At 46.4% G+C, this 70,700-nt stretch overlaps 4 protein-coding genes across 4 annotated transcripts in view; 2 read left to right on the forward strand and 2 right to left on the reverse strand.

The window, feature by feature from the left end:
• CELA3B (chymotrypsin like elastase 3B) overlaps positions 1-600 on the forward strand; it is an 8,207-nt gene extending 7,607 nt beyond the window's left edge. The window contains exon 8 of the mRNA XM_033158830.1: positions 557-600. Coding sequence (XP_033014721.1) covers positions 557-574 — 18 coding nt within the window. The 3' untranslated portion in view covers positions 575-600. The remainder of the gene's footprint in view (positions 1-556) is intronic.
• Positions 601-17,833: 17,233 nt separating this feature from the next.
• Positions 17,834-24,558, reverse strand: LOC117050908 (proproteinase E-like). The gene is given in 8 exon segments (XM_033156855.1): positions 17,834-17,887; positions 18,530-18,682; positions 20,229-20,371; positions 21,438-21,504; positions 21,506-21,560; positions 23,112-23,246; positions 24,018-24,037; positions 24,496-24,558. Coding segments are annotated over 8 exon segments (690 nt in total).
• Positions 24,559-28,117: 3,559 nt separating this feature from the next.
• Positions 28,118-38,147, forward strand: LOC117052447 (proproteinase E-like). Its single transcript, XM_033159397.1, has 8 exons — positions 28,118-28,162; positions 30,873-30,958; positions 31,837-31,934; positions 32,829-32,963; positions 34,539-34,675; positions 35,410-35,552; positions 37,116-37,268; positions 38,060-38,147. The coding sequence occupies exons 1-8, from the start codon at positions 28,123-28,125 to the stop codon at positions 38,078-38,080; spliced, it is 813 nt and encodes a 270-aa protein (XP_033015288.1). The 5' UTR covers positions 28,118-28,122; the 3' UTR covers positions 38,081-38,147.
• Positions 38,148-42,886: 4,739 nt separating this feature from the next.
• Positions 42,887-54,873, reverse strand: LOC117052446 (choline transporter-like protein 4). Its single transcript, XM_033159396.1, has 12 exons — positions 54,851-54,873; positions 53,913-54,026; positions 53,679-53,778; positions 51,404-51,496; positions 50,728-50,830; positions 49,496-49,752; positions 47,534-47,632; positions 46,424-46,520; positions 45,055-45,128; positions 44,790-44,955; positions 43,373-43,457; positions 42,887-43,128 (listed from the first exon to the last, which is right to left on the reverse strand). Exons 1-12 carry the CDS (start codon positions 54,858-54,860, stop codon positions 43,022-43,024), a joined length of 1,305 nt encoding a protein of 434 aa, XP_033015287.1. The 5' UTR covers positions 54,861-54,873; the 3' UTR covers positions 42,887-43,021.
• Positions 54,874-70,700: the final 15,827 nt, after the last annotated feature.

The following is a 70,700-nucleotide window of genomic DNA, read 5'->3' on the forward strand; positions in this document are numbered from 1 at the left end:
CAGGAAGAAGAAACGAGAACTTCATTTGCAAATTTACAAATTACTATATGTGTTGATAGGGACGCGGGTGGCGCTGTGGTCTAAACCACAGAGCCTAGGGCTTGCCGATCAGAAGGTCAGCGGTTCGAATCCCCACGATGGGGTGAGCTCCCGTTGCTTGGTCCCTGCTCCTGCCAACCTAGCAGTTCGAAAGCACGACAAAGTGCAAGTAGATGAATAGGTACCGCTCCGGCGGGAAGGTAAACGGCGTTTCTGTGCGCTGCTCTGGTTTGCCAGAAACAGCTTAGTCATGCTGGCCACATGACCCGGAAGCTGTCTGCGGACAAACGCTGGCTCCCTCGGCCTATAGAGCAAGATGAGCGCCGCAACCCCAGAGTCGTCCGCAACTGGACCTAACAGTCCAGGGGTCCCTTTACCCTTTATATGTGTACGTGTTGATGCTAATTGAAGTTAATCATTGTAGCTGTGGTACAATATTTATCAAGAATGGGTTGTATTTGGTTTCAGCAATAATCTGGAGGCAGAATTAAAGGGAATCTTTTTTTTTCCCTTGCAGACCATTTCCAGCCATTAACGTCATGCAGCAGCAGCAGCGACTGCAGCAGAATCCCTTCCTTGCTGGACTCTTCGGAATAAAAATTTTAAAAATGCACTCACCTGCCTACTGTCTCTTTCTTTCTCTGGCCTTCGTTGCTTCTCTGGGCCAGCCCTACGGTTAGGCAAGGCAAGCTACTTCAGGCAGCAGATTATGGAGGAGGCAGGGGCAACGCACTGGAGCGCAGAGCTTTCCCGCCATCTCCTGAGCTAGTCTCAAGCCACCCTGTGGTGCTTTGGAGGGTGCAGTCACCAACACTGAAGGACAATTCAGCTTCCAGCCCAGTCACCTTCAGCCATAGCTGTCAACTTTCCCTCTTTTTTTTGCGGGAAATTCCCTTATTCCAGTGCCGCTTCCCAATGCAAAAAAAAAAGGAAGGTTGACAGCTCTGCCTTCAGCAGAGGCGGGTTTAGGGGCGCACAACTGCTTCCCCGACACTGGGTGCCGCAACAATGACTTAGAAAGGAACACGAGAGGCGGGGGGAGGCAATGTTTGGTGTGTTACATACAGGACGTGGCTGGAATTTGAAAGCCCAAAGTCCACCCATGCCTTCTGCACAAGGAGTGGGGAATGTGGTGGTGGTGGGGGGGAGTTAGGCACATCTTGTCCTTCCCTTCAGCTGGCAAAATGTCTGACAGTCACTGAGGCAGAGGGTGGTCCGTCAGGACAAGTGAGGGCACACATAACTTCCCCCGAAGAGTCGCAGGAACTGCGTCTACCCCTGCACCGAGCTACAATGCCCAGCACCCTTAACAAACTATAATTCCCAATATTTGAGGCGGTGGGTGTGCTTTAAATGGGACGCGGGTGATGCTGTGGTCTAAACCACTGAGCCTCTTGGGCTTGCTGATCAGAAGGCTGGCAGTTCGAATCCCTGTGATGGGGTGAGCTCCCGTTGCTCGGTCCCTGCTCCTGCCAACCTAGCATTTCGAAAGCTGCGGCAGAAAGGTAAACCGCGTTTCCGTGCACTCCGGTTTCTGCCACAGTGTTCCGTTGCGCCAGAAGCGGTTCAGTCCTGCTAGCCACCTTTACCTTTACCTTTACTCCCCTCACAAAACTCCCCCAAGTGGTTTAACAGCCAAATCCCTCTTCCCAGGAAACTGGGAGAGCAGTAGGGGTCTCCAAACAACTCTCGGCACACTTAACAAACTATAGCTTCCAGGATTCTTTTGCGGAGAGGCGTGACAGCTTAAAGTGGTTTGATACTGCTTTAAATGTGTGGTGCTGATGGGCCCATAGTAGCAATTTCAGTTAGAGCCGTGGCCATATACAACATTGAGGATTGTGCTTCATGCATCAGGCGGACATGAAAGCTGATGCCACAACAAAACTGGTTGTCCTTTAAGGTGCCACAAGACACTTTGGTTGTCCTGCTGCAACAGGCTGCTTTGCTGGAAATCATTCCACTTCTGAAAACCTTTGCGTGCTTCCAGATGGGTGCTCCTCCTGTTTGCAAGTTTTTCACAGTTGACCACATGACATTATTGTCATCGAAAGGCTGGCTGTGTTTTCCCCAGGCTTGCCATTCTTGGGAGAAATCCATTTGTTTAAAATACCCACTTGGCAACCTGCAATTTATCGTTCTTTCCTGCCTTTCATCCAAGGGACTGAAGGCGATTCCCACCTCCCTATTCAGTTTTCCCAATGACCCTGCAAAGTGGTTAAGGCTGAGGGATGGTGAGTGGCCCACAGTCGCCCAGTGAGCTTCATGACTGATTTGAACCCCAGTCTCCCAGCTCCTAGTTCAGCACTCTCACGTCTGACCAACAAACCACACTGGCTCCACCTGTCTGTGATATCTGAATATCAAATTATTATTATTTTTGCAATATTAAGTTCCCAACATCATGCCTTCTTTATCTTGATACCAAGACTCAGTAATCCCCTCTCTTGCTAACAGCATGACAACTGCCTGAGTCCAGCCTGCTGTACTCAGTTACAATAATATTTTAAAATTATATTCTTGCTGAGTCGCCTTCGGTTAATGAAAAGAGAGTAGAGTGTCAGGCTGCGTATATAAAGTTATACGCAATAAGTTGCTTCAAGGCATAATGGTTAAACGTTTAACACCAGTTGCGGGGTTACTGGCTGTAAAACACTTATGCAATATTGCAAGTTGAAGTTATCCACTTCAGGCTCCTTTCTGATCCTGAATTCCACAAATGCCTCTGTCATAGCACCCCTTCCTAGAAACCATCCTTGGAATTTATAGTGTAAGGGCAGCATAGCCATTCCTATGAATAATGTTTTTGGCCGCATCTTGGCAAACACCCCCCAAAAAAGTTTCTAATATTTTGGTGGAGAAATGCAGGCAGGCTCTGTTTGGAAGCTCTTTCCCTTGTCACTTGGAAGGAGGAAACCAGGAAGTGAGAGAGTGGGCAGCTCACTCTGAATGTAAGAAAGCAAACAATAAGCAGGAGAGTTACAGGTAGGTAGCCGTGTTGGTCTGCCATAGTCAAAACAAAATAAAAAATAAAAAAATTCCTTCCAGTAGCACCTTAGAGACCAACTAAGTTTGTTCTTGGTATGATCTTTCATGTGCATGCACACTTCTTCAGATACACTGAAACAGAAGTCACCAGACCCTTATATATAGTGAGAGGGTGAGGAGGGGTATTACTCAGAAGGGTGGAGGGAATGGGTGATTGGCTGGTAGGTGTGCAAAACCTGTTGACAACTGCAATTGGTCTTACAGGAAAAGGCAGTCGTTAACAGTCCTCAACAGGTTTTCCACACAGGGTTAAGAAAGTTGCTCCAAAGGCTCTGTGGTGGCTCTGGCTCCGAACAGTAACACCTATAAACCCATGGATGGCTCTGTTGGTAGAGCATGAGGCTCTTGATCTCAGGGATGTGGGTTCGAGTCCTGCGTTGGGCAAAAAGATTCCTGCGTTGCAGGGGGATGGACTAGATGAACCCTGGGAGTCCCTTCCAGCTCTACAATTCTGTGATTCCACAGCCTCCAAATTTATTGCTGTGACATAGTAGATATTTCCTCCTGTCCTCGATTTACCCACCCACCCCCATCTCTCTCTCACCAGGGGAGAGGCTGAAACATGACCCAAATTTCCGCGGCCCCGTCAGATATAGGAAAAAACTCTTTGCGCATGGACAGGAGAGTTGGCTGCAGTCTAGACTACTTGTGCGGTGTCTTTGAAAGCGGCTGGCAGGCAAGGCGGCCTAAGAGGAGAATGGGCTGGCTTAGGTTCCAACTGCAGCCAACCTGTAGCCCTTCAGATGTTGCCAGGTGACAGCTACCTGACTAGGAATGTGGGATTTATTATTACCGTATTTTCTGGCGTATAAGATGACTGGGCGTATAAGACGACCCCCAACTTTTCCAGTTAAAATATAGAGTTTGAGATATACTCGACCGCAGATTCTCCACCCGGCGTATAAGACGACCCCCGACTTTTGAGAAGATTTTTCTGGATTAAAAAGTAGTCTTATACGCCAGAATATACAGTATAATTATTCCATATTATTATTATTCCATTTGTAGCTAGGTCTATCCAACTGACCCTTTCTGAGACAATACTGGAACTGGAACGCAGCTATTTTTCACAGTTCTCACTTACCCGAATGTTATGATGCTGTTCTCCAATCAATGCTTATAAACACATACACACATAAATTAGGGGAAAGTGTGAATAAAACTGAAAAATTTCCCATCCATTAATTTTATTGTGTTTATATCCCGCCTTTTCCTCCGAGGGGCTCGTTTGTGGTTTCCCCCTTCCTCATTTTTCCCTCACAACAACCGTGTGAGGTAGGTTAGGCTGAGAGGTTCTGACTGGCTCAAGGTCCCCCAGTGAGCTTCATGGCTGTGTGGGGATTCGAACCCTGTGGGATTAAATAAGGAAGGTGAGGGAAGTCGTGCCTTGGTTGTCGAACGGCTTGCGACTCGAACGCCGCAAACTGGGTAGTGTGTGTTCTGGTTAGGAAGCCAAACATCTGGCGTGGCTTCCGATTGAGTGCAGGAAGTTCCTGCAGCCGATCGGAAGCCGCGTCTTGGTTTTTGAATGTTTTCGGAAGTCAAACGGACTTCCAGAACAGATTCCATTTGAGAACCAAGGTATGACTGTGTGCCACATTGAGCTCCTTGGAGGGAAAGGTAAGATATAAACGCAATAAATAAATGAAGATAAAACAAAGGAGAGCAAATGCTGATTGCATTCCATGGATTGATTTGCATTCCGGATATGGGAACATTGGCAATTTGGGCTGCCCATCTCCTATATTTTCCAATATCCCAGTTATGTGAAGAAAATTAGCCCTCTGGCCCAGTGGTGTGCAGTCAGTGGAATAGGGGGACTAGACTAGTCCCTTAAATTTTCCCCTGGCTCTTCCTTCCCAAAGCACAGGAGGCTTCTGTCTGCCTTAGGGAGGGAGGCGCGATGCTCTGACAGGGCCCATTAGCCCTCCCGGCACTTTCCCAAAGAGCCAGTGTGGTGTAGTGGTTAAGAGTGGTAGTCCTGTAATCTGGTGAACCGGGTTCACGTCTCCGCTCCTCCACAGGCAGCTGCTGGGTGACCTTGGGCTAGTCACACTTCTTTGAAGTCTCTCAGCCCCACTCGCCTCACAGAGTGTTTGTTGTGGGGGAGGAAGGGAAAGGAGAATGTTAGCCGCTTTGAGACTCCTTCGGGTAGTGATAAAGCGGGATATCAATCCAAACTCTTCTTCTTCGTCAACTATATCTGTCCACTGCCAATTTTCAAATTGCATTACATCAGCCTTCTTTCCAGGCTGTGGGGGAGGAAGGGAAAGGAGAATGTTAGCCGCTTTGAGACTCCTTCGGGTAGTGATAAAGCGGGTTATCAAATCCAAACTCTTCTTCTTCTGCCTGCGTCCTGTCAGAGGCCTGGCATCTCCTTCCCAAACCCTACAGAAATCTTCACCGCACAGCACTTCTCTGGCCTGTTTAGAGTAATTCTTCCCTCTTTTTAATTGTTCCTTCCAGGGTTGGGCCTTCAGAGGAATTTAAGCTGTCTAGTTCAGGCAGCTTCCTTCGTCACCCAGGCATTCTCCAGTTGCCCTAGACTACAACTCCCATCAAGCTGGTTGGGGCTGATAGGAGTTGTAGTCCAGAACATCTGGAGGGTGCCAGGTTGCTGAAGGTTGAGCCTAGGGTGAGTGTTTTTGGGGTCCGCGCAGACTCCTCCATCCCCATTTCTTCTGTTTTTTCCATACATGTCCGTGATCTGTCTTCCCGCTGTCCTTCTGTTCCAGGAGCTGTACTGACATCATCTTCTGTGTTATATTCACGGTTTTCATTGTTGGCTACGTCTTGTTGGGGATTCTGGGTAAGTAATGCTAAAAGTAACAGGGCTTGGAGATGAGGGCAAGGAAGGTGGAATCAAGTTGGGAGCTATTGTTTCACCACGCAGACGCAGTTTGTCTGGAAGCTCTGCCAGCTTCAGTACATGACATGTGAACCAAATTCACTCAAGATTGTTTTGTTTCTTTCTTTTTTAATTTTTGGTTATAAATTTTATTGATACATCAGAACAACAACAACAAAACAGAAAAAGAAAACAAAACCAAACCAATATACTGAGAGCCAGTGTGGTGTAGTGGTTAAGAGTGGCAGACTCGTAATCTGGTGAACCGGGTTCGCGTCTCCGCTCCTCCACATGCAGCTGCTGGGTGACCTTGGGCTACAAATTCTTCTTCTTCTTCTTCTTCTTCTTCTTCTTCTTCTTCTTCTTCTTCTTCTTCTTCTTTATACAGCAATAAAAAGAAATTAAAAATTAGATAATGACTATAAAAGTTACAACCAACAAATTTAAACATTTACATCACATAAATATAAATAACAAAGTTTGGACTTCCTTCACCCTGATATTGGCTTTTTAATTTATTTCTTTTCAACTGTTTCCTTTGTGAATTATTGTTATGATTGTCTCACACACATAACCTAAGAATCATAAACCATCTTGCAGAAATTAATCAAACACTCAGATTGTTTTCATTTGCATGCTTGATTTTGGGTACAATCTCTGTCCAGTGGCAGCAGAAGTAAATAAGTTGCAGAGTGCTGCCCTTTGTGCTAAGATGCGGTTTACCATTTGCAGACACTGTAATAGTAAGAGTCTTCAGCATAAAAACAAAAAACTGCAGTGTTATGGGCTAGAAACTTGCTGTGTATTTTACTAATGCCCTGAGACCTGAAAGAAAATACCGTATTGATTCTTCAAGTGTCCCTATTTTCCAGGGACAGCCCTGGATTTACAGGAACTGTCCTGGTTTCTGATTTGATCCCGGAATGCCCCACTTTTCCTTAGGATGTCCCTATTTTCATCAGAGAAATGTTGGAGAGTATGGAATAGGATGTCCCAAGGCTTTTTCCCAGCTGGAAATCACCGGAGCTCAGTTCCGGCACCTCTCAAGTGGGGGCACCATTGCCATTATAAGAGAACAAGTGTTCATATAACTGTTCATGGTGAGTTCCAGCTCCTCTTTTTCTATAAAAATAGCGCTGGTCATTGTCCCGCCTTCCTTTGAGTCCACCCCTAACCAACACCGCCTCACGGCGCCTATGTAAAAATGCGAGCGCCTTTCCTCACTTCCATTATTCTTTGTTTCCTCTCAATCCCAGCCTGGCTGTATGGTGATCTGCGGCAGGTTGTTTCAGGTTGGAATTCCGCAACTGGCGAAAATTGGTAGGTACAGAGACCCATGGGAAAGCAGGGGGCATAGCTGTCAACTTTTCACTTTTCTTGAGAGGAATCCTATTCGGAATAAGGGAATTTCCCTTAAAAAAGGGAAAAGTTGACAGCTATGGCAGGGGGACCAATGGCGAAGGGTGAATTGTCACGGGGAGCGTGTTTAGTAAGCGCACAAGGCTAGAATCCATGGCCAGAAACATACCTTGGCCTGGCAGAGCCATTTTCTTCCTCCTCCTTTTCCTCATCGGCTTATCTTGTTGTTTTTAGTTTTTGCTTCCTTCTAACATTCATGTTTCCCCTTTCGTCGACAGTCGAGTCTTCCAACGAAGCCGCTGCTTCACCTCCACCCCCCGCCCCATTTTATGCATTTGCCGTGTCCTTTTCCCGGTTTCTTTCGTTACATGACTTGCGCCCGCCTCCCTTCCAGAAATCTTTTTTACTGTGCATTCGTGATATTGGGTGGGTGGGGGGGTGTTGGGAGGAGAAATTTGAAGGTGAATCTATGAAACGTTCACTTTCCAAAACTGTATGGGAACCCCAAAGCACAGCCATCCTTCAGAATTCTCCCTTATCCAAACTTTGCCAAGCAACCAATGGTTCGTAATGATGTGTCACTTAAATATCATACAGAAATGCATTATGTTAGGGGGAATCTCTTGCTAGTCAAAACCGCATCTCAAAAAGGCGTTTGTTAGGAGAAATTCACACTAAAATTCACACTTTTTAAAAAAAGAAGAAAGAAAGAAATTTGCACATCGCTGCAGAAGTGTGGAGAATGGAATTTGATATTGAGTAGGAAAAGTCAAGAATCAGAACGGATATTTCCTTCCATCCCTAACCTGTGATGATTTGTGCTCATTGATGGTACTGGGGCGGTTGTACATGATCCAACTTTCAGTATTGGCCACATCTGCACTATATGTTAAAAGCACCGTGATACCAGTTTAAACATGGCTCCCCCTTGAGAATCCTGTAAAGTGTAGTCTGTCAAAGGTGCTGAGAGTTGTTCCCCTCGCAGAGTTGTGGTTCTCAGAACTCCCTGAGAAGAGGGATTGGCACGGGGTTGGCTCAGATGGTAGAGCACGAGACTCTTCAGCTCAAGGTCATGGGCAGAGGCCAGTGTTGCCCGCCTCCAGTGCTCAGAATGGGGCAGAGTTTTAGGCACAGCATCAATATCTCATGAACAGCACCCTCCAATATGGTGTGCAATTGGCCCCAAGGCCTGGGATCTTGCCAGTGTGAGGACAGCAGCGCTAGGCCTGCTCTGCCGATGTCCCGTGTCTTCAAGAATTGACCCTAATCTATGTCTGTTTCTTTTTACAGTAATGAACCTGCTGTAAGAATTTTAAGGTATTTTATTTATATATAATAATTGTTATTAATATACCAAAACAAATAAGGCCACATGTCTGAAAAACAGCACAGACAGGCCTCACTCCATTTTGACTCCCAACTGACCAAGTATTTCTTTGTCTCAGGAACAAAGAGGGGGGTTGCCCCTCCAGCTACTCAGCAGCCCTCTGCCTGAGTGATAATCTCTGGCATCCTGATATCTGAGTGTCAGACAAAAAGGTTTGATTAACTTGGCTGGGATATAGGGAAATGTAAATATCTTTTGTTTCACTTGATGGGTTTTTGGTGGAGGGCAAGAGGAGACATGGGGGCAGGGTCCAAGATGCTCAGATCATTGCTACCAGACCATCCCAATTTGTGATGTAATTCTAATGTACGGAGGGGTGGTCTTGAGCTAGAGGGGGGCAATTTCAAAAGTCTATATAGGAGCTTGCGCGCCTTTGTTCGTGGTCTTTTGCTTGCAAGACACCCTGCTGCAGCAGTTCTAATAAAGGGCTACCGCCTTGCCTTGGGAGATTCTGTATGGTCTCTACAGTATTTTATTCATAAGTGCTCTTGAGAGGAGGGGAGCCCTACTAAGGCTCTCCCCCGGCTTCGTGGACTCCCTTCTGTGGTTGAACCTAATTTTTATTACAAACCGTTGCGTCCCTACTTTTAGCACCTCTCAAGCTGAATCCTTCGATGTGAGCTGGGTGAATAAAAGTACAGTTCTGGACAATATCAAGAATGGCACAGAGTAAGTCCTTTGACTCCCTGGGTGATCTTCAGTGAATTCCTGGTTAAATTGGGTATCGGGGTGCAGTGATTTTGAAGGGGCTCTGCGGCACATGCCACAAAACATCCTACAATCACTGGCATTTCCCAGTTAAAAATAGGCAGCGGGAGAATTTGGAATACTGTACCTCTCTCGGCCTGTGACCCAGGGAAAGCTTCTGCCAGTCAGAGCTGACAGCAGTGGGTCGGATGAACACAGAGAGATAAGAGTCTGCTGGATCAGGCCAGTGGCCGTCTAGTCCATCACCCTGTTCTCACAGAGGCCAAGCAGAGTACTATGGGAAACCAGAGAGCCCAAGAGCCCTCTCCCCTCCCATGGTTTCCAGCAACTGGTTTTCAAAAGCATTGCTGCCTAGCCAGCATGCCTAGTAGCCATGGCTAGCCAAATCTTCCACGAATTTGTCCAATTCTCTTTGGAAGCTGTCCAAGATGGTGGCCTCTTCTGGGAGCCTAATAATAAATTAATAAACAAACAAACAAACAATAATCATTTTTAATTGTCATTTATACCCTCCCCAGCTGGCTGGGTTTCCCCAGCCACTCTGGGCAGCTCCCAACATAATATTAAAAACACGGTAAAACATCAAACATTAAAAACTTCCCTAAACAGGGCTGCCTTCAGATGTCTTCTAAGAGTCAGATGGTTGTTTATTTCCTTGACATCTGATGGGAGGCCGTTCCACAGAGCAGGTGCCACCACCGAGAAGGCCCTCTGCCTGGTTCCCTGTAGCCTCACTTCTCGCAGAGAGGGAACCGCCAGAAGGCCCTTGAAGCTGGACCTCAGTGTCTGGACAGAACAAAGGGGGTGGAGACGCTCCTTCAGGTATACTGGACCAAGGCCGTTTAGGGTTTTAAAGTTTAGCACCAACACTTTGAATTGTGCTCGGAAACGTATAGCACTGGCATAAGGCTGCGCCCTAATTTTATAATAATAATAATAATAATAATAATAATAATAATAATAATTTTTTATTTGTATACTGTCTTTCTGTCTTACAATACTCAAGGCGGTTTACAAGCAGAAGAAACAAAAAAATTGTACATCTTATAACAATCTAATACAATACAAAAATGTGATAATAAAACAAAACTTTAAAATAAGCAACCTACATCAAAAAGTAACATTCAACAATTATTAGAGGAGTATAAAATAATATCAACATATAAAAGTTACAACAACAAGTTAAAATAAATAATTTCTAAAGCAATCAATAAAACAATGGCAAGCCACAGCCCATAAAATAATGCAATACAAATTGAGAAGCAAAGACTAGAGGGTGGGGCAAGGAAGGTGGAAGGAGGCCTTGCTTGATGGAGTCTCTCCCCTCACAGTTATTCCTTCAGGAACAGCTCCCTTATGAAGAATCCCAGGGCCAGGGGGTGGGGCAAGGCAGGTGGAAGGCCCTAGACAGTCCCTTTTTCACCCCCTTAGTGCCAAGACCGCCTTTGCGCTCAGAGTTTGTTTTCTGGCTCCTGCTCTTCTAGTTTTGACATTAGTCCTCCTGGGTCCCCCCACCCCCTTTCTCATAGCTACCATTTTGGTCCCTTGTCTCTGCAGACAGGTGTTACAGGCTCTCGGTGACCAGAGCGTTGGAGTGAAGATCTTGGAGGATCTCAAGGAGTCGTGGCACTTGATCTTGTTGTGAGTGGCTGAGCAAGTTGAGAGGGAGTAGCTTTGTGGAGGAGAGGGCAGGCATGATTTGTGCATTACTTCATACAGCATGAGGGTGGCTCTGGAGGCTGAAGGTGTATATGGCAACGATCTCCAACTGGGAGTCCCCAGGTGTTATTGGACTCCAACTCCCATCATCCCCAGCCAGCTTAGCTGAGGGTCAGGGCTGATGGGAGCTGTAGTCCTACAATGACTGGGCAACCCAACGTTGAAGAGCAATGGGTTATGGTTATAGTTGGAGCCAAATGTTGTATACTTTTTACTTTACTGCAATGTGGCTGTTGGCTCAGAAACCAGCATTCTAGTGTTCTGGAATTTTGTTTAAAAACTAATCAAGTTTCTAGGCCTTATAGATGCACCATAAAGCTTGAGGCAGTGTTGAAATCTCAGTTGCACAGGGGTACCAACTTGAATAAAATATTGTGGGGGCCCAGATAAGCCCTGCCCCATGTAATTGATCACATGATGCAGTGCACACCCCCCATGGGAATGGGAATGCCCATCAACTTTGGGGAGGCAGCCCTCTCAAATATTTTATTCTGGGGGCCAAGTCCTGAGAGCATTCACATACTTCTGTCATGGGAAATGTATCTGGTTCTGCTGCACTGGGAGCAGAAAAACCTTTTGATCTCCTGTCTCTGGTAATACAGCAGTGTCTGGCGCAAGTGGCAAGACATGTTGTTCCCCTCTATTGCCAATGCCCAGGCTGCGAGCACAAAGGCTTATGCAGGCGAAACTATTAGCAAGCTTGGGGGAACCCGAAGGTTGGCAGGAGTACAAAAGGCCTTCAGGGAAAGCCCGCCTCCCCTTTAAAAGCCCATCGATGATGGGCTGCGCTCAGTGGTGCTGGACAAGTGGAATGGCGCGGCACGGAATGCTGGAAACTGGGTGGGAGGCAGGCTGGGATGGAGTATTCGGAGGAGGGTGTGTGGCTGACTGACTGCTACCCAGCTGCGGCTGGAAGTGGGTGGTTAGATTTGGGGTTGGCAGGTGAGTGCATTTTTCAGCAGACGTGGGGAGATCACCTCTGTGCTCTGACTCTCTCTTACCTTGTCTCCCTTCCTTCCAGAGCACTGCTGACTGCAATTACGCTGAGCCTGATATTCATGATGTTACTAAGTTGCATGGCCAAGGCTCTTGTTTTGTCCATCATCGTTGTGGTGCTGGCTGCCATGGCCTATGGTGAGTAACGTGGTGGGGAAGGGCCAAAGTGGAGGAGCCAAAGCGAAGAAGGCCACAGGCCGACATCTCCCTGACTTTCCCCAAGGAATCCTGGGAGGTGCAGTTTCCCCCCTCACAGAGCAATAGTTCCCCAGCGTCCTTAAACTACAGCTCCCAGGATTCTTTGGGGGGGACGCCACACAATTTAAATCTGCACTGATTGTGCTTTAAGTGTTGTTGATATCCGTCTGTCTCGAGAGACCATGGCGGAGTGCGCCTTTGGGAGTGAAGTCAAACCGTTTTGTCAGGGAACTGCCCACAGCATCGCAGGAGAGGCCGCTGACATATCGAGAGCCTCAGCGCCTCCCGCATAGCAAAACCTCTTCCAGCGGGCAAAGCAGGACCTCCTCCTCCAGTGGGGAGGGGCAGCCAACAGGCAGCCAGGCGGAGCAGAGGCTCAGAGATGCTGCAAAGAGCCCTGGTTCGCCAAGGTAGATGCGCTCAGAGGGGAGCACGCCATTTCCGTCGCCCCAGTTGCGCAGAGGGATCAAATGTAAGGAGGGGAGGTGGCGTTTTGGGGTCCCAAAGTTCTTTTGTTGGCAACGTAGCCGGAAACCGGCACTCCCGGATTCTGCTAGCGACTGAGACAGTCATGTTTTCACAGCTCTGCATTGTAAATAGTTGTACAATAAAACTGTATAGAAACAGGCTGGCTCCTGCCTGTTTACTCGTGAGCAACCGCAAGGCAGTCCTGACACGTTGGAAGATTGCAGAGGCTGCTGTGGCTGTAGAGACAGATACAGGAGAGACATTTTGGCAGGAGTACAAAAGGCCTTCAGGGAAAGCCCGCCTCCCCTTTAAAAGCCCATCGATGATGGGCTGCGCTCAGTGGTGCTGGACAAGTGGAATGGCGCGGCATGGAATGCTGGAAACTGGGTGGGAGGCAGGCTGGGATGGAGTATTCGGAGGAGGGTGTGTGGCTGACTGACCGCTACCCAGCTGCGGCTGGAAGTGGGTGGTTAGATTTGGGGTTGGCAGGTGAGTGCATTTTTCAGCAGACGTGGGGAGATCACCTCTGTGCTCTGACTCTCTTACCTTGTCTCCCTTCCTTCCAGAGCACTGCTGACTGTATTGCCGCTGAGCCTGATATTCGTGCTGTTGCTAGGATGCATTGCTAAGGTTCTTGTGTGGTCCATCATCGTTGTGGTGCTGGCTGCCATGGCCTACGGTGAGTAACGTGGTGGGTAAGGGCCAAAGTGCAGGAGCCAAAGCGAAGAAGGCCACAGGCCGACATCTCCCTGACTTTCCCCAAGGAATCCTGGGAGGTGCAGTTTCCCCCTCACAGAGCAATAGTTCCCCAGCGTCCTTAAACTACAGCTCCCAGGATTCTTTGGGGGGGACGCCACACAATTTAAATGTGCACTGATTGTGCTTTAAGTGTTGTTCACATCCGTCTGTCTCGAGAGACCATGGAGGAGTGCGCCTTTGGGAGTGAAGTCAAACCTTTTTGTCAGGGAACTGCCCACAGCATCGCAGGAGAGGCCACCGACGAATCGAGAGCCCCAGCGCCTCCTGGATAGCAAAACCTCTTCCAGCGGGCAAAGCGAGACCTCCTCCTCCAGTGGGGAAGGGTAGCCAACAGGCAGCCAGGCGGAGCAGAGGCTCAGAGATGCTGCAAAGAGCCCTGGTTCACCAAGGTAGATGCGCTCAGAGGGGAGCACGCCATTTCCGTCGCCCCAGTTGCGCAGAGGGATCAAATGTAAGGAGGGGAGGTGGCGTTTTGGGGTCCCAAAGTTCTTTTGTTGGCAACGTAGCCGGAAACCGGCACTCCCGGATTCTGCTAGCGACTGAGACAGTCATGTTTTCACAGCTCTGCATTGTAAATAGTTGTACAATAAAACTGTATAGAAACAGGCTGGCTCCTGCCTGTTTACTCGTGAGCAACCGCAAGGCAGTCCTGACACGTTGGAAGATTGCAGAGGCTGCTGTGGCTGTAGAGACAGATACAGGAGAGACATGTTGGCAGGAATACAAAAGGCCTTCAGGGAAGCCCGCCTCCCCTTTAAAAGCCCGTCGATGATGGGCCGCGCTCAGTGGTGCTGGACAAGTGGAATGGCGCGGCACGGAATGCTGGAAACTGGGTGGGAGGCAGGCTGGGATGGAGTATTCGGAGGAGGGTGTGTGGCTGACTGACCGCTACCCAGCTGCGGCTGGAAGTGGGTGGTTAGATTTGGGGTTGGCAGGTGAGTGCATTTTTCAGCAGACGTGGGGAGTTCACCTCTGTACTCTGACTCTCTCTTACCTTGTCTCCCTTCCTTCCAGTGCACTGCTGACCGCATTGACAATCGGCCTCATATTCATGATGCTGCTAAGTTTCATCGCCAAATTTATTGTGTGGTCCATCATCGTTGTGGTGCTGGCTGCCATGGCCTACGGTGAGTAACGTGGTGGGGAAGGGCCAAAGTGGAGGAGCTAAAGCGAAGAAGGCCACAGGCCGACATCTCCCTGACTTTCCCCAAGGAATCCTGGGAGGTGCAGTTTCCCCCTCACAGAGCAATAGTTCCCCAGCGTCCTTAACAAACTGCAGCTCCCAGGATTCTTGGGGGGGGGGTGATGCCACACAATTTAAATGTGCACTGATTGTGCTTTAAGTGTTGTTGATATCCGTCTGTCTCTAGAGACCACGGAGGAGTGCGCCTTTGGGAGTGAAGTCAAACCGTTTTGTCAGGGAACTGCCCACAGCATCGCAGGAGAGGCCGCCTTATGGAGAGCCCCAGCGCCTCCCGCATAGCAAAACCTCTTCCATAGGGCAAAGCAGGACCTCCTCCTCCAGTGGGGAGGGGCAGCCAACAGGCAGCCAGGCGGAGCAGAGGCTCAGAGATGCTGCAAAGAGCCCTGGTTCGCCAAGGTAGATGCGCTCAGAGGGGAGCACGCCATTTCCGTCGCCCCAGTTGCGCAGAGGGATCAAATGTAAGGAGGGGAGGTGGCGTTTTGGGGTCCCAAAGTTCTTTTGTTGGCAACGTAGCCGGAAACCGGCACTCCCGGATTCTGCTAGCGACTGAGACAGTCATGTTTTCACAGCTCTGCATTGTAAATAGTTGTACAATAAAACTGTATAGAAACAGGCCTGGCTCCTGCCTGTTTACTCGTGAGCAACCGCAAGGCGGTCCTGACATGTTGGAAGATTGCAGAGGCTGCTGTGGCTGTAGAGACAGATACAGGAGAGACATGTTTTGTTGTAGCAGGGGCAGATGAAAGCGTCCGGTTGCGCTGTTGCAGATGCACCATGCCGTTTCTTCTCTCTGCTCTCCTCCGGGGGGTCATTCCTCCTCTGGCCACTGCTATTTGACCTGACTCACTGTCACCAGGCCCTGCGGTCCTCTGCATGGGATTTAATTTATTATTATTATTATTATTATTTACAATATAACATAATGATATGTTTTATTATGTTTTTATATGTGTTGGCAAGGGACACGGGTAACAGAAATGGAACCCAGAACCCACGTGACATGGTGCAAGAATATCTTCTTATAAGTTCTTTATCTTGCTTGAGGGGGAAGCCACACTGGCTCTGGATACTTAGGGATCCTCACGTAAGATCTTTCGGGAACTCGGACAGCCCTGCAAGATCTTGCGGCGTGAGCACCCCAGAATCGAAGCCCTGAGAAGGGCTTAAAAGCTCTTCTTGCACCAGGTCCGCCGCTGGATTGCGCTCTACCTTGCTGCAAGGTGGGGAAGGGACTAAGGCCCTCTCAACATGGCAGCTCTGGAAGCCTGTGAGATTTCAGGAGAGCGTCCCAGAGCCTGCATTAACATGTGCAGTTTCAACTGGCTAGCCTTCAGCTGCTTAAGGTTGAAATCACACAACATAAACCAGAGCAGCACACGGAAAAACTGTTTACCTTCCTGCCGGAGCGGTACCTATTTATCTACTTGCACTTTGATGTGCTTTCGAACTGCTAGGTAGGGAGGAGCTGGGACTGGGTAGCAGGAGCTCACCCCTTCACGGGGATTCAAACCACCAACCTTCTGATCGGCAAACCCTAGGCTCTGTGGTTTAACGCAGTGCCACCCGCATCCCAACAGTTCTGTACCGTATTTTCCGGTGTATAAGATGACCCCCAACTTTTCCAGTTAAAATATAGAGTTTGGGATATACTCGCCATATAAGACTACCCCTCTTCCAACGCACACCAGTCCCGAACCATCTTTTCTGCTACTCCATATTGTCTTGCAGCAGCGCAGTTATTATGTTCCATGGCAAAGTTTACAACTTTAAGTTTGAAACTGGCTTCAGGTTTCTTTCTTCTTGCTGGTGGAGCCATGATGGGGTTTTAATTGTTGGACATTTGTATACTGTATGTACCGGTGGCGCGGCTTTTGGTTGGGCTGCAGGAAGGTCCTGCAGCGAATCAGAAGCCGCAGATGCCTCTGGGCGGGCAGCAACGGCGGGGATGCGGCCACGGCCTTTTTTGAGCTCCCTCCGCCATATGTGGAAATCGCAGATTCTTTTGATTTTCCTGGATCAAAAAGTCGTCTTATACACCGGAAAATACAGTACTTAATTTTGTGGTGGTATCTTACTCATGCAATAGGCTGTGAGGTACGTTCAGTAGAGAATATTGAAGTAAGTTGGGGGGGGGGGCGGGGAGGAGAGAGGTAAGGAAGGCCGAAAGTGTGAGGTAAGTTATTAAACTAAGGTGAGTCCGAAAAGGACTGGCTCCTCAGCGATCTAAACCCAGGTCTCCCTGCTCCTATACCATCACTGACTTCTGCCAGTGTTCAAAATGGATTCTGCTTTGCTGGGGGGTAAATTGAGTTGCCCTGTCATTAGAGCATGTTTCCTGCTTTCTCCCTCCAGACATTCAACGCCTCCACCTACTCGCCCTGCCTGGTGGATTGCATCTTCTACAACCCTCCCAATTTGTGATGTAGGTGTGATGTATCTGGGAGGTTGGCCTGGACTCCAGGAGGGATTTTTGAAATGTCTTTATAAGAGCGGGCAAGCGTTTGTTCTGGGTTCCTTCTTTGTTCTCCTGCCTGAGAGGAAGGACCCTGTTGCAACAGCGAAAAATAAAGACTTTGCTTCTCAATCTTCTCTTGGTTGGCCTCTGTTGTATTCTCCTACCGATGAAGAACCCACAAGGGGCTCTTATGTATCCCATAAGGGAATAAGAGCAGGTTTTTGCTTACATCATGGGCCAGGAAAAAGAGAGAGATTGAGAGAGAAAAGGCGAAGTCCCAAGAAATGGGCACAGTTACATATACCAGAGTGGGCAGCCAATAGTAGTTGAGGACGGGGCATTTGAACTCGGGGCGATCGAGGACAATTCGCCCAGTGAAAAACAAGAAGGCCGGTATGCCAACTCCGCCGACTACCAAGACCTTCCCAAAAAACAGCAGCAGGTGTGTGACTTTATCCAGGACCACAACACTGCAGGGGTAGAAAGGGGAGGTTTCCAGGTAATGGGGCGAGAGGGTGGGATCAGCAGGGGCCAAGGAGAGGCAGGGGGGAAGATGGACATTCTTGGTTCAAACCTCCCCTTTCTACCCCTGTAGAATTAGAGGCTGGGTATAAATTATAGCATCAAATTACAGGCGAGGGAAATTCAGCTGGGCAGCTTGTCAAAGGACAAGTGTTCACAGGTGAAAATAGGGGTGTTCTGAGGGAAAGCGGGACATTCCGGGATCAAATCAGAAACCGGGACAGCTTCTGTAAATACGGGACTGTCCCTGCAAAATAGGGACACTGGGAAGGTCTGCTGATATTTGAATAAAAATGATTTTAGTAAGAATAATGATTCAACCATCACTTGCAATGGTTAGGGGCTTCGTGGGGCACCGACAAAAACGCCCTCCAGTAACCTCCCAGTTCTTACTCCCAAGTAAACCTTTGAATGGAAGAGCCTGAAGCTCAGGGGCAGAGCATCTGCCTGGCATGCAGAAGGCTCCAGGCATGGCTAGGAAGAACTTCCTGCCTGAACCTGCAGGTCAATGCAGACAATACTGAGCTGAATTGACCATTGGTCTGACTCTGTATAGGGCAGCTTCATCCATGTTCCTATTCCCAACTCTACAGATCTATTCTAGGAAGACCTTGGCCCCAAGGAAGGCCTTGCTTGGATAATCTGGGGCTAAGTACTTGCGTGCAAACGCTGTTTTGATTTCAGATCCAGGGGTTTGGGAGGAAAAGAAAGCTTTGGAAAGGGGGCCCTCCCAAATTATTTTCGATTGTCACCCCGCCATCCCGAAATGTGCTTCCAAGCATGGGAGCCACTGGCTGGGTCTCCTTCGCAACCACTTACTTCCTGGATCCAGGTCTCGAAATCGGAGACCCGGGTGAAGACGGTGGGTTTCTTCAGGGCGTTGCATCCCAAGGCGGAGACAAAGCTAGCGATCCCATGGACCTCCCATCTCCCGTCAGCGGCCTTGCAGTTCAGGGGGCCGCCGGAGTCACCCTGGAAAATGCAGCAAAAAATGGGGGGGGGCGCTAGATGACCGTTGAGTGTCCCTCTACAACTCTGCGATTGGAAATAAGCTGTACGATGAAAGCGCTGGAGGAGGAGATTCTGCTCAGGATGCGGCCCCCGTCAGCTACTACCCTGAACCGAAGTCCCACCCCTAGATACTTTGCACTTCTTTGAAACTTGAGGCTCTCCCAGGGAGTCCCCCCTTTTTTGCAAAGGCAATGCTGTTTTCGCTAAATCAGGCCCCGCTCAGAAAAATAAGTTTGCTCATAGGGAGTATACATGCTTACCCGCTATACCGTATTAACCTGAATATAAGCCACACTCCCCCCCCCCCCAATTACGACAGTGAAAAGTTAAAGTGCGGCTTAAATTCACGACCTTACGAACATGGGCTTTCACGATTCGCTGGGAACTGTAGTTTGTTAAGGTCACTGACCTTATACAGTGGTACCTTGGTACTCAAATGCTTTGGTTCTCAAACGCTGAAAACCCAGAAGTAAGTGTTCCGGTTTTCAAATGTTTTTTGGAAGCCGAATGTCCAGTGCGGCTGTCGGCTATCGTTTCCAGGATGCCTGCACCAATCAGAAGCTGCGCCTTGGTTTTCAAACATTTCAGAAGTCAAACGGATTAAGTTTGGCGCTTTTGTTTTTGCCGTTTATTTTGCGTTTTTGTTTTCGAGGCCTTTTTGGTTCATTTGTTTCTGTGACTGTGTGGAACTCATTTCAGCTACTGATTGATTGATTTTTTAGTAAAGTACATTGATTATTGCTTTCATTTTATGGATCAATGGTCTTGTTAGATAGTAAAATTCATGTTAAGTGGCTGTTTTTTTCAAAGTCTGGAACGGATTAATCCATTTTGCATTCCTTTCTATGGGAAAGCGCGCCTTGGTTTTGGAACGCTTTGATTTTGGAAGAGACGTCCGGAACGGATTAAGTTTGAGATCCAAGGTACCACTGTAGTCCTCTCCCTGAGATACAGTTCCCAGAGTTTCCCGGGAAGAAGGATTGCTTATTAAACTTCTCTGGGAATTGTAGCTCTGTGAGGGGAATGGGGTGGGCTGGGTGCCACCTAACAACGTTTGGCGCTCCTTAAACTTTACTATTTGCTTTTTACCTTCTGCAAGTGAAAGCTTTTGACAAGTGTTTGGACATGGTTTTAACCTCAAGAACAGAGTATTCCGCACAAGGTTGTCTTCCTAGCTGCAATGTAGCTTCTCCGCTTACAGTCTTCTCTTCCTCCCTGTCTTGTCCTCTCGATAATCGCCCCATGAGGCTGAGAGCGAGTGGCTGGTCCCCAAGGTCACCCACTGACAGCTTCCTGCCTAGATGGAGTGGGGGGGGGGAGGATTTGAACTCGGCTCTCTCCCAGGTCTCAGTCCGATGCTCTAACCACTACGCTACACTGGCGCTCGACGGCCACATCTAGAGGGCTGGATGCCACAGCACATCTGCTAGCCCTGAAGGCACCTTCTCAAGACTCTTGTTCCTCCGTTTTCCAAGGGCCCAAACTCCCATTTCCTCCCCGGACTTACGTTGCAGCCGGCGCGGATGTCTCCTCCGGCGCAGATCATGTTTTTCCGGATGACACCTCCCCACCAGTCCTTCTGGTTGCAGTGTTCATTGTCCACCACTGGAAGAATGGCCTGCTGGAGTTTGGAAGGAAGGGGGCCGTTTGCTGAGAAGGAAGGCACAGTTGGTCAGGGGTCAGGGTGGATAAAAATCAGTGATTTTTAAAAAAATAAAAAATCAAATAAATTGGATTATTTTAAATTTAAACTGGATTTTTTAATTTTAATTTTAATTGGATTTTTAAAATAAAATGCTTTTGGAGGAAAGATCTTTCTAAAGTTAGTTTTCTATTTAAGTTACATTATAGTCCACAGGCTATTCATCAGGAAATAAGGATTTGTTTTAAGTTTTTCATGTGTGCTAAAACTCAGTCTAAGTTTTTTTTTAATTGCTTAACCACATCAGTTAACAAACATGGATATATATGCACAGTGCTTTTTTCTGGGGATATGCAGGGGTACGCATACTTTGGAACTATGCAGGATAAATTAGATAACTTGAAACCCAAGAAAGAAAGGACTTTGAATTTTAAAAAGGGGTAGGGCCTAAATGTTTAATGCATATCTTTTGAGCTTTGTGTATTGATTTTGACATCAGCATAACTTTTAAATGTCGCTTGTATTAAGATGAAGGTTTAAAATTGTATTGTGAAGAATATAAGGTTTTATGGATGTGCATGAAACCAAGAGGGGGAGTGGAGGGGAGTCAAATAAAATTTATTTTTGATGTTATTTTTTCCCTGTTTTCTAATTTTTAATTTTTACTTTAAAAAAAATGTTGTTGTTATCTTTTATTCTTTTATGGGTTTTTAGGGAAATTAATAAATTGTTATAAAAAAAGCCCACTTTTACGAAAAGAAAGAAAGAAAGAAAGAAAGAAAGAAAGAAAGAAAAGCAGGTGCTTCGGCCTTGAGCCTGTCCCCCTAAACCAAAATCCCATTCCACTCTGTACAAAAAGATAGGAGCGCCACTGGCCTCCCCGAGGACGCAGAACTTGTTTATATATGTGCACCGTAGAACTGTTGGAAAAGATCCCCAAGGGTCATCTATTCTAACCCTCTTGCGATGTACAAATGGTCACCCATCCTCTGTGTTGTTTTTTTTAAAACTGCTGGCCTCTGTTTAAAACCCTCCCTCTCCAGGCCCCCTTCAGATAAGGGCGGAACCACTTACTGTACAGCCGTCCCCAGGCGCTGATGTAACAGGGGTAATCATTAGGCAACACTTCCCCTGCGGGGGGGGGGGAGGCACCCCAGCTGCACCGTGTTGCTCAGCTTCATCAGGGCGATGTCGTTGCTGGACAGGGTGGACGGAGGCAAGCAGGAGAGAGAGAGAGAGAGTGAGTCAAGAGGGTGCTGTTTTGGTGGGGCAGCCCAGGCCAGTCCATATGGGCAAATGCAGTTCTGCCCCCACCAGCTTCAGTTCGTCCAGACCCACTGGCCTGCCTTCTGACATCTGGGTCAAAGAATGGCCCTGCCTCTCCTCCTCTTCCTTAGTACAGTGGTACCTTGGTTCTCAAAGTTAATCCGTTCCGGAAGTCCGTTCCAAAACTAAAGCGGTCCAAAACCAAGGCTTGCTTTCCCATAGAAAGTAATGCAAAATGGATTAATCCGTTCCAGACTTTTAAAAACAACCCCTAAAACAGCCATTTAACATGAATTTTATTATCTAACGAGACCATCGATCCATAAAACAAAAGCAATAATCAACGTGCTGTACTATAAAATAAATAAAACAGTATCGTACATGATAGAATTCCCCCCCCCTTACCTGCACTGATGATAGTCATTGTTTGGATGGGGGGCTTTCATCCATTTCCGCAGTCACACAATCAATCAATCAATCAGTAGCTGAACTGGGTTCCACACAGTCACAAAAACAAATGAACCGAAAAAGCCAAAAAAATGCAAAATAAACAGAAAAAACAAAAGCGCCAAACTTAATCCATTCTGGAAGTCCGTTTGACTTCCGAAATGTTTGAAAACCAAAGTGCAGCTTCTGATTGGTGCAGGCTCCTTGGAAACAATAGTCGGCAGCCGCATTGGACGTTCAGCTTCCGAAAAACGTTCAAAAACCGGAACACTTCTCAGTTTTTGGCGTTTGGGAACCAAAGCGTTTGAGAACCAATACATTTGAGTACCAAGGCGTTTGAGAACCAAGGTACCACTGTATACTCCGAAAGGAGGAGGAGGAGGAGGATGGGGAGAAAAATATAACTGAGCTGGCTCTGCCTGTCATTGACTCTGGTGCCACCTGCTGGTCGGCTCCCTGGCTTCCAACCCACCAGTCCCAAGGGGCAACTGATGAGGGTCTTGCCCTGAAGCTTCAGCTGGCCCAGAATGCTGGTGCCGGACTGGAGATGGGTTTATTTATTTATTTCATTTAATTTATGCACCGTTTGAATTTCTTTTTTAAAGCAGATTTTTTTCCTAAAAACACACATTACCATCATCATTAATTCAATTTATATAGCGTTGTTTATCAGAAGATCCCAGGGCGGTGTACAACATTAAAAACACATTGCAGAAAACCAGTGATGAAAACATAATAAAGCCATAATAAAAAGCATTCAGCCGGATAGGCTAATAATAAAATAGTCGTCATAATAACAGTCCTCTCCCTCCCAGTTTCTCAGGCCATAGATTATTTAAAGCCATAGGCATGGGTAAAGAGGAGTGGACCAGACCACCCCCAAGATGGAGCCAGTTTTTAATGTTTGAAGTTTTATTCTGTTTTTAGTGTTCTGTTGGGAACCACCCAGAGTGGCTGGAAAAGGCCAGCCAGATGGGTGGGGTATAAATAATAAAATTATTATAATATTATTATAAAGGGCCACAGCTCACTTACCCGCAAGCAGCACAGATGGAGAACCATTTGGGGTGCACAAAGATGTCATCGGAGTTCACAGGAATGCGCTGCTCATTGCCTTCTTCCGCATCCATGTCATATTCACCTACCACAACCTGATACGTCCGGGATTTGCTGTGAGAGTGTAGGAGAAACACAGAGAAGAGGCCATTTAAGAGCTTGCAGTTACAGGTAGGTAGCCGTGTTGGTCTGCCATAGTCAAAACAAAACAAAACAAAACAAAAATCCTTCCAGTAGCACCTTAGAGACCAACTAAGTTTGTTCTTGGTATGAGCTTTCGTGTGCATGCACACTTCTTCAGATTTCTTTGAAATGCATGCACACTTCTTCAGATTGCAGCTAGTGAAGGAGAGTCCACCACCTCTCGAGAGAGACCGTTCCACTGTAGAACAGCTTTCCCCATCAATAAAGGTCTTCCTAAGATTTATTTGGAAATTCCTTTCTTGCAATCTTAATCCATTGGTTCGGGTCCTATACTCCGGAGCAGCGAGACACAAGCTTGCTCTGTTTCCCACATGGCAACCTGTCAGATATTTGAAAGTGGCTCTCAGTCTCCTCTTATCCAGTCTAAACGTACCCAACTCCAGACCCTTCTTGGTTTCCAGACCCTCCATCATCCTGGTTGCTCTTCCCTGCACACCTTCCAGCTTCTCCATGCCCTCCCTAAACTGTGGTGGGCCCAGAAGTGGACACAGGACTTCAGGTGGGGTCTGACCAAGGCATTATGAGGCATGACCATCTCATTTCACCTGCATCCCTGATGGAAACCGATGGAATACGAGATGGACCGGTTCACCTGTCCAAAAGGCAACCAGCTCCTTCTGCCTGTGAACTAGCACCCCCACACCCCAGTGCCCACCCCTTACTGCCCACGAGAGAGCTTACGAGATGCAGTGGGCACCGTTCTAAACCCGGCGTTAGAAGCTTGCCACCCAGAATCTGCCACCTGGCTAGTGGTAGGGCTGGCCAGAGCATGCCTGTTGCCTGGACTCCATCTTCTGTGGCGCTATCTGCTGAATCAAACCTCCGTCAAAGGTAGGCTTTGAAATGAGGAAAGCTTCAGAGCCAGTGGGGTGTTTTGTGACTTAATAATCTCTCTCTCTCTCTCTCTCTCTCTCTATATATATATATCTATATATCTATCTATATATCTCTATATCTCTATATATAAATGTTCCCTTTGTGTTCACGGCGGACACGGATGTTCTCCGTAACTGCTGGACCAAAGCGCATCAAATTAGTACAAAGCGTAACATGAACATCAAGGAAGCATCTGGCATCATAAAAATTAAAAAAACCACACCTGTCATGCCTAAAATATAGAATAAAGGCCAAAAAAACTGGTGCGCCTATTACACCTCACCAGTAAAAGGAATGAAGACTCCAACAGCATCCAACAGAAAGGCGGTTTGCCTGATGGCGTCATCAGACCTGGCCAGAGCAACAATGCCTGTGCCCTCACCTAAAATGGCCGCCGCAGCTTCGAATGTGCCGAGAAAAAAAAACACTGAGCGGGAGGCATGCCTGAGAGGTCGCACTGAGTAAGACCAGCTCTGAGGGAATTGTGTCACTGGGGTGCGTGATTTTGGGACTGGGTAATTTTGGGACTCGGGTGGGGGAGAATGCTCTTTAAGGCTCCAGTGCCCTAACCTAAAATGGCCGCCGCAGCTTTGCATGTAAAATGCATCTCTGGTTTATTTGTGGGGCATAGGAATTAGTTCATTTTTCCCCAAAAAATATAGTCCGGCCTACCACATGGTCTGAGGGAAAGTGGACCGGTCAGTTGTGGAACGCCCATCTACACCCCCAATGCCAGGGTGGTGAATGGTGAAGATGGCATCCCTTACAGCTGGCCTTGGCAGGTAAAGAAGCTGCTTCTCCTTCCATTCTCTTGTTCCACATTTAGAGCAACACAACTTATATACCACTTAATTAGAGGAGTATCTCCAAACTTTTGGCATTCAATGGCGTAAAATACTCACTGGCTCCTATCCAATGCTCACCCTACTCAGAGTACATGGGGATGCGGGTGGCGCTGTGGTCTAAACCACTGAGCCTAGGGCTTGCTGATCAGAAGGTCGGTGGTTCGAATCCCTGCGATGGGGTGAGCTCCTCCTGCCCACCTACTGCATATTCTGGCATCTAAGACTACTTTTTAATCCAGGGAAATCTTCTCAAAAGTTGAGGGTCATCTTATACGCCGGGTGGAGAATCTGCAGTCGAGTATATCTTAAACTCTATATTTTAACTGGAAAAGTTGGGGGTCGTCTTATACGCCCAGTCGTCTTATACGCTGCAAAATACGGTAGCAGTTCGAAAGCACGTCAAGTTGCAAGTAGATAAATAGGTAGCGCTCCAGTGGGAAGGTAAATAGCGTTTCTGTGTGCTGCTCTGGTTCGCCAGAAGCAGCTTAGTCATGCTGCCACATGACCTGGAAGCTGTCTGCGGACAAACGCCGGCTCCCTCGGCCTATAGAGCAAGATGAGCGCCGCAACCCCAGAGTCGTCACACAACTGGACATAATGGACAGGGGAACCTTTACCTTTACTCAGAGTATATATATACAGTGGTACCCCGCTAGACGAATGCCTCGCAAGACGAAAAACTCGCTAGACGAAGGCATTCGTCTAGCGGAAGGCTGCCCCGCAAGACGAAAAAGTCTATGGGGCTGCCTCGCAAGACGAAAAATTTTCGTCTTTTTTTTTTTTTTTTCGTTTTGCGGAGCGCGGCTGTCATTGCCGCTCCGCAAGACGAAAAACCCGCTAGACGAAAATTTTCGCAGAACGAATTATTTTCGTCTAGCGGGGCACCACTGTAGGGCCTTGCACACCATTGTTCTGGGTTCCTCCTCCCTCCTGCATGTGGTGAGTGGGGACCCTGTTGCAACAGTTGAATAAAGATCAGGCTTACCTGACCGTTGTCACTGTACAGTATATTCTGATCCCCTTCACAGATCTGTGTCTATGATGGTGTCTTAATCCCTTCCCCGCCGCCTCTCTTCCCTCCCCACAGATCTCCCTCCAGTACGAGAAGGATGGCGAATTCCGTCACACCTGCGGGGGGCACCCTCATTGCCCCCAACTGGGTCATGACTGCCAAGGGACATCTAGTCCAACCCCCTGCAACGCAGGAATAAATTGTATGACCCAATCCCTTTAGCACCAGTATGCTCATTTCACACCCGGGTTAGAAGGAAAACCCAAAGAGTTTCCAAAGTGAGAGAGGGCGAAAATTATTTGCAGATCATTTTCCGTAGCCTGCAGCCAGCCGGCCATCAATCAAGGTCTTGCAGCCAGCCTTGGCCTTCACCTGACTTTTATCAGCTCCTTGAGAACGTGGCGTTGGGGCTAGTGCTGCCTTGTGCAAAAAATGTCTCTTTTTGAACAAGGGTTAATTGTTAACAGATTCTAGCTGCCCCAGACACCTGTTCTCCTTCTCAAGGGCGTTTCACCTTTGTGGAAAAATAATTTTTATTTTTTCCAGCTCTTACGACAGAAGGAGAAAGCGGATCTTGGATTCCCACACTCCTGCCATCGGGGGCTTAATTTCAGCCCCAGAATGCCAAGGTTGTAGCAGAGCAGAAATCACAAAATGTGCTTCTTCTCCCTTTTTCTTTCTTTCTAAAATAAGATAGTCTTTTTTTTTTTTTAACCAACCAGAAACAACTCCTTAAAAGACTTGCTGGAAGAGGGAGGTTTCAGTACAAAGGGGCCTGTCTAATTTTTATTCTTATATTATATTATATTATAGGGACAAGTGTCATCTAGTCCAGTGTTTTTCAACCTTTTTTGGGCAAAGGCACACTTGTTTCATGAAAAAAATCACGAGGCACACCACCATTAGAAAATGTTAAAAAATTTAACTCTGTGCCTATATTGACTATATATAAAGTAATTCTCTTGAATAGGAATCAAATAAACACAAATCTTTCGAATTTTTCAATTTTTCCCACGGAACACCAGGCAAAATCTCGCGGCACACTAGTGTGCCGCGGAACAGTGGTTGAAAAACACTGATCTAGTCCAACCCCCTGCAATTCCTGAATTACTGCTTTAAATGTCTTTATTACAAATTTACAGTGCTTTTTTCTGGGGGGTACGCATACCCCTAAACATTTTGTGAATCTTTGTACAGTGGTACCTTGGTTTACGAACTTAATCTGTTCCAGAAGTCTTTTCTGAAACCAAATCCGTTCTTAAACCGAGGCGCGCTTTCCCTAATGAGGCCTCCTGCCGCTGGTGCCCTTCCGCCGTTTGAATTCCGTTCTTAGACTGAGGTAAAGTTCACAAACCAAGAAGACACTACTTCCAGTTTTGCAGAGTTCATAAACCAAATAGTTCATAAACAGGGCTGTTTTTAAACCAAGATACTACACTACTTTTTACCATTTACTGTACCGGTATTTATTTTTCCTGGTTTGAACTATAAATTGGTGTTTTTCTTGAGTCACAATGAGAGTTCCCCTAAACTTTTTTTTTTTTTAAGAAAAAAGCACTGCATATTTATCGTGTACATCCCAGCTTCTATCCCCCAAGGAAGGAGCTCAAGGCAGCAGACATAGTTCTCCTTCATCCAATTTGCCAGATCACCCACCGAGTTTCATGGCTAAGTAGGGATTTGACCCCTGGTCTCTCCTAGTCCAACCCTTACCACTACACCACGCTGTCTCTCAATTTCTAACAGGAAGAGATTCCAAGGAGTAGGGGGTCACCACACAAAAAGCATGCTTCACTGCAGGGACGTTGACTAAATGGCCCTTGGGGTGCCTTCCAACTCTACAATTCTACGATTCCTCGCCCCAAGAGCGAGCAGATTTTTTCCCCTTTCATCACCTGGCACTTGCCCAGCTTCAGACTGACCTCCCACCTAATGGCCTTGGGTGCTGGGCAACAGGAGAGTTCAACACCTGTGTTGGGCACCCGAACTTCCTGCTGCTGATAAGGAGGGGTATTTAAAGTTTTGCAGCACCTGTGAGCAACCCCTGCTCAAGATGCTCACACTGTTGATACCCGTTCTGTTGGTGGCTGGTGGTAAGAATCTCTCTATCTATCTATCTATCTATCTATCTATCTATCTCAGTCTAACAAACCAATAAGAAGAGACAGTGCTTTTTCTTTCTAAAAAAATAACCGTTTAGGGGTATTCTCATTTTCCTACTCATACTGATATACTGCCACCCAATGAGGCCAAACTTAGATTCAAAAAATCGCTGCCTCCATGATGGCAGAGCACGAATTTGTCAGATAAATCCACAAATTTGCCTTACGAAGCCGTCCAAGTTAGTGACCATTGCTGCCTCCTGTGGCAGGGAGTTCCATAGGTTAACTATGTGCTGGGCAAAGGACTTTCTTTTATCTCTCCTGAATCGGTCCAACATTCAGCATGTATCGAAACAACTTCTTGCCGTCGGTCTTAATCTCTCTCTTCCTCTCATCCTGCTCATGCAATGTGTGAGAGTGAACCATTCGCCCCACCCTGCCTCTAATCGTGCAAGAGGGACTCCTTTTCTTTCCAACACTTCCCAAAGCAAAACAGGGACAGCCTTTGCAGCATCCTGTTTTCAAAACACGGGACGCCCATAATTGCCCCATAATTGCCCCACCCATGACTCCAAATGGCCATGACTTAGCCCAAGATACTTTGCAGCTTGATGAAAGGGTCAAGATGCCCTAGGCTACCTTCCTGCCAGCTGGCTGGGACAGCAGCCTAGAATCACAGAGTCATAGAATTGTAGAGTGGGAAGGGACCCTGTGGGTCATCTAGTCCAACCCCCTGCAATGCAGGAACACACAGCTGTCCCATATGGGGATCGAACCTGAAACCTTGGCAAAGGTTCTTTTAGGCATCATTGATGCAGATATTCCGAAGGAACAGAGAAAGGTATTCATGTATGCAACTACTGCCATGAGAAATGGTGGAAAGGAGATAAAATACCAACTAAAATGGAGTGGCAGGTTAAATTATTTGAATATGCAGAATTGGCAAAGATGACAGGAAAAATTAGGAACCAGACAAACCAAAAGTTTAACAAAGAATGGGATTTATTCAGACCATATTTAAAATAACATTTTTCTCATATGAAATCTTTGACATGCTTTGATTAACTTCGGCAATGTAATATGCTACCAAGATTGTCGATAATTTATGATAAGTTAAAGGATATACAAATGTGCAGTCAACAAGGAAACGAAGGACCCATACGGAGGATGACGGAACTCTCAACCTATGGAAGAATTTTATTTTATATGTAACATTTTCTTTCTAATTGAGGGGATCTCCCTTTTTCTTTTGTTCTTTTTGTGGTGAAGTTACCTAATGTTAAAAAAAAAAACCCAGTAAAGATTAAATTGCTAAAAAAGGAAGAAACCTTGGTGTTATCAGCCCCACGCTCCAACCGAATATTACTTCAACACCAGCAATGGGATAATGCCCCCTTCAGGGCACGAAGTAGGGTAGCTTATAAACTTGAGAGGAACCACCTGTGGGAAAGTCCTCTGGCAAAGAGGCGGACTTTGATAATCTTTTGTTAATATGGTGCCCTGTGCGAAGCCAAAATCTGGCACCCCAATACGGATCTTCTCACTTTTGCACCCCCTCAGCTCAGTGCCATGTGCGGCACCGTTCTAAACCCGCCGTTGGTCTCAGAAGCTTGCCAGCCAGAATCTGCCACCTGACTAGTGGTAGGGCCGGCCAGAGCATGTCTGTTGCCTGGACTCCATCTGCTGTGGCGCTGTATGCTGAATCAGACCTCCATCAGAGGGAGGCGTGGAAATGAGGAAAGCTTCAGAGCAAGTGGGGTTGTTTTGTGACTTAATAATCTATATATATAAAAATGTTCCCATTGTGTGCGCGGCGGACACGGATGTTCTCCGTAACTGCTGGACTAAAGCGCATCAAATTAGTACAAAGCGTAACATGAACATCAAGGAAGGATCTGGCATCATAAAAATAAAAAAACCAACCTGTCATGCCTAAAATATAGAATAAAGGCCAAAAAAATGGCGTGCCTATTATACCTCACCAGCAAAAGGAATGAAGACTCCAACAGCATCCAATAGAAAGGTGAATTTCTTGGTGACATCATCAGAGCTGGCCAGAGCAACAATGCCTGTGCCCTCACCTAAAATGGCCGCCACAGCTTCGAATGTGCCGAGAGAGAAAAAAAACACTGAGCAGGAGGCATGCCTGAGAGGTCGCACTGAGTAAGACCAGCTCTGAGGGAATTGTGTCACTGGGGTGCGTGATTTTGGGACTGGGTAATTTTGGGACTCGGGTGGGGGAGAATGCTCTTTAAGGCTCCAGTGCCCTAACCTAAAAGGGCCGCCGCAGCTTCGCATGTAAAATACATCTCTGGTTTATTTGTGAGGCATAGGAATTAGTTCATTTCCCCCCCAAAAAATATAGTCCGGCCTACCACATGGTCTGAGGGAAAGTGGACTGGCCCACGGCTGAAAAAGGTTGCTGACCCCTGCTCTAAAGGGACAGGGAAGAATGAAGACAGGAGCTTCCAGAATACTCTCGGGGTCAGGAGAATTTTAAAAAGCAAAAAACAAACAAACCCCACAGCAACGTGTGGCTAGGCCAGCTAGTTGTTTATTATTAGCTGTGATGGGGGTTGGGCTAGATGACACTTGGGGTCCCTTCCAATCCTGCAATTCTATGATTTCCTTCCCTCCCTCCCTCCTTCCTTCCTTCCTTTCCTCCACAACTCACAGCCACCACTGACTCTTCTCCCCACAGCCTCTAGTTGTGGAACGCCCATCTACACCCCCAATGCCAGGGTGGTGAATGGTGAAGATGCCATCCCTTACAGCTGGCCTTGGCAGGTAAAGAAGCTGCTTCTCCTTCCATTCTCTTGTTCCACATTTAGAGCAACACAACTTATATACCACTTAATTAGAGGAGTATCTCCAAACTTTTGGCATTCAATGGCGTAAAATACTCACTGGCTCCTATCCAATGCTCACCCTACTCAGAGTACATGGGGATGCGGGTGGCGCTGTGGTCGAAACCACTGAGCCTAGGGCTTGCTGACCAGAAGGTCGGTGGTTCGAATCCCCGCGATGGGGTGAGCTCCCATTGTTCGGTCCCTGCTCCTGCCCACCTACTGGTAGCAGTTCGAAAGCATGTCAAACTGCAAATAGATAAATAGGTAGCGCTCCAGTGGGAAGGTAAACGGCGTTTCCGTGCGCTGCTCTGGTTCGCAAGAAGTGGCTTAGTCATGCTGGCCACATGACCCGGAAGCTGTCTGCGGACAAACGCCGGCTCCCTCGGCCTATAGAGCGAGATGAGCGCCGCAACCCCAGAGTCGTCACACAACTGGACATAATACATAAAAGTGTATGTAAGGGCTTGCACACCATTTTTAGGGGTCCCTCCTGCCTCCTGCGTGGGGTGAGTGGGGACCCTGTTGCAACAGTTTGATAAAGATCAGGCTTACTAGCCGCTTTGCTTCTCAATATTCTCTGGTTGGCCTCTGTTATTTTCTCCTACCAGTAGGGAACCCACTTAAGGACTCTATACGGGCTCTTGGAGACTCCATAAGGGAAAAGGAGTTTTTTCTTATAACAGTAACAAAGATTGCACACCCCCTCCCTGCAACCTGACCGTTGTCACTGTACAGTATATTCTGATTCCCTTTACAGATCTGTGTCTATGATGGTGTCTTAACCCCTTCCCCGCCGCCTCTCTTCCCTCCCCACAGATCTCCCTCCAGTACGAGAAGGATGGCGAATTCCGTCACACCTGCGGGGGCACCCTCATTGCCCCCAACTGGGTCATGACTGCCGCCCACTGCATCTCGTAAGCTCTCTCGTGGGCAGTAAGGGGTGGGCACTGGGGTGTGGGGGTGTGGGTGTGCTAGTTTACAGGCAGAAGGAGCTGGTTGCCTTTCGGACAGGTGAACCGGTCCATCTCGTATTCCATCGGTTTCCATCAGGGATGCAGGTGACATGAGATGGTCATGCCTCGTAATGCCTTGGTCAGACCCCACCTGAAGTCCTGTGTCCAGTTCTGGGCGCACCACAGTTTAGGGAGGGCATGGAGAAGCTGGAAGGTGTGCAGGGAAGAGCGACCAGGATGGTGGAGGGTCTGGAAACCAAGAAGGGTCTGGAGTTGGGTACGTTTAGACTGGATAAGAGGAGACCGAGAGCCACTTTCAAATATCTGATGGGTTGCCATGTGGGAAACAGAGCAAGCTTGTGTCTCGCTGCTCCGGAGTATAGGACCCGAACCAATGGATTAAGATTGCAAGAAAGGAATTTCCAAATAAATCTTAGGAAGACCTTTATTGATGGGGAGAGCTGTTCGACAGTGGAATGGTCTCCCTCGAGAGGTGGTGGACTCTCCTTCACTAGCTGCAATCTGGAGAAGTGTGCATGCATTTCAAAGAAATCTGAAGAAGTATGCATGCACACGAAAGCTCATACCAAGAACAAACTTAGTTGGTCTCTAAGGTGCTACTGGAAGGATTTTTTTTTTATTTTTTGTTTTGTTTTGACTATGGCAGACCAACACGGCTACCTACCTGTAACTGCAAGCTCTTAAATAGAGTTTGGATGGCCGTCTGTTAGCTATGTTTCCTGCATTGCAGAGATGGTGGTGTTTGCAACAGATGACTCTCGGGGTCCCTTCCAACCCACCAAATCTATGAGTCTGTGATGGCCTCTTCTCTGTGTTTCTCCTACACTCTCACAGCAAATCCCGGACGTATCAAGTTGTGGTAGGTGAATATGACATGGATGCGGAAGAAGGCAATGAGCAGCGCATTCCTGTGAACTCCGATGACATCTTTGTGCACCCCAAATGGTTCTCCATCTGTGCTGCTTGCGGGTGAGTGAGTTGTGGCCCTTTATAATAATAATAATATTATAATATCTTTATTATTTATACCCCACCCATCTTGCTGGGCTTTTCCAGCCACTCTGGGCGGCTCCCAACAGAACACTAAAACCAGAATAAAACTTCAAACATTAAAAACTGGCTCCATCTTGGGGGCTGTCTGGTCCATTCCTCTTTACCCAGGCCTATGGCTTTAAGTAATCTATGGCCTGAGAAACTGGGAGGGAGTGGACAGTTATTATGACGACTATGTTATTATTAGCCTATCCGTCCGAATGCTTTTTATTATGGCTTTATTACGTTTTCATCACTGGTTTTCTGCAATGTGTTTTTAATGTTGTACACCGCCCTGGGATCTTCTGATAAACGACGCTATATAAATTGAATTAATGATGATGGTGATGTGTGTGTTTTTTAACTGTTTAGAAAAAAAAAAAATCTGCTTTTAAAAAGAAATTCAAACGGTGCATAAATTTAATGAAATAAATAAACAAACCCATCTCCAGTCCGGCACCAGCGTTCTGGGCCAGCTGAAGCTTCAGGGCAAGACCCTCATCAGTTGCCCCTTGGGACGGGTGGGTTGGAAACCAGGGAGCCGACCAGCAGGTGGCGGCAGAGTCAATGACAGACAGGGCCAGCTCAGCTATATTTTTCTCCCCATCCTCCTCCTCCTCTTCCTCCTCCTCCTCCTCCTTTCGGAGTATACAGTGGTACCTGGGTTCTCAAACGCCTTGTTACTCAAATGTCTTGGTTCCCAAACGCCAAAAACCCAGAAGTAAGTGTTCCGGCTTTTGAACGTTTTTCGGAAGCTGAACGTCCAATGCTGCTGTTGACTATTGTTTCCAAGGAGCCTGCACCAATCAGAAACTGCGCTTTGGTTTTCAAACATTTCGGAAGTCAAACGTTCTTCTAGAATGGATTAAGTTAGGCGCTTTTGTTTTTGCTGTTTATTTTGCGTTTTTGTGGCTTTTTCGGTTCATTTGTTTTTGTGACTGTGTGGAACCCAGTCCAGCTACTGATTGATTGATTGATTGATTGTGTGACTGCCGAAATGGATAAAAGCCCCCCATCCAAACAATGACCATCATCAGTGCAGGTAAGGGGGGGGGGGAAATTCTATCATGTACAATACTGTTTTATTTATTGTATAGTACAGCACGTTGATTATTGCTTTTGTTTTATGGATCTTGTTAGATAATAAAATTCATGTTAAATGGCTGTTTTAGGGGTTGTTTTTAAAAGTCTGGAACGGATTAATCCATTTTGCATTACTTTCTATGGGAAAGCAAGCCTTGGTTTGGAGCGCTTTGGTTTTGGAACGGACTTCCAGAACGGATTAACTTTGAGAACCAAGGTACCACTGTACTAAGGAGGAGGAGAAGGAGAGGCAGGGCCATTCCTTGACCCAGATGTCAGAAGGCAGGCCAGTGGGTCTGGACGAACTGAAGCTGGTGGGGGCAGAACTGCATTTGCCCATATGGACCGGCCTGGGCTGCCCCACCAAAACAGCACCCTCTTGACTCGCTCTCTCTCTCTCTCCTGCTTGCCTCCGTCCACCCTGTCCAGCAACGACATCGCCCTGATGAAGCTGTCCCGCGCCGCCGAGCTGAGCAACACGGTGCAGCTGGGGTGCCTCCCCCCCGCAGGGGAAGTGTTGCCTAATGATTACCCCTGTTACATCAGCGGCTGGGGGCGGCTGTACAGTAAGTGGTTACGCCCTTATCTGAAGGGGGCCTGGAGAGGGAGGGTTTTAAAAGAGAGGCCAGCAGTTTAAAAAAAAACAGAGGTTGGGTGGCCATTTCTGCATCGCAAGAGGGTTAGAACAGATGACCCTTGAGGATCCTTTCCAACAGTTCTACGGTGCACACATATAAACAAGTTCTGCGTCCTCAGGGAGGCCAGTGGCGCTCCTATCTTTTTGTATTTTGGTTTAGGGGGACGGGCTCAAGGCCAAAGCACCTCCTTTCCTTCCTTCCTTCCTTGCTTCCTTCCTTCCTTCCTTCCTTCCTTTCATAATAGTAGGCTTTTTTATTACAATTTATTAATTCCCCCCCCCAACCCATAAAAGAATAAAAGATAACAACACCATTTTTTAAAATTAGAAATTAGAAAACGGGGGAAATTCACATCATAAGTAAATGGAGAAAAGTACAAAGATTCACAAAACGTTGAGGGGTATGCGTACGCCTGCGTATCCCCAGAAAAAAGCACTGTGAATATATATCCATGTTTGTTAACTGATGTGGTTAAGCAATTTTTTTTAAAAAAAACCTTAATGGAAAACTATCTTTCCTCCAAAAGCATTTTATTTTAAAAATCCAATTAAAATTAAAATTTAAAAATCCAGTTTAAATTTATTTTATTTATTTTATTTTATTTTTTAAAAACCCGATTTTTATCCACCCTGACCTCTGACCAACTGTGCCTTCCTTCTCAGCAAACGGCCCCCTTCCTTCCAAACTCCAGCAGGCCATTCTTCCAGTGGTGGACAATGAACACTGCAACCAGAAGGACTGGTGGGGAGGTGTCATCCGGCAAAACATGATCTGCGCCGGAGGAGACATCCGTGCCGGCTGCAACGTAAGTCCGGGCAGCAAATGGGAGTTTGGGCCCTTGGAAAACGGAGGAACAAGAGTCTTGAGAAGGTGCCTTCAGGGCTAGCAGATGTGCTGTGGCATCCAGCCCTCCAGATGTGGCCGGCGAGCGCCAGTGTAGCGTAGTGGTTAGAGCATCGGACTGAGACCTGGGAGAGAGCCGAGTTCAAATCCTCCCCCCCCCCACGCCATCTAGGCAGGAAGCTGTCACTGGGTGACCTTGGGGACCAGCCACTCGCTCTCAGCCTCATGGGGCGATTATCGAGAGGACAAGACAGGGAGGAAGAGAAGACTGTAGGCGGAGAAGCTACATTGCAGCTAGGAAGCCAACCTTGTGCGCAATACTCTGTTCTTGAGGTTAAAACCATGTTCAAACACTTGTCAAAAGCTTTCACTTGCAGAAGGTAAAAAACAAATAGTAAAGTTTAAGGAGCGCCGAATGTTGTTAGGAGGCACCCACCCCACCCCATTCCCCTCACAGAGCTACAATTCCCAGAGAAGTTTAATAAGCAATCCTTCTTCCCGGGAAACTCTGGGAACTGTATCTCAGGGAGAGGACTACAGTGGTACCTTGGTTCTCAAACTTAATCCGTTCCGGAAGTCTCTTCCAAAATCAAAGCGTTCCAAAACCAAGGCACGCTTTCCCATAGAAAGGAATGCAAAAAAAAGATCAATCCGTTCCAGACTTTTTTAAAAAAACAGCAACTTAACATGAATTTTACTATCTAAGGAGACCGTTGATCCATAAAATGAAAGCAATAATCAATGTACTGTACTATAAAATCAATCAATCAGTAGCTGGACTGGGTTCCACATAGTCACAGAAACAAATGAACCAAAAAAGCCTCGAAAACAAAAACGCAAAATAAACGGCAAAAACAAAAGCGCCAAACTTAATCCGTTCCAGAAGTCCGTTTGACTTCCGAAATGTTTGAAAACCAAGGCGCAGCTTCTGATTGGTGCAGGCATCCCGGAAACGATAGCCGACAGCCGCACTGGACATTCAGCTTCCAAAAAACCTTTGAAAACCGGAACACTTACTTCTGGGTTTTCAGCATTTGAGAACCAAAGCATTTGGGTACCAAGGTACCATTGTATAAGGTCAGTGACCTTAACAAACTACAGTTCCCAGCGAAATTGTGAAAGCCCATTTTCGTAAAGTCATGAATTTAAGCTGCACTTTAACTTTTCACTGTCGTAATGGGGGGGGGGGGAGTGTGGCTTCTATTCAGGTCAATACGGTATAGCGGGTAAGTATGTATACTCCAGAAGAGCAAACTTATTTTTCTGAGGGGGGAGCCTGATTTAGCGAAAGCGGCATTGCCTCTGCAAAAAAGGGGGGACTCCCTTGGAGAGCCTCAAGTTTCAAAGAAGTGCAAAGTATCTGGGGGTGAGACATCGGTGCAGGGTAGTAGCTGACGGTGGCCGCATCCTGAGCAGAATCTCCTCCAGCGCTTTCATCATACAGCTTATTTCCAATCGCAGAGTTGTAGAGGGACACTCAACGGTCATCTAGCCCCCCCTCCTGATTTTTTGCTGCATTTTCCAGGGTGACTCCGGCGGCCCCCTGAACTGCAAGGCCGCTGACGGGAGATGGGAGGTCCATGGCATCGCCAGCTTTGTCTCCGCCTTGGGGTGCAACGCCCTGAAGAAACCCACCGTCTTCACCCGGGTCTCCGATTTCGAGACCTGGATCCAGGAAGTAAGCGGTTGCGAAGGAGACCCACCCAGTGGCTCCCATGCTTGGAAGCGCATTTCGGGACGGCGGGGTGACAATCGAAAATAATTTGGGAGGGCCCCCTTTCCAAAGCTTTCTTTTCCTCCCAAACCCCTGGATCTGAAATCAAAACAGCGTTTGCACGCAAGTACTTAGCCCCAGATTATCCAAGCAAGGCCTTCCTTGGGGCCAAGGTCTTCCTAGAATAGAATTGTAGGGTTGGGAATAGGAACATGGATGAAGCTGCCCTATACAGAGTCAGACCAGTGGTCCATTCAGCTCAGTATTGTCTGCACTGACCTGCAGGTTCAGGCAGGAAGTTCTTCCCAGCCATGCCTGGAGCCTTCTGCATGCCAAGCAGATGCTCTGCCCCTGAGCTTCAGGCTCTTCCATTCAAAGGTTTACTTGGGAGTAAGAGCTGGGAGGTTACTGGAGGGCGTTTTTGTCGGTGCCCCAGGAAGCCCCTAACCATTGCAAGTGATGGTTGAATCATTATTCTTACTAAAATCATTTTTATTCAAATATCAGCAGACCTTCCCAGTGTCCCTATTTTGCAGGGACAGTCCCGTATTTACAGAAGCCGTCCTGGTTTCTGATTTGATCCTGGAATGTCCCGCTTTCCCTCAGGACACCCCTATTTTCACCTGTGAACACTTGTCCTTTGACAAGCTGCCCAGCTGAATTTCCCTCGCCTTTAATTTGATGCTATAATTTATACCAAGACTCTAATTCTACATCAGGAGTTTTATCTAAAATACTCTTCCTTTTCCTTCCAGACCATCACTAACCATTCATGATGACCTGACCTGCCTTTTGCGGGACCCCTCTTAGTCCCAGAATAAAAAGCAGCTGAGAGATATCTCACTGGTGGTTTCGTTTGCTTATTTCGGTGTCTTCTGTCGAATGCAAAACATACATAACCCAAACGGCCTCCCAAACGGTCACTGGTTTCACCAAAATTCTGTCATTGTCCGATTCACTTGAAAATGGCACCAAACTCCTGCAAATTGCCCCCTGCAACGTTTGGTTGTGAAAACACCGCGTTTCACGGTAGGCAAAAAATCGGACCTCGGCGCCCTTACCTGACAGCCCTGTTAGGAAAAACTAAACAATAAACTGAAACTGACATGGGGACAAATAGAAGAAGACGCCTTCACTCTGATTTGGTTCCCCTTTATCACATACAGTGGTACCTTGGTTCTCAAACGGCAAAAAGCCGGGAGTAAGTGTTCTGGTTTTCGAACGTTTTTTGGAAACCGAACATCCGTTGTGGCTGTCGGCTTTGTTTCCGGGGCGCCTGCACCAATCAGAAACTGTGCCTTGGTTTTCAAATATTTCGGAAGTCAAACAGACTTCCGGAACAGATTAAGTTTGGCACTTTTGTTTTTTCGGTTCATTTGTGTGGAACCCAGTCCAGCTACTGATTGATTGATTGAGTGATTGAGTGTGTGACTGCAGAAATGAATACAAGCCCCACATCCAAACAATGACTATCATCAGTGCAGATAAGAAAGAAAAAATAATTTTTATCATCTACAATAATGTATTATTTATTATATAGTACAGCACATTGATTATTGCTTTCATTTTATGGATCAATGGTCTCGGTAGATAGTGTTAAATGGCTGTTTTGGGGGTTGTTTTTAAAACTGTGGAACGGATTAATTCGCCTTGGTTTGGGAACGCTTTGGTTTTGGAACGGACTTGGTTTGAGAACCAAGGTGCCACTGTACACAGCCAAACAAGACAACAACAAGAATCCGCCAACAGCATACGAATCCATCTGGCTAACCTGATTCAAAAATACACACACACACCCTGCTCACACACTAAAACAAATCTCACTACGGCCAACCAAAGACAACCAACCACACCCTAGGGCCTAGGTCACCCCCAACCTCTCTCACCACCAAGGAAATACAACAAGCCAAGAGTAAGAGAACCCATACAAGTAACGCTGATGCAAAATGCCACACATACACTAAGTAGAAGAACAAAAGCATAACCACACCACTCCACTCCACTCACCATTCCCCCCTCCCCTCTTTCCCACTTCTTCTTTCTAATTGTTTAAACCACTACATGAACCAACAATTTCTACATTGACCAGTAGGGATGCAGGTGGCACTGTGATCTAAACCACTGAGCATCTTGGGCTTGCTGATCAGAAGGTCGGCTGTTCGAATCCCCGCAACCGAGTGAGCTCTCATTGCTCGGTCCCAGCTCCTGCCAACCCAGCATTCCGAAAGCATGCCAGTGCAAGGAGATAAATAGGTACCGCTGCGGGGGGAAGGTAAATGGGGTTTCCATGCACTCTGGTTTCCGTCACGGTGTCCTGTTGCACAAGAAGCGGTTCAGTCCTGCTGGCCACATGACCCAGAAAGCTGTCTTGGGCAAACACTGGCTCCCTCGGCCTGAAAGCGAGATGAGCGCTGCAACCCCATAGTCGCCTTTGACTGGACTTGACCGTCCAGGGGTCCTTGACCTTTTTTACCATTTACAATGACCACTATTTGTGAAACATATTTCTAGTTACAGGTGGTAGCCGTGTTGGTCTGCTGTAGTTGAAACAAAATTTAAAAAATTCCGATATTTTTTCCACATTACTTATGTTATTTTTGTGATATGCAGATGACATGAGAAAACTTGGCACGCTTATTTGTATAACATTATTCTTCTTTATAAAACCCAATAAAAAAGAAGAAAGAAAAAGCTGTAAAGTCCCCAGGTCCAAAACGCCAACAAGGCTTCTCACCAGCAGGTGGCTGCAGAGCTAAGGCAACCAAACCCCTTAAAGACTCAGAAGGGTTTCATCATTGAACCTTGGAGTAAGGGATATTCCTTTACCGAAAGGAGAGAGGCGTTGAGTCCAACCCCACCGCCACGGCCTCACAGTCTCTGACCCTGGAACTGTGACCCTACGCATGCCCTGATTGCAGCAATAGCACTTTGCACATGCTCTGGGGAACATAGCTGAAACTTGGTGGCAAAAATGTGTCCCGGCAAGGCCCTGGCACGCTAGGGGTGTACGAGTTTTGGGATCGGATGTCCAAAAAGGGTGCCTCCTCCTCCTGACCGCTATAGATTACAAAGCTGCTCAGAGGGAGTAAGACAAACCCCTGAAGGGATAGATCTATCGGTGGCTAATAAATAAGCATGGTGCCTATGTAGAACCTCCAGGGTCAGAGGCAGTCTACCTCTGAGCACTCAGATTCTGGGAAAGGAACAACAGGGGAGGGCTGTGCCCGTGGGGCTTCATTCTTAGATTCTCATTGGGTACTGGACGCCAAGTATTGGAAGGGACTCAGGGGATCATCCAGACTGACCCAAAGTGGTGATCTGTCAGGGATGCTTTAGTTGTGATTCCTGCACTGCAGGCGGTTGGACCAGATGACCTTCCTGAATCTTCCAGCACTCAGCTTTATTGGATGCCCATGAGTTCGAGTGTTGCACGGGTTACAGTACTAGCATAAAAATAGAGGCCTCCCCTTACAGACCCTGCAGCCCACCCCATCACTGAAGTGTTGATTCCCAGTTTCCTTACTTAGTCCAGTCCTTTTCTGTTTCCACTTGAGGCAGATCACTTTGCAAGATGGGGCATCGGGGGCGTATCACGGGGTGGGCCAGAGCCATCAAGAAGCGCCTCGGCACATCCTGCTAGGAAGTCTGTCTGTCTGTCTGTCTGTCTGTCTGTCTGTCTGTATCTATCTATCTATCTATCTATCTATCTATCTATCTAATCTATGTATCTGAAATTGTATGACATCCATGTTCAGAAGCAGGTACAAGCACAAGTACAGTGGTATCTCGGTTCTCAAACTTAATCCGTTCTGCAAGTGCGTTCCAAAACCAAATCGTTCCAAAACCAAGGTGCGCTTTTCCCATGGAAAGGAATGCAAACAGATTCATCCATTCCAGACTTTTAAAAACAACCCCCAAAACAGCAATTTTAACATGAATTTTACTATCTAACGAGACCTTTGATCCATAAAATGAAAGCAAAAAACAATGTACTGCAGTCACGCAATCCATCGATCGAGCAGTAGCTGAATTAGGTCCCAAACAGTCACAGAAAAGAAACAAAAAAGAGCCGCAAAAACAAAAACGCAAAATGAACATGAAAAACAGACAGACCTCGGCGTAACACTCAAAACGGAAGTGTGGCACTGAAATTGGAAGCGTAACACTCAAAATGGAGTGCATTTGGCTTCCGAAAAACGTTCACAAACCGGAACACACACTTCCGGATTTACAGTGTTTGGGATCCAAGTTGTTTGAGCACCAAGACGTTTCAGAACCAAGGTACCACTCTATCTGGGCAGCTATTGTAAGGAGGAAGCAAAAGGCTGACCTACAGTGACCTTTAGCAAGGCATTCAGTACATCTGTAAACCGAGGTACCACTACATAGACCTTGCTCCAGTTTGTTTGTTTTTCAAATGGTTAGATCCGTTCCAGGCCGAAAGAGGAACAATCTCATTCTTCCCTCTTTCTTCCTTGTGAGAGGCCGGACTATATTTTGGAGGGCGGGGGAGAACAAATTCGTATGCCCCACAAATAAGCCAGAGATGCATTTTAAATAAGCACACATTCTACTCATGTAAAAACATGCTGATTCCCGGACCGTCCATAGGCCGGATTTAGAAGGCAATTGGGCCGGATTTGGGCCCCAGGCCTTAGTTTGCCTTAAAAAAGGTAAAGGGACCCCTGACCATTAGGTCCAGTCATGTCCGACTCTGGGGTTGCGGCTCTCATCTTGCGTTACTGGCCGAGGGAGCCGACGTACAGCTTCTGGGTCATGTGGCCAGCATGTCTAAGCCGCTTCTGGCGAACCAGAGCAGCGCACGGAAACGCCGTTTACCTTCCCACTAGAGTGGTACCTATTTATCCACTTGTACTTTGACATGCTTTCGAACTGCTAGGTGGGCAGGAGCTGGGACCGAGCAACGGAAACTCACCCCGTTGCAGGGATTCGAATCTATCTCAAAGATAGATTACAAGGATGGTTGGAATACCAACAAATTTACAGTTTTTTTAATGAAAGACAGGAAAATAAGAGGTTTTGAACAGATAAAGACCATATTAGAAAGAAAAGTGGTATCTAATAATACAAAAAAACCCTGTCCAATACAAATGAATTTCTTCTAGAGTGGAATACTAAAGACGAAGAAATTTAAAGTGCAATGATCAAATGGGCAATTGACTTAGGACACAACATAGACTATGCAAAGTGGTACAAATTATGGAATTCGGGAGTCAAATTTACAGCATGTACCTGTAATTTTTATTAAGTTTTCTGATACACTTATAAATTATACATTGTAATTAACAATTCTTTTATATACAAATAATTCTCTATAATGCATTTTTCTTTCGTTTGGCACCATTTAAGAAATCAATAGGACAAAAAGACATAGAGATAAACTGGAGAATAAAACTCTCCCTCTTCAATACACTTATAAATTACACATAGTAATTAACAATTCTTTTATATACAAATAATTCTCTATAATGCATTTTTCTTTCGTTTGGCACCATTTAAGAAATCAATATGGCCGACACGGAGCAAGACAACGTGAGGCAAGAGTGGCAAGGCCCAAAAGTGTTCAAAATGCACTGGTAAGCAAAGCAGGGGAAGGGATATGTTAAGGTGCTCCTGAGATAGACCTGGGGCCTAAAAGCCAGGAAGCGATATACTGCACCAAGAGACGATGTGAACCAGTAACACCAAATTTTCTTCTACTTGGCCTCGACATTCATGTTCTTCTTTTTGAGGATATCCATGAGAGAACTGGACATGTAATACGGCTTCATCGGGGAGCCGTCATTCCGCTCCAGGTCTTCCACTGCAGGGGAAAAGGAAAGTATCGCCTCAGGTCCCATCCGATAAGCAAATGAATGGTTAATCTGTGGCGAGGGGAGCCCCTCCAGGCATTGCTGAACTACAACTCCCATTATACCTGGCCATGGGCCATGCCGGCTGGGGCTTATGGCAGCAGGAGTCCAGCCACACCTGCAGAGCTCCAGGTTAGCCACCCAGGTTTGCAGTAGAGTATAAATAGGGCAAGATGGGCAAGGAGAATTACTCACAGAAACAGAGGAACAGAGTGTCAACACAGATACTGTAGACGCTGAAGAAACCTTGGGCTACGAAGTAGGCGCCTACCACAATAGTCTGAAGCAGAGAGAGAGAAGGAGAAAAAAACATGGCATGAGGTGAGAGGGGCAAGACTTCCGCCATTGGAATCAGATGTTTTGGATCACAACTCCCATCAGCCTCCTCCAAGATGGCCACGGTAGATGTGGATGATGGGAGTTGTAGTACAAATCTGCTCGAGGACACTGGGTTGCCAAAGGCTAGTTCACAATATTCTCCCCCGCCATATTTTTAAAGCTCCCCCAGTTTGTTGGGGACAACCCATTCTTTCTTCAATGGTTTCGGGTATTATTTTGTGAAGCGACACAAGAAGCTACTAAGTTGACTAACTTGTAGCCCTTCAGAATTTGCTGAGCTACAACTCCCATTACCTTTGGCCATTGGCCATGCTGGATGTCAGCAACACCCAGAAGGCCACAGGTTAGCCTCTCCTCAGGCCATTTGTCCAACAAAGCATATACAAAGCATTTCCTGAGCTTAGGATCCTCCTTGAGACAACCAAGATTCTTTACCCCCAGCAATTCCTTGCAGTTTTCCGTCAGCAACTTTGGTTTTTTTTGTTTTTGGAAGGGGGTCTGTGCCACTTTTTAGCTAAACTAACGCAAATCTGTGCATCTTAGCCGCCATATTGGATTGGAATGGTGTAGAATTCCCTTAAAATGGGTGTTGTAATTAAGGTCTTTTTAAATATATAATAATTGTTATTAATGTACCAAGCAGACACATGTGTGAGGCAGCACAAGAAAAACAGGCCTCACACCATTTTGACTCCCAAACGGACAAGCTGTTTTCTCTGCAAGGAAGGAGGAGGTGGGCAGCCTAGTCTGCCTGAATGCCAGAGATGGACCATTTCTCTCACAAAGGGCCCAGGCTAGAACAAAGGGCGGTCATTAGCCCTTCATTAGCCCTGGCCAGGCCAGGAAACCAGGAAACCTTTTGTTTTGCAGAAATGTGTGTCTGGGAGGGGTCAAGGAGGGATGGCACAGGTGTCCGAATTCTCAGGTTACTTCCTTGACCATCCCAATTTGTGATGTAGGTGTGATGTATCCAGGAGGGATTTTTGAAATGTCTTTATAAGAGCAGGCAAGCTTTTGTTCTGGGTTCCTTCTTTGTTCTCCTGCCTGAGAGGAAGGACCCTGTTGCAACAGCGAAAAATAAAGACTTTGCTTCTCAATCTTCTCTGGTTTGCCTCTGTTGTATTCTCCTACCGATGAAGAACCCACAAGGGGCTCTTATGTACCCCATAAGGGAATAAGAGCAGGTTTTTGCTTACAACATGGGCCAGGAAAAAGAGAGAGAGATTGAGAGAGAAAAGGCAAAGTCCCAAGAAACGGGCACAGTTACACATACCAGAATGGGCAGCCAATAGTAGTTGAGGACGGGGCATTTGAACTCGGGGCGATCGAGGACAATTCGCCCAGTGAAAAGCAAGAAGGCCGGTATGCCAACTCCGCCGACTACCAAGAGCTTCCCAAAAAACAGCAGCAGGTCTGTGACTTTATCCAGGACCACAACACTGCAGGGATAGAAAGGGGAGGAGGTTTGAACCAAGAATGTCCATCTTCCTCCCTGCCTCTCCTTGGCCCCTGCTGATCCCACCCTCTCGCCCCATTACCTGGAAGCATGACGCATCAGTAGCGAGAAGGCACGTTTGGCCGACACACAGAAATTTTCTCCATAAATGGCAATCTGAGGAGGGGAAGGGTTTGAAAGAGACAAAGGAAATAAGCTCAGTCTTTTGGAAGGATGCCCTTCCCCTCCCTCAACAGCTTTTATTGGGATTAAGATGGCCATATAGAACCACACAACCCAGCCTAGAATTTTATGGGGTTCCACAATCCACACTCCACCACTGATTCCCAATCAATTATTATTATTTTTTGCTAGAGGAAAGAGCCTGGGGGTTGCGACGCCACCGTTTAGGCATCAGAAACACAACTCTTATAAACATCGCAACATACTGTATGTTTCAGTGGGTGTTAATTGTAAGTCACTTAGGGAGCTGATTTTGCCTGAGAAGTGGGTTGGAAATAAATAATCAATGTTAACCATGGAAGCTTTGAAAACTCAACCACACTTTCCAAACCATGGTTTCTTAGGTGACCTGGTTTGTTTTAATCACAGTGTACATATTACATTAACGCTGCTCGTGTTGTGCGGATGCCTGATTATCGTCTTCCAAAGCATACTCTATTCCGAACTTAAAAATGGAAAGCGTAAGACTGGTGCTCAACAAAAGAGGCTTAAAGACTCTCTCAAGGCAAAGCTTTAAAAATGCAGTATAAAAACTGTCACTGGCAATGCCCATCAACTTTGGGACCCCTGTCCCCCTCAAATATTTTATTTGGGGGACCGAAGAATCCTCGGCCCCAATGAGTTGGTTCCTATGCAAGCTGTAGTTTTGAGGGGGGCACCGTTTGCCGTGTTCGTAAAGGGGTCCTGCAAACAGAAGAAGAATCTTGCCAGGTGAGGCCAAAGGCCTATCTTACCCAGAATCCTGTTCTCCTAGTGGTCAACTGGGTGACTCTTGGTAAGCAGCCCATAAACAGGACCTGAGTGCTGTGGGAGCAGGTGCAGCAGGGCTTTGAGCCCCGGTTTCCCACCCCCAGAAGCATGACAGTGGCTCTTCAGCCTCCTCCAGGATACACATTCACTTCCCTTGCCTCCTATTCCCCCGTGGGCGTCCCCATCTCTTTCCCTCACAACCGCCACCGTTCAGCAGGGGCGTAGCGAGCCGCTTGGCTGCCGGGGGCGGCAAGCCAAGCGGCACCCCCGGGGGCAGGGCATCGCTCCGTGCGCATGACGGCATGCGCAGCGGCTTTTTTCACCGCTGGCTAGAGGCGCCGATTGAGGGGGGCGGGGCCCCGCCTCAAGTGTCACCCCCCAGGGCGCTACCCATGGCGGCCCGCTCCCCCCCGCCCCCTTGCTCCGCCTCTGCCATTCAGACCCCTAATCTTCTAGGTTGGCCCACCTGCAAGGCTTACCATGATGTAGGCGTTTCTGTTGAGGAACTTGGTGAACGTCTCCAGACACCGAAAGTAGCACTTCAGGCAGCAAAGCAGGCACCCGGAAGCCTTGTTGCTGGAATCTACAAATGGCACAGGAGAATTAGGTAGCCGGGGCTTCAAAAGGACACGCTCCCATTGGCTGCTCCCAGTTTAGTGGGGTAGGAGAGCTGAAAATAACACCAATGTATTTCACATCTGGCAACCAATGTGCCCCTTTGGTTTCAGATAGTACATAGGTAGAAGAGTCTAAAGAGCCCGGGACTCGAATTTCCATGGCCCTCTAGCAGCTATGGTGGCTCACGTACCAGAAGTCATGTATTAACTCTCAACCTAACTAAGCCTCCTAAGATGAATATTACTGTATTTGAAATTTGTTTGTTTTTTGCATTCTTGTACTAACTGTATTAAAATTACAGTTACGCCTTAAGGATGCCCCATGATGAATGTTTTGTTTTTAATTATGAATTATGAATTAATTATGAATGTTTTGTTTTTAATTATTTATTATTATTTTGTGGTTATGTTTTGGGGGGGGTCATACTGATATACCGGTATATTTTGCTCTAGGAGGCTTCGTTTGGTCAAAATTGAGTATACAACTCCAGAGTTAATGCTAAATACATGATTTATGGTAAATGAGCCATCCTAGCTGCTAGAGGGCTGTGAAAATGTGTCCTGGGCTTTTTATATTTGTCTATCCACATACTATCTGAAACCCAAATGGGCACATTCATTTCCGGAAGTGGTTTCCCCCACCCCCGCTCCCCTACCCCACTAGTTAACAAAGCAGCAACTGTAATTTGAATTACCTGAAGAGTCTGAAAATCTTCAAAGATTCCTGCATTGCAAGGGGGTTGGACTAGATGACCACTGGGGTCCCTTCCAACTCTACAATTCGATGATTCTATGAAGCTGCCACACTCTGTTAGGGCCAGCAACATAACAGACCTGCTCTGAAACCCTTTCAGATTGTGAGACTTTAGTGCTAGCCTACTTCCAGGGACACTGGGCATCCCGACTCAAGTTATTCTGACCGTGACTGGTATTTATTCCTGCCCTGCCCTTCTTGCCTGGTTTATTCATCACTTGCCTTTTGAACTGTGGCCCAAATATTGCAGCACGGTGCGGATCAGCTGGACAATCGCAAGGACAAGGGAACCAAAAGCAAGAGATCCTATATGGAATCTGCGGAGAGAGAGGAGAGGTCCTGTAAGGTGGAGCTGCCTTTCAAAACGTTCTGGGTCAAGACGGGGAACCCCAGACTTTGACACCATTCCGAATTAAGGCTGAGGTTGCTGCTCTTAACCAAGGTTCACATTTTCATGTACAGTCGTACCTTGGTTCTCAAACACCTTGGTACTCAAACAACTTGGAACCCAAACACTGCAAACCCGGAAGTAAGTACTCTGGTTTGCGAACTTTTTTCGGAAGCCGAACGTGCTCCGTTTTGGGTGCCACACTTCCATTTTGAGTGTTACACTGAGGTCTGTGTGTTTTTGCTGTTTCTTTTGCATTTTTGTTTTTGCGGCTCTTTTTTGTGCGACTGTGTGGAACCCAGTTCAGCTACTGATTGATTGATTGTGTGACTGCTGTACATTGTTTATTGCTTGTTAGATAGTAAAATTCATGTTAAATGGCTGCTTCAGGGGTTGTTTTTTAATCCGTTTTGCATTACTTTCTATGGGAAAGTGCGCCTTGCTTTTGGAACGCTTTGGTTTTGGAACGGATTAAGTTTGAGAACCAAGGCACCACTGTATTGCATCTCCCAAAACAAACATTGCCACCTACTCTAAATAGAGGAGGGAAGATGGGCAAATCTTTTCAGCTAGTCCAGGGGGCCGCATTCTCTTCCAGGGGCCACATTCCAGCAGTGGGCAGAGCCACAGGAAAAAGAGGGCGGAGCAATGAATATAAACGCTCCCTTTGTCTGGTTAGGCTAGTTTCAACACTCACTCACTCCTCTCTATGCAGGCAAGCTTTATATAGAGTTCAAGGACGCATTCCAAGACAGGCAAAAGCACTCAAGGAGGCTGTGCAACAGATAGGTCAGCGAGGGTATGGCCTGGAGCAAACACCATAGGCCAGGCAGAGAGCCCTGGGGGGCCTGAGGTTCTCCACCCCAATTAGCAGGGTGAGAGGTCAAGTGTCTGCACTGAGTAGCAGCAGATCCTGAGAATGTCAGACAGGGTATCTCCCAGCCATTCCTTGAGATATTGGGGAAGCTACCCAGAGTGGCCAGGGCATTGCAGTCAGATGGGCGGCACTCTGCCAAGATGGCAAAACTGACTGGAAAACTCAGAAACCAAGAGGGTAAAAACTTTATAAAAGAATGGGGGAAATCTATAAGTTACAGACTACTGTAAGCAGATGGAAACATTAGCAGGATTTTGATCTCACTTGTAGTTTAACGATTACCATGGATAATATGGTTTGATATAAAAATTGGAGTATGAAAGAATATGCAGTATTAAATGTTTATAATGGGACCCCATGGAGGAGATGGGGGGAAGTCCTGAGATTTGGAGGGATCTCTTTGTATGGATATACTTTTTGATTCTCTGTTTATAACTTTGTATTTGTAAAAATAATAAAAATGAATTTAAAAATATTATTATTAATATTGTTATTCCTGTCAACCACCATGAGACCTGCGGCTATAGGCCCATATACAAATTTAATTAATAATAGTAATAATAAACAAAGAAACGAACAAATAAATTCAGTTTCTGACAACCACCCCTATGTGAGCCCACCAATAGTAGAAGGGCCATAGCTCAATGGGAAAGCTTCTGCTTCATAGGCAGAAGGTCTCAGGTTCAATCCCCAGCATCTCTCAGTAGGGCCAGGAGAAACTTCTTGCCAGAAACCCTGGACAGCTGCTGCCACTTGGTGTAGACGACACTGAGCTAGATGGACTCAACGCTTTGACTCATTCGAAGACAGCTTCCTATGTTCTATTCCCAAGGGAGACGCTGGGACAGCTTCCCCTTGCCCAATGCATGAGCCGTCCCCGTCCGCCGCAAGGGAATCCCCACACAAGATACGCACCGTAACGTCCGGACGAAGGATCTGCACAAAGAACAGGTCGGGATATCCTCGGGTTTCCTGAGGGCCCAGTAGTACGAGGCAAAGGTCCCCGCCAGCACACACTGCCCCAGGGCAATGACAAAGTTACTCCACCAGAGGAGGCCCACAAAGTTGTAGATCTGAAGGTAGAAGATGTAGCGCTGGAATGGCCCTTCGTCATTGTATTTGTAGAAGATGCAATCCACCAGGCAGGGCGAGTAGGTGGAGGCGTTGAATGTCTGGAGGGAGAAAGCAGGAAACATGCTCTAATGACAGGGCAACTCAATTTACCCCCCAGCAAAGCAGAATCCATTTTGAACACTGGCAGAAGTCAGTGATGGTATAGGAGCAGGGAGACCTGGGTTTAGATCGCTGAGGAGCCAGTCCTTTTCGGACTCACCTTACTTTAATAACTCACCTCACACTTTCGGCCTTTCTTACTTCTCTCCTCCCCGCCCCCCCCCCACTTACTTCAATATTCCCTACTGAACGTACCTCACAGCCTATTGCATGAGTAAGATACCACCACAAAATTAAGTACTGTATTTTCCGGTGTATAAGACGACTTTTTGATCCAGGAAAATCAAAAGAATCTGCGATTTCCACATATGGCGGAGGGAGCTCAAAAAAGGCCGTTGCTGCCCGCCCAGAGGCATCTGCGGCTTCTGATTCACTGCAGGACTGCAGGATGAGACACCAAAGCAGCCCAGAATTGGAGGGATAGTCAGGGGCAGGGATGGATATTACCTGCTAATTTTGATCCTCTCAGTATCTCTGTTTTCCAATCTTACATTCAGTTCGCCACATTCTGTAGCTGTTTATGGTAGTTGTTTTTTTAAAAAAATCTTTTAAAACCCTCATTAAAATTTGTCAGCATTTTAATGCAAATTTCTCCCAATAAACCCACTTTTGTATTCAGTTTTGGCTAATGTAATTTTGCAAGCAATTTCCCCTAACCTAATGCACTTTTTGCATATTACTTTCCATAATGACTTCATTTTTTATGCACATCTTCCCCTAATATGCACATTTTTGTAAACATTGGTTGGTTGGCAAACTTCGGAAAACTGCAAATTTCCAAGGAATGATGTGTTTCGCTCCACATATTGTTTCAGAAAGTGGAAATGTGTGCCAAATCAAATTGATCCCCCATTCCCTCTAGTCAGAGAGGTAGATCTGGGAACCAAGATCCTTCAGCTACATTTGTGACTCACCATTGGGCTGCAGCTCTCCTTCCCAGAGATCCCTATGCAGTCTGAGGAATTATCAGTTTTGGGAACAATGCGATAGAGGGGCTCTCCAATGGTGGCCAGACATCTGAAGGTAGGGAGTAGTCAAGGGAAGAAGATATAAAAAGAAAAAGGAATAATGGGGGCCTCCCCAAGCCCCAACACCACCCTCACTTTTTGCCATCTTCAGTGCGGAAATGTTTAAGACCTTGTGGGACATGGAACACAGAAATTTCCCTACTGGGAGCAAAAACTGAAGAGGGGGAAGCAGTGAAGAGCTGAACTTGAATATTCACAGACATTTCTAAACCCTTCTATTTAGGGTTTAAGCCTCACCATTTCATTCTGTGCAATCTTTGCCCCAACAGCCAGTCAACTTTCCATGGCTGCAGAGCATACTTAGCGCCCTGCCCCCCAACAACCAACTCCCCACTTTTTAGGGCACAGCTCCCAAAGATGTGTGTTTGGGGGTGCCACGCAAGATTGTGGGGCCCCCCAAAGCACTTTTCCCAGGGGAAAATAGCATTGCAAAATCACGCAAGAACACAGCTACCAAAATGGAAGTTGTTCTCTCACAATTAAAAACAAAACGAGATGTCTGGGTTTTTCCCGGGACACTTGCAGGATATGAAGTAACAAGTCTTCTCTTAATAAAGGATACAGAGCGGTGAAACCCCAGTAGGTCACGCCTACCGCCAGCAAGCAGATGGTAAACAATGGGTAGAACACAGTACTATCGATGCAATCAATGGCTCTGCAGGAGAGAACAAGAGAGACCCCTGTAAACCCAGGTTTTCAACTTCAATCAAATTCATCTGTAGTACAGTTCTCCAGAGACACTTCAAACCAGTTAGAACCCATCATTTAGCCTTTGCACCATCTCTGCTTGTACGATTTTGCAATGTTTCCCCTCTACTGTTCCCCATCTTCCTTTTAGGAGCCCAAGCAAACACGGGTCTTCCCTTTAATTAGATAGCCGCATGCAGTGGAATTAATTAAAGCCTCATTGGCAGACAGTTCAAGAAATGACCACATTAATGTGCTTCAATGCACTTTAGCACTGTGCAATTATCTCCAGTGCACTTCAAATATTTTTTTAAAAAACCCCAGAGAGACCCTGGCTGTTGAGGAGCTTTTCGTGAATGACGTGCAAAGGGAAAAACAAGCAGAGCTAACATAAGCTTCCTTCAGGAAGACTACAATTCCCATCATCCCTAGCAAGTAGGACCGTTGGTCAGGGATGATGGGAAGGTCTAAACACGCAAATACAGAAGCAATGTACACAGGTTAATATATTTGCAGGGTTTTAAGATTACTTGTAATTTTATTATGAATGGATAATAGAGTTTATAACATATTGAAATCAACAATGGACATGCAGTATCTTGATAAATAATTGAACCAAAGAAGGGATTAGAGGGAAGTCAATTTGTTTTGTTTTCGTATTGTTGTTTTTTATTTTTGTTATTTTTGGAAAGTTAATAAAATATTATTAAAAAGAGAGAGAGAGAACTAAGCTGTTTGAAAACCAAGGTACCAATGTATAGAGAATTGGGCTGGGGCAGTCTGGGCAGGGGAAACTTCCCAAGGTTAAAGGGCATTTCAGTGGAAGCAGCGAAGCACAGGGAGGAAAGAGGATACCCACTTTGTGGCTACAGTGAAATTAAGAGGAAGGGGCTGGGTTAGTGGCTTGCTTTCCCTCTCTCAGTGGAGGAAGAAGTGGGTGGAACAACAACACCTATTTCAAAGGTAAAGGGACCCCTGACCATTAGGTCCAGTCGTGTCCGACTCTGGGGTTGCGGTGCTCATCTTGCGTTAGTGGCCGAGGGAGCCGGTGTACAGCTTCTGGGTCATGTGGCCAGCATGACAAAGCCACTTCTGGCAAACCAGAACAGCGCACAGAAACGCCGTTTACCTTCCCGCCGGAGCTGCACCTATTTATCTACTTGCACATTGACGTGCTTTCAAACTGCTAGGTTGGCTGGGACCGAGCAACGGGAGCTCACCCCAGCGTGGGATTCGAACCGCCGACCTTCTGATCAGCAAGTCCTAGGATCAGTGGTTTAAGGGCCATTCCGTGAAAAATGAGCCTGATAAGAATGCTAGATGAGTGCTGGACTTTGGTGAGGAAGATTCCAAACGTGCAGTCTAACCATTTTTTTAAAAGCTAAAGACAAAAGAAGTTTATTTTATGGACCTTCTTTTCAAAAGTCCACCCATGTAGTCTTCACAGAAATGTTCAAGTTAAAAGTTTTCTGATGATTGTCCCACCCGTGACAGCATTTTTTCCTTAATTTTGTATCGTTAAATTTCTTGAACTTAATTCCTGATTGCATAGTTGTAACCAATAAACATTGATTTAAACAGATATGCTGAGTTTATCATTGATTCACCTCCCAACTCACAGAGTTTTTCCATAAATCAAACTTATCTCAAGCTCCATGTCCTTTTTTTGTCCCACCCGTGACAACACTTTCAACATTTAATAAAATTGTCAAAAATATCCATAAAAATAATTAAAAATTTGTAAAATGTTCAGTATCTTATTAAGAACATAGTTTAAATTTTGGTTGTTAATTTTTATGTATATTTACATTTTTACACATGTGTGAATACCAAAAAACATGGTCAAAGTGTCCCACCCGTGACAATGGAATGGCCCTTAACCCACAGCACAGGGTCAGAAAACTAGTTCATCTCATGCACCTCTCTCTCCATATCCTCCGTCCAGGCAAAAAAAGAGGTGCTATCAGAGCTCAAGGACACATTCCAGCCAGGCAAAACCTCTCAAGGAAAGTGTGAAGCAGGGCTGGCAAGGGGTGCGGCCCAGGGAGAGGGGCGTGTGGCTTGGGGAGAGGGTCCCAAGGGCCAGAGGTCTGCATTTGGGCCCCGGGACCGAGGCTCCGCACGCACTGGCTTTACAGAGACTCCCTTACCTGCTGGCTTCCTCAATGAGAGCAATGGCCAACATGATCCGCTTTCGGAGGGCCACGACGGAGAGCATCACGGTGACTTCCACCACACAGAGGATGATCACTGGAGGCGAGAGAAGGAGATTCACACCTGGGCCACTCTCATAACCAAGCTTTGGGAACTTTAGGTTTTTTAGACCAGGGTTGCCCATCTTCCAACACCCGTTTTCCTGCCCGCTCCCCTTTGCCCAGACTTACAGGCGACAAGCCACATCTGCTTGACGGTGATGTAGCCCACGGCGGTGGTGAAACCAACATTATTATTGTTGGTGGCTCCTTCCTGCTCGAGCTTATAGTAGCAGTGGCAGATCCCTGGGAAGCAAAGAGGCCGAGATCAATAGACACTCCCCCACCTCCCCCATCCTGAAAACAGAAATATCTCCAGACAGGGCTGCCAAATATCCTCTCCCGGAAGCCCTGGGGAGCTGCTGCCAGTCAGTGTAGACAACACTGAGTTGGGTGGGCTAGTGGTCTGACTCAATATTCAGCAGGCATCCTGTGTTCCTTGGTCCTAGCATGCAGGGTTATTGTTCGCTGGCAGAGTATCTGGGGTTCAGTCTACAGCATTCATGTACAAAATAATATATATCTCCCAAGAAGCTTTTCTCCCAGGAAGCTTTTTTTTTTTTCTTTTTCTTTTTTTCCGGGTCATGTGGCCAGCATGACTAAGCCGCTTCTGGCGAACCAGAGCAGCGCATGGAAACGCCGTTTACTTTCCTGCCAGAGCGGTACCTATTAAGCTATTAAGGTCCCGCTTTGCCCGCTGGAAGAGGTTTTGCTATCCAGGAGGCGCTGGGGCTCTCGATACGTCGGCGGCCTCGCCTGCGATGCTGTGGGCAGTTCCCTGACAAAACGGTTTGACTTCACTCCCAAAGGCGCACTCCTCCGTGGTCTCTCGAGACAGACGGATGTCAACAACGCTTAAAGCACAATCAGTGCACATTTAAATTGTGTGGCGTCCCCCCCCCCAAAGAATCCTGGGAGCTGTAGTTTGTTAAGGACGCTGGGGAACTATTGCTCTGTGAGGGGGAAACTGCACCTCCCAGGATTCCTTGGGGAAAGTCAGGGAGATGTCGGCCTGTGGCCTTCTTCGCTTTGGCTCCTCCACTTTGGCCCTTCCCCACCACGTTACTCACCGTAGGCCATGGCAGCCAGCACCCCAACAATGATGGACCACAGAATAAATTTGGCGATGCAACTTAGCAGCATTATGAATATGAGGCTGATTGTCAAGGCGGTCAGCAGTGCACTGGAAGGAAGGGAGACAAGGTAAGAGAGAGTCAGAGCACAGAGGTGAACTCCCCACGTCTGCTGAAAAATGCACTCACCTGCCAACCCCAAATCTAACCACCCACTTCCAGCTGCAGCTGGGTAGCGGTCAGTCAGCCACACACCCTCCTCCGAATACTCCATCCCAGCCTGCCTCCCACCCAGTTTCCAGCATTCCAGGCCGCGCCATTCCACTTGTCCAGCACCACTGAGCGCAGCCCATCATCGACGGGCTTTTAAAGGGGAGGCGGGCTTTCCCTGAAGGCCTTTTGTACTCCTGCCAACCTTCGGGTTCCCCCAAGCTTGCTAATAGCTTCACCTGCGTAAGCCATTGTGCTCGCAGCCTGGGCATTGGCAATAGAGGGGAACAACATGTCTTGCCACTTGCAACAGACACTGCTGTATTACCAGAGACAGGATGTCAAAAAGTTTTTCTCCTCCCAGTGCAGCAAGAGTGAAAATCAGCGTCAGGTACAAGATCCATCCCCCTACCCTCCAAAAAATAGAGTACTGAAAGTGTTGAAGCCACTCACAACAATATCAAGGGCCACGACTCCTTGAAATCCTGCAAGATCTTCAGTCCAAGGGTCCCACCGAGAGCCTGTAACATCTGTCTGCAGAGACAAGGGACCAAAATGGTAGCAAAGTGTTGGTGCTAACCTTTAAAGGGAGGGGTATTACTCAGAAGGGTGGTGGGAATGGGTGATTGGCTGATAGGTGTGGTAAACCAGTTGACAACTGGTAAACCAGTTGACAACTGTTAACGACTGCAATTGGTCTTAACAGCCATTAACAGTCATCAACAGGTTTTCCACACCCATCAGCCAATCACCCATCCCCCCACCACCCTTCTGAGTAATACCCCTCCTCACTCTCTCACTATATATAAGGGTCTGGTGACTTCTGTTTCAGTGTGTCTGAAGAAGTGTGCATGCACACGAAAGCTCATACCAGGAAAAAACTTAGTTGGTCTCTAAGGTGCTACTGGAAGGAATTTTTTATTTGTATTTTTTACTACGGCACACCAACACGGCTACCTACCTGTAACCAGATTAAATAATTAGAGGGTAGGGAGGAGAGGGGAGGCCGTATCTTAGGTAGGGGCAGAATCAACAATTCAGGGACCAAGGCCTAAGAGAAGCTTTCTTCCCAGGGCATGGACAAAAATGGGGTTAAATGCACCCTAGAGTGGTTTAACAATCATAGAGTTGGAAGGGAACACGAGGGTCATCCAGTCCAACCCCCTGCAGGAATCTCTTGTCCATGGCAAAGGAAACTTGTGGAATATGCAGAACTGGCAAAACTAACAGAAAAACTACATGAAAAAGACAACAAAGACTTTAAAAGAGAATGGGAACCATTTACAACATATACAAAGAGGTAACATAAAGAAATGGACTCATTGGCAGGGTTTGAGTAAACAATCGCAACTGTATACAACAAAAAATAAGACTATATGTACAGTGGTACCTCTGGTTACGAACGGGATCCGTTCCCGAGCCCCGTTCGTAACATGAATGGCACGCATGCTGAAGTGCCATGTCTGCGCACGTGCGCGATGTGATTTTTCGCATCTGCGCATGCGCGAACTGCCGAACCCAGAAGTAACCTGTTCTGGTAATTCTGGGTTTGGCACGTTCGAAACCTATGACGAACACAACATGCATCGTTCGTAACATGAGGTACGACTGTATTGGGAAAATTTTGGGGAAACAATAAGGGAAAAAAGCAAAACAGGAGTATGAGAGAAGTCCAGGGGAGGAGGGTAGAAATATGATTTTTTTTAAAAAAGATATATTATTAGAAGATGTATACATGGAAAAATCAATAAAAAAGTGAAATTTGACAGCTATGCCCCCTGCTTTCCCGTGGGTCTCTGTACCTACCGATTTTCGCCACTTGCGGAATTCCAGGCATAAATAACCTGCCGCGGATCACCATACAGCCAGGCTGGGATTGAGAGGAAACAAAGAATAATGGAAGTGAGGAAAGGCGCTCGCATTTTTACATAGGCGCCGTGAGGCGGTGTTGGTTAGGGGTGGACTCAAAGGCGGGACAATGACCAGCGCTATTTTTATAGAAAAAGAGGAGCTGGAACTCACCATGAACAGTTATATGAACACTTGTTCTCTTATAATGGCAATGGTGCCCCCACTTGAGAGGTGCCGGAACTGAGCTCCGGTGATTTCCAGCTGGGAAAAAGCCTTGGGACATCCTATTCTATACCCTCCAACATTTCTCTGATGAAAATAGGGACATCCTAAGGAAAAGTGGGGCATTCCGGGATCAAATCAGAAACCAGGACAGTTTCTGTAAATCCAGGGCTGTCCCTGGAAAATAGGGACACTTGAAGAATCAATACGGTATTTTCTTTCAGGTCTCAGGGTAGTAGTAAAATACACAGCAAGTTTCTAGCCCATAACACTGCAGTTTTTTGTTTTTATGCTGAAGACTCTTACTATTACGGTGTCTGCAAATGGTAAACCGCATCTTAGCACAAAGGGCAGCACTTTGCAACTTATTTACTTCTGCTGCCACTGAACAGAGATTGTGCCCAAAATCAAGCATGCAAATGAAAACAACCTGAGTGTTTGGTTAATTTCTGCAAGATGGTTTATGATTCTTAGGTTACGTATGTGAGACAATCATAACAACAATTCACAAAGGAAACAGTTGAAAAGAAATAAATTAAAAAGCCAATATCAGGGTGAAGGAAGTCCAAACTTTGTTATTTATATTTATGTGATGTAAATGTTTAATTTTTGTTGGTTGTAACTTTTATAGTCATTATCTAATTTTAAATTTCTTTTTATTGCTGTATAAAGAAGAAGAAGAAGAAGAATTTGTAGCCCAAGGTCACCCAGCAGCTGCATGTGGAGGAGCAGAGACGCGAACCCGGTTCACCAGATTACGAGTCTGCCACTCTTAACCACTACACCACACTGGCTCTCAGTATATTGGTTTTGTTTTGTTTTTCTGTTTTGTTGTTGTTGTTCTGATGTATCAATAAAATCTATAACCAAAAATTAAAAAAGAAAGAAACAAAACAATCTTGAGTGAATTTGGTTCACATGTCATGCACTGAAGCTGGCAGAGCTTCCAGACAAACTGCGTCTGCGTGGTGAAACAATAGCTCCCAACTTGATTCCACCTTCCTTGCCCTCATCTCCAAGCCCTGTTGCTTTTAGCATTACTTACCCAGAATCCCCAACAAGATGTAGCCACCAAGGAAAACCGTAAAGATAACCAAAAAGATAATGTCAGTACAGCTCCTGGAACAGAAGGACGGCGGGAAGACAGATCAGGGACATGTATGGAAAAAATAGCAGAAATGGGGATGGAGGAGTCTGCTCGGACCCCAAAAACACTCACCCTAGGCTCAGCCTTCAGCAACCTGGCACCCTCCAGATGTTCGGGACTACAACTCCTATCAGCCCCAGCCAGCTTGATGGGAGTTGTAGTCTAGGGCATCTGGAGAATGCCTGGGTGACGAAGGAAGCTGCCTGAAGTAGACAGCTTAAATTCCTCTGAAGGCCCAACCCTGGAAGGAACAATTAAAAAGAGGGAAGAATTACTCTAAGCAGGCCAGAGAAGTGCTGTGCGGTGAAGTTTTCTGTAGGGTTTGGGAAGGAGATGCCAGGCCTCTGACAGGACGCAGGCAGAAGAAGAAGAGTTTGGATTTGATATCCCGCTTTATCACTACCCGAAGGAGTCTCAAAGTCCCCACAACAAACACTCTGTGAGGCGAGTGGGGCTGAGAGACTTCAAAGAAGTGTGACTAGGCCAAGGTCACCCAGCAGCTGCATGTGGAGGAGCGGAGACGCGAACCCGGTTCCCCAGATTACGAGTCTACCGCTCTTAACCACTACACCACACTGGCTCTTTGGGAAAGTGCCGGGAGGGCTCTTGGACCCCGTCGGAGCATCGCGCCTCCCTCCCTAAGGCAGACAGAAGCCTCCTGTGCTTTGGGAAGGAAGAGCCAGGGGAAAATTTAAGGGACTAGTCTAGTCCCCCTATTCCACTGACCGCACACCACTGGGCCAGAGGGCAAGCCGTTCGACAACCAAGGTACGACTTTCCTCACCTTCCTTATTTAATCCCACAGGGTTCGAATCCCCACACAGCCATGAAGCTCACTGGGGGACCTTGAGCCAGTCAGAACCTCTCAGCCTAACCTACCTCACATGGTTGTTGTGAGGGGAAAATGAGGAAGGGGGAAACCACAAATGAGCCCCTCGGAGGAAAAGGCGGGATATAAACACAATCAAATAAATGGATGGGAAATTTTTCAGTTTTATTCACACTTTCCCCTAATTTATGTGTGTTTGTTTTTTATAAGCATTGATTGGAGAACAGCATCATAACATTCGAGTAAGTGAGAACTGTGAAAAATAACTGCGTTCCTGCTCCAGTATTGTCTCAGAAAGGGTCAGTTGGATAGACCTAGCTGCAAATGGAATAATAATAATAAGTAATAATAATACTGTATATTTTGGCGTATAAGACTACTTTTTAATCCAGAAAAATCTTCTCAAAAGTCGGGTGTCGTCTTATACGCCGGGTGGAGAATCTGCGGTCGAGTATATCTCAAACTCTATATTTTAGCTGGAAAAGTTGGGGGTCGTCTTATACGCCCAGTCATCTTATACGCCAGAAAATACGGTAATAATAAATCCCACATTCCTAGTCAGGTGGCTGTCACCTGGCAACATCTGAAGGGCTACAGGTTGGCTGCAGTTGGAACCTAAGCCAGCCCATTCGCCTCTTAGGCCGCCTTGCCTGCCAGCCGCTTTCAAAGACACCGCACAAGTAGTCTAGATTGCAGCCAACTCACCTGTCCATGTGCAAAGAGTTTCTTACCTATATCTGACGGGGCCGCGGAAATTTGGGTCATGTTTCAGCCTCTCCCCTGGTGAGAGAGAGATGGGGTGGGTGGGTAAATCGAGGACAGGAGGAAATATCTACTATGTCACAGCAATAAATTTGGAGGCTGTGGAATCACAGAAATGTAGAGCTGGAAGGGACTCCCAGGGTTCATCTAGTCCATCCCCCTGCAATGCAGGAATCTTTTTGCCCAACGCGGGACTCGAACCCACATCCCTGAGATCAAGAGCCTCATGCTCTACCAATGGAGCCATCCATGGGTTTATAGGTGTTCGGAGCCAGAGCCACCACAGAGCCTTTGGAGCAACTTTCTTGCCCCTGTGTGGAAAACCTGTTGAGGACTGTTAACGACTGCCTTTTCCTGTAAGACCAATTGCAGTCGTCAACAGTCGTCAACAGGTTTTCCACACCTACCAGCCAATCACCCATTCCCTCCACCCTTCTGAGTAATACCCCTCCCCACCCTCTCACTATATATATATATATATATATATTTAATATATATCTTTATTATTTAAAAGAAAAACATAACATGACAAAATGAAATATCGTCCAACAATCTCAAACATAATTACATACATACATCGAAAATATACTTTCAAACCTATTACATACACTCTTTTATTCACACATACCTTTCGATCTTCTTACATCACTTAAAAATCATTCATTCTCTAAACTTCCAATTATCCTCCTTGTATTGCTTATTCTATCATCATTAACATAACGTACAGTTTTACTTCTCATTTATTACTCATATTTTCTTTTCATAATCTCCATTCATTTATTAAGATTCAATCTGGATCTGCTACTAGGATTCCGTTTAAGCCACTTTCCAATAGATAATCTTTAAATATCCTCCATTCTCTCCAGACCTCCTGAGTCATCTGTTCTCTTAGTTTGCATGTTATTTTGGCTAACTGTAAGTATTCTAACATTAAATTTTGCCAGTCGGCTACAGTTGGTACAACCTTACTTTTCCAATTTCTGGCCACTAGCATTCTTGCTGCTGTGGTGCCATACATACATAATACTCTTTTCTCTTTTTTGATTTCTTCTGGCAGAATACTTAAGAGGAACAGTTCTGGTCTTTTTTTAAATGTAATCTTTGTTAATTTTTTAATTTCTTCATAGATCTGGTTCCAATAGTTTTTTATTGCTGAGCAGGTCCACCACATATGCTTATATGACCCAGTTTCTTTTTCACACCTCCAGCACAAGGGGGATCCATTTCTATACATTTTAACTATTTTTTCTGGGGTTTGGTGCCATCTATACATCATTTTTAGTATATGTTCTCTTAGATTGTAGCAGGCGGTAAATTTTATGTCCACCCGCCACAGTCTTTCCCATTGTTCCATTAGTATATTATATCCAAAATCCTGGGCCCATCTCACCATCACCGATTTTACCTCCTCCTCTTTCAATTCCCATTCTAACAATATATCATAAATGCGAGAAATGTGCTTCCCCTTGCTTTGGAGTACTTCTTTTTCAAATCTAGATTTTTCTTTTGCTATACCATTTTTTTTTATCAATTATGAATCTTTGATAAATTTGAAAATATTGCAGCCAATCGTTAAGGTGTTCTTTAATTTCTTCATACTTTTTCAGATGTAATTCATTATCCTTCTCTTCTAATAAATCTCGGTATGTGGCTCTTTCTCCTTCCATGTTTGTTTTTTTAATTGTTATTACATCTATAGGTGAGGTCCACAATGGGATTTTGGGTTCTAGTATTCCTTTAAATTTCGTCCAAATTATGTACAATGATTTCCGTATTAAATGATTAAGAAAACCCTTGTGGACCTTCACCTTTTCATACAATAGATAGGAGCAAAGTGTTGGTGCTAACCTTTAAAGGGAGGGGTATTGGTGTCGCAAGATTGGAAGAAATTTAAGGACTATTTAGTTAAGCATAGTAAATTGAATGTTTAAATATTTGTGCAGAAATATATAAAAGAATCGGCTTTAGAAGTCTAAGGTTAGATATAATGGTTTAAGAAGAAATTTTGATGTGATGGATTTATTTGTACAAGAAGGTAATAAGATATAAAATATAAGTTAACAAATATATTGGTTTAGATGAATTTGAAGAACATTAGGATATTGAGTATGAGCTAATGGGAAAAGAAATGAAGCTACCTAAAGAGTATATATGTATTTGAAGACAGAGGAGGGACCAGGGGAAGTCCCTATTAAGAAGATAAAAAAAGTAGAGAAACAAAGATAAATAGTGAGTAAGGTTTGTATAAGTTTTCTTTTTCTTTTTGTAGGGTATTGTTGTGTTTTATATTGTCGATGGTGTATTATGCTGTTATTGTGTTTATGTATGTTTAATGTTGTTTTTGTTTTGTTTTATGGAAAAATAATAAAATCTTTTTTTAAAAAAAAATAAAGGGAGGGGTATTACTCAGAAGGGTGGTGGGAATGGGTGATTGGCTGATAGGTGTGGTAAACCAGTTGACAACTGTTCCAGTTACAGGTGGGTAGCCGTGTTGGTCTGCCATAGTCAAAACAAAATCGAAAATTCTTTCTAGTAGCACCTTAGAGACCAACTGAGTTTGTTCCTGGTATGAGCTTTCGTGCGCATGCACACTTCTTCAGATACACTGAAACAGAAGTCACCAGATCCTTAAATATAGTGGGGGAGTGGGGAGGGGTATTACTCAGAAGGGTAGTGGGAATGGGTGATAGGCTGATAATAGCCGCATCTGTTCCAACTCTACAGACAGAGACTCTCACCTAAGAGATCTACAGCAAACCTTTTTAGAACTAAAATATCCACCTGATGAAGTTAAACAACAGATCGACAGAGCCAGACTGATACCCAGAGAGAACTTGCTGCAAGACAGACCCCAAAAAGAAAATAACAGAACACCACTAGTCATCACATACAGCTCCCAAGTTAAAACAGTACAACGCATCATCAGAGATCTACAACCTCTCCTAGACAATGACAGTTCTCTTTCTCAAACTCTGGGAGGAAGACCCTTCATCGCCTACAAACAGCCACCCAACCTCAAACAGCTCCTCACCCACAATAATACAAAAACAGGACTCAACATGGACACTGGTACCAGAGCCTGCAATAAACCCAGATGCCAACTTTGCTGCCACATAAACCCGGATAACACCATTACTGGTCCCAACAACATCAAACACACCATCTCAGGACTATTTAATTGCTCATCTTCCAACATTGTGTATGCAATCAAATGCCAACAGTGCCCTTCAGCTCTCTATATTGGACAAACAGGCCAAACCCTACGCCAAAGGATAAATGGACATAAATCTGATATCAGGAATCACAAGACAGAGAAACCAGTAGGAGAACACTTCAATCTCCCAGGACATTCTATAAAAGATCTCAAAGTAGCTGTCTTAATACAAAGAAATTTCAGAAATAGACTGGAAAGAGAAGTGGCTGAATTGCAACTAATCACCAAACTTAAAACCATGGAGAAACCTGGTTTGAACAAAGACATTGGATTCTTATCTCATTATACATAACAAAGCTATCTTTAGCCATCTCACCCCTTGCCTTTCCCTGCAAGACTAATTGCAGCCGTTTAGAGTCGTCATCAGGTTTTCCACACTTATCAGCCTATCACCCATTCCCACTACCCTTCTGAGTAATACCCCTCCCCACTCCCCCACTATATTTAAGGATCTGGTGACTTCTGTTTCAGTGTATCTGAAGAAGTGTGCATGCACACGAAAGCTCATACCAGGAACAAACTCAGTTGGTCTCTAAGGTGCTACTAGAAAGAATTTTCGATTTTGTTTTGACTATGGCAGACCAACACGGCTACCCACCTGTAACTGGAACAGTTGTCAACTGGTTTACCACACCTATCAGCCAATCACCCATTCCCACCACCCTTCTGAGTAATACCCCTCCCTTTAAAGGTTAGCACCAACACTTTGCTCCTATCTATTGTATGAAAAGGTGAAGGTCCACAAGGGTTTTCTTAATCATTTATTACGGAAATCATTGTACATAATTTGGACGAAATTTAAAGGAATACTAGAACCCAAAATCCCATTGTGGACCTCACCTATAGATGTAATAACAATTAAAAAAACAAACATGGAAGGAGAAAGAGCCACATACCGAGAGTTATTAGAAGAGAAGGATAATGAATTACATCTGAAAAAGTATGAAGAAATTAAAGATTTTGAGTTGACAACTGGTAAACCAGTTGACAACTGTTAACGACTGCAATTGGTCTTAACAGTCATTAACAGTCATCAACAGGTTTTCCACACCTATCAGCCAATCACCCATCCCCCCACCACCCTTCTGAGTAATACCCCTCCTCACTCTCTCACTATATATAAGGGTCTGGTGACTTCTGTTTCAGTGTATCTGAAGAAGTGCGCATGCACACGAAAGCTCATACCAAGAACAAACTTAGTTGGTCTCTAAGGTGCTACTGGAAGGACTTTTTTTATTTTTTATTTTGTTTTGACTATGGCAGACGAACACGGCTACCTACCTGTAACTCTCCTGCTTATTGTTTGCTTTCTTACATTCAGAGTGAGCTGCCCACTCTCTCACTTCCTGGTTTCCTCCTTCCAAGTGACAAGGGAAAGAGCTTCCAAACAGAGCCTGCCTGCATTTCTCCACCAAAATATTGGAAACTTTTTTTTGGGGGGGGGGTGTTTGCCAAGATGCGGCCAAAAACATTATTCATAGGAATGGCTATGCTGCCCTTACACTATAAATTCCAAGGGTGGTTTCTAGGAAGGGGTGCTATGACAGAGGCATTTGTGGAATTCAGGATCAGAAAGGAGCCTGAAGTGGATAACTTCAACTTGCAATATTGCATAAGTGTTTTACAGCCAGTAACCCCGCAACTGGTGTTAAACGTTTAACCATTATGCCTTGAAGCAACTTATTGCGTATAACTTTATATACGCAGCCTGACACTCTACTCTCTTTTCATTAACCGAAGGCGACTCAGCAAGAGATATAATTTTAAAATATTATTGTAACTGAGTACAGCAGGCTGGACTCAGTCAGTTGTCATGCTGTTAGCAAGAGAGGGGATTACTGAGTCTTGGTATCAAGATAAAGAAGGCATGATGTTGGGAACTTAATATTGCAAAAATAATAATAATTTGATATTCAGATATCACAGACAGGTGGAGCCAGTGTGGTTTGTTGGTCAGACGTCAGAGTGCTGAACTAGGAGCTGGGAGACTGGGGTTCAAATCAGTCATGAAGCTCACTGGGCGACTGTGGGCCACTCACCATCCCTCAGCCTTAACGACTTTGCAGGGTCATTGGGAAAACTGAATAGGGAGGTGGGAATCGCCTTCAGTCCCTTGGATGAAAGGCAGGAAATAACGATAAATTGCAGGTTGCCAAGTGGGTATTTTAAACAAATGGATTTCTCCCAAGAATGGCAAGCCTGGGGAAAACACAGCCAGCCTTTCGATGACAAGAATGTCATGTGGTCAACTGTGAAAAACTTGCAAACAGGAGGAGCACCCATCTGGAAGCACCCAAAGGTTTTCAGAAGTGGAATGATTTCTAGCAAAGCAGCCTGTTGCAGCAGGACAACCAAAGTGTCTTGTGGCACCTTAAAGGACAACCAGTTTTGTTGTGGCATCAGCTTTCATGTCCGCCTGATGCATGAAGCACAATCCTCAATGTTGTATATGGCCACGGCTCTAACTGAAATTGCTACTATGGGCCCATCAGCACCACACATTTAAAGCAGTATCAAACCACTTTAAGCTGTCACGCCTCTCCGCAAAAGAATCCTGGAAGCTATAGTTTGTTAAGTGTGCCGAGAGTTGTTTGGAGACCCCTACTGCTCTCCCAGTTTCCTGGGAAGAGGGATTTGGCTGTTAAACCACTTGGGGAAAAACTGCAATTTTGTGAGGGGAGTAAAGGTAAAGGTTCCCCTGACCATTAGGGTCCAGTCGCGGATAAGTCTGGGGTTGCGGTGCTCATCTTACTCTATTGTCCATGGACAGCTTCTGGGTCATGTGGCCAGCATGACTAAGCCGCTTCTGGCGAACCAGAGCAGCGCACGGAAACACCATTTACCTTCCCGCTGGAGCGGTACCTATTTATCGACTTGCACTTTGATTTGCTTTCGAACTGCTAGGTGGGCAGGAGCAGGGACCGAGCAACGGGAATTCACCCCATCAGGGTCCCCTAACAACTCTCAGGAGCCTAAATAAGTGGAAGCCCCAAATAAGACTGTTTTAAAAGTGGGGTGATACTGCTTCAAATGTTCACTGCAAATGGGGCCTTTCATTTCCCTCTGACCTCAGAGTTTACGGCTGTTTGCAAACATGTGCCTCTACACCTACCAATGACGGTTTAAGCTCAACACATCTGATGAACCAAACTCTGTCCCACAAAACCTATGCCCTAATGGCGTTTGTTCACATCTAAGATGCTACAACACTCGCAGTTGAAAGGCAGAACTGCCATGTTTGTAAGAGCAAACACACACGTATTTCTCGTAACGCCAGATTTGATGTTGTTTTGCATGTTTACAAGAGCTGCAATGGATTGTTGAATTCATAGCTCTAAATTTTACTGAGAGTCTCTGCTGTATCTGGCCAAAGGCCCATCTATTCCAGCATCCTGTCATTTCTTTCCTTTTAATTACCACAGGCTTTCTTTTCTTTTTTTACTACCCCTTTACAAATGTTTAAGTGCAGTACTGTATTTCTCCCTTGCAGACAGCAGAGGGCGCATTTCCCTTCTTACGTAGAACCAAACAGGGAGAGTAAATTGTGACGGTCCCTTACTATCTCCATGGTTGTGAAAGTTTGTGCAGTGGGTAAGAGAGGGAGCTACAAATTGGGAAGAGCCCGCCCTGCAGTTAAAACCTTACCTCTTGCTAGGAAGTCAGGGCCTTTGGCAAGTCACTCCCCTCTCTGGGTCCCAGCTTCCCACCTGAAACACTAGCCTCCCTTGCAAGGTTGTTGTAAGCATCACAAGAGAACCACCTAGACGGCATTCTGTTGAGTGTTCTAAAGCGCTATAAAAATGCTACTTGTTTTTTTAGCTGCTTTCTTCTTGGGAGCCAGACTCCCACTGTCAACCTAACAGTGGTGGAGATTCATTCTCTGGCACCGAGGGCGGGGCACGCATACTGGGGGCGGGCGCTCAGCCGGTGGGGGGGGGGCAGCCACGATGGCACCCCACCGGGATCGCAACAATGGGGGCGCCGCGGGGGAGGGGGATTGCCCCTACAAGTGCAACCTAAGTCCAGAGCTGGGGGAGTCACTCTCCGGGGTTTCAAATCCTGGCTACTCGGTTCTTCCAGATGAAGATATCAGGGATTGAACCAGAGACCCTCTTGCAGGAGAAGCATGTGTCCTCTACCAATGCGCCTTCACAACACTGCTAAAGGCTACATTCGTGTTTCCCAGACTTTGGTTTCCAGCTGTTTTTGGATTACAGTTCCCACCATCCCTGCCCGTTGGTCCTGCTCGCTGTGGATGATGGGAGTTGTAGTCTAAAAAGAGCTGGAGACCCAAGTTTGGCAAAACTTAACTCCATCACGTAGCCCAGGGTTTCTCAGAGTGTTTTAATCCATTTTCTTTTTCCACGCACCCACCCACTCCCGTTTAGAAGCAGGACCATGTTTAAATGTCCCCTAAACCGGAGGACGTTTATCTGAACTGAGCACGCCGCCCTTTGCCTGTGCTAACACGCCCCACAATCATTCCCCTCCCCTCCCCTTTTGTCAAACTTTTGATTTTAAGCTCCTCGGGGCAGGAGAACTTCTCACGCGCCACTGATGGCGCTGCACAAATAAAATGTATCAACCAAGCATGCAAAAACGAGATCTGATACGCCCTCTCCAAACATGCAAACACACATTCCTGGACCCTGGAAGCGGCTCGAGCTGATCCCGACCCAAAGAGCCCATAACAAGGAAGTGGGCTTCCATTTACTCCTCCGGACCAATTAAATGCATAAAATAAAACATCCACGTGAGCCCAGCCAGCTTGTTTCAATTAACTCCCCACCAAAAATAAAAGGGCACGTGCTGATTTGTGTTCAAGCTTCTGAAACCCACCAAAAAGTCTTTCCTACTTTCTTTCTCTCCCTCCTCCCCTCCCCCAACTCAAGTGGTCCAACACATCCGGCGCGAAAGCCTCTCCCCAAATGCTGTGTTCCCCTTTCAAAGCCACCAAACTCGCCATCCTCCGAAACCATTTCCTGATCCAAGGCAAATACACCCTCCCCACCCAAGATCTCAGAGATGGTGGGTGAGGGGCATTTGCGTAGCCAGAGGGGCAGGGGCATGGCAGCTGCCCCCCCCTTAATCAAGTAAATAAATAAAAATACTTAGGGTAGAAACTTTGACATTATTTTCTGAGCACTTGGGGTCCAAAGAAAGTAATTCCAAACAACTCTTGTTGAGACCTTTCATACCAATTGAGCCAGGCAGAGAGGATGACGACAGGTGGGTGTCCTGCCCCTCCGTAACATAAATCCTGGCTTTCAATCCCAACTTCCCATCCTCATCTGCCCCCCCCATCCCGCGCACTAAACCCCAAACACTCCACACGCACTCACACAAAGCCGATTTCTCCAAATTAAAAAGGGGGGTGTCTCCCCCGTTTTGCCAACCACCATCACAACACCCCCGAGTCCTGAAGCTTGGGGACTCACCACAGGGGCTGACGGCTTGTCCCCACATGGCCAAGGGTGTGTGACTCAGTCTCCGCACGCGCCACCTGATCTCAGATCGCCACCTGATCCCAGATCGCCACCTGATCCCAGATCGCCACCTGTGCAAAGACAGAGAATACCGTACTTCGAAAAGGAGATTCTGATCTGGAACCTGTTGCTTAACAGTTGCCTGCCAACCTTCCACCTTCCATTTTGACATCGCCGCCGCCCTGCCTGGTGGTGCGAGCAACGCACCTGCTGGCTGCGCTCACCTGCCTCTTAGCCCGGCCACGCCCCCTGCCTAGGGCTTGCTGATCGGAAGGTTGGTGGTTCGAATCCCCACGACGGGGTGAGCTCCTGCTGCTCCGTCCCTGCTCCTGCCAACCTAGCAGTTGGAAAGCACATCAAAGTGCAAGTACATAGGTAGGTACCACTCTGGCGGGAGGGTAAACGGCGTTTCCGTGCACTGCTCTGGTTCGCTAGAAGCGGCTTAGTCATGCTGGCCACATGACCCGGAAGCTGTACACCGGCTCCCTCGGCCTGTAAAGCGAGATGAGCGCCACAACCCCGGAGTCATCCACGACAGACCTAATGGTCAGGGGTCCCTTTACCTTTAATAGAATAATAATAATAATAATAATAATAATAATAATAATAATAATAATAATAATATTCATACCCCACACATCTGGCTGGGCTTCCCCAGCCACTTTGGGCAGCTCCCAACAGGACTCTAAAAACAGAAACAAAAAAGGAAATTCTTTCCAGTAGCACCTTAGAGACCAACTGAGTTTCTTCTTGGTATGAGCTTTCGTGTGCATGCACACTTCTTCAGATACCCGAAGAGTTTGTTCTTGGTATGAGCATGCACACGAAAGCTCATACCAAGAACAAACTCAGTTGGTCTCTAAGGTGCTACTGGAAAGAATTTCCTTTTTTGTTTCGACTATGGCAGACCAACACGGCTACCCACCTGTATCTAAAAACAGAATAAAACTTCAAACATTAAAAACTGGCTCCATCTTGGGGCCGGGGGTGTGTGTGGTCTGGTCCACTCCTCTTTACCCAGGCCTATGGCTTTAAATAATCTATGGCTTGAGAATATGGGAGGGAGAGGACTGTTATTATGGTGACTAGAGCATGCCTGTTGCCTGGACTCCATCTGCTGTGGCGCTGTCTGCTGAATCAGACCTCCGTCAGAGGGAGGCTTGGAAATGAGGAAAGCTTCAGAGCAAGTGGGGTTGTTTTTGTGACTTAATAATTGTTTATATATTATTAGCTGTGACGGGGGGTTGGGCTAGATGACACTTGGGGTCCCTTCCAATCCTACAGTTCTATGGTTTCCTTCCCTCCTTCCCTCCACAACTCACAGCCACCACTGACTCTTCTCTCCACAGCCTCCAGTTGTGGAATGCCCATCTACACCCCCAATGCCAGGGTGGTGAATGGTGAAGATGCCATCCCTTACAGCTGGCCTTGGCAGGTAAGGAATCTGCTTCTCCTTCCATTCTCTTGTGCCACATTTAGAGCTGTTTTTTTTTTAAGAAGAAGCAGCAGTAGCAATAACAACAACAAAACTTGTTGTTGTTGTTCAGTCGTTCAGTCGTGTCTGACTCTTCGTGACCCCATGGACCAGAGCACGCCAGACTCATGTTAGTAGCTTCGAGAACACTGTCCAACCATCTCATCCTCTGTCGTCCCCTTCTCCTTGTGCCCTCCATCTTTCCCAACATCAGGGTCTTTTCTAGGGAGTCTTCTCTTCTCATGAGGTGGCCAAAGTACTGGAGCCTCAACTTCAGGATCTGTCCTTCTAGTGAGCACTCAGGGCTGATTTCTTTGAGAATGGATAGGTTTGATCTTCTTGCAGCCCATGGGACTCTCAAGAGTCTCCTCCAGCACCATAATTCAAAAGCATCAATTCTTCGGCGATCAGCCTTCTTTATGGTCCAGCTCTCACTTCCGTACATTACTACTGGGAAAACCATAGCTTTAACTATACGGACCTTTGTCGGCAAGGTGATGTCTCTGCTTTTTAAGATGCTGTCTAGGTTTGTCATTGCTTTTCTCCCAAGAAGCAGGCGTCTTCTAATTTCGTGACTGCTGTCACCATCTGCAGTGATCATGGAACCCAAGAAAGTGAAATCTCTCACTGCCTCCATTTCTTCCCCTTCTAT

The sequence above is a fragment of the Lacerta agilis genome, chromosome 8 (genome assembly GCF_009819535.1).
Source record: "Lacerta agilis isolate rLacAgi1 chromosome 8, rLacAgi1.pri, whole genome shotgun sequence".
In the NCBI taxonomy this organism is placed as follows: Eukaryota; Metazoa; Chordata; class Lepidosauria; order Squamata; family Lacertidae; genus Lacerta; species Lacerta agilis.

What these genes read in the sequence shown, in the direction of transcription:
- LOC117052446 (XM_033159396.1), bottom strand. An exon ending in GGCCACAGTTCAAAAGGCAA is followed by an intron (nt 46,521 to 47,533) that starts GTGATGAATAAA and finishes TGTAGATTCCAG; the next exon opens with CAACAAGGCTTCCGGGTGCC. An exon ending in ACTATTGGCTGCCCATTCTG is followed by an intron (nt 43,458 to 44,789) that starts GTATGTGTAACT and finishes TCTCTGCTTCAG; the next exon opens with ACTATTGTGGTAGGCGCCTA.
- LOC117052447 (XM_033159397.1), top strand. Translation starts at nt 28,123, where the DNA reads ATGCTCACACTGTTGATACCCGTTCTGTTGGTGGCTGGTG. An exon ending in CTTACAGCTGGCCTTGGCAG is followed by an intron (nt 30,959 to 31,836) that starts GTAAAGAAGCTG and finishes CCCTCCCCACAG; the next exon opens with ATCTCCCTCCAGTACGAGAA. An exon ending in TCCATCTGTGCTGCTTGCGG is followed by an intron (nt 32,964 to 34,538) that starts GTGAGTGAGTTG and finishes CACCCTGTCCAG; the next exon opens with CAACGACATCGCCCTGATGA.